Source organism: Enoplosus armatus, chromosome 3, assembly GCF_043641665.1.
Source record: "Enoplosus armatus isolate fEnoArm2 chromosome 3, fEnoArm2.hap1, whole genome shotgun sequence".
In the NCBI taxonomy this organism is placed as follows: domain Eukaryota; kingdom Metazoa; phylum Chordata; class Actinopteri; order Centrarchiformes; family Enoplosidae; genus Enoplosus; species Enoplosus armatus.
The window spans coordinates 20,213,738-20,276,175 of record NC_092182.1 but is presented as its reverse complement, the minus strand read 5'-3'; the positions used below and the strand labels follow the sequence as shown (position 1 = coordinate 20,276,175).

The window sequence follows — 62,438 nt, the reverse complement described above, 5'->3', positions numbered from 1 at the left end:
ACTGATGACAAAACGTTTTGATTTTGGTTCAGTTCTTAGAAAACATTTATTTATTGTTCAGCGGATGTAATGCTTTTTCATCCAGATGGTGGCTTTGAGGATTCTGGAGACCTTCAAGATAGTAACAAGTGTTGTTTAACAACCTGCTGGGTTTTTCACAGATGGTCAAGGATTTATCTTTCAAAAGAACAGATGTGTACTGCTGACTCAAATGTTATGATACAGAAATGCAGGAGAGACATGAACTGGGAAACAACCCGTGAAGTCTGAGTGTCCGAAAGTGTCCAGTCCTCCTATATCAGTGTACAAGAGTTATTAAACTGTTAACTGTCTTTGGTGAAATGGACTTAACTATGGTTTATTGCAACAAACTAAATGAATGTCCATTTAAACATAACTGCTCTTTTGAGCTATAAGTGCAATAATACACTCTGCAGTGTTCTGATATAGAAAATAATGAACTCACCTCCATTATTAGTCCATTATTTTTGTGACCAAAACACACACTCACACACACACACACACACACACATTCTGACATGGACAGAACGGCAGACCTCTGAACATGCATTCCTCTGGTTACACATAAATGTTTGCACATGCTGAGACCAAACACAAAAACACACACATACTAGCACAGATACAGAGGTTCAGGATGTTTTACGAACACAACTGGAACTATTAGAAGAGGTGGACAGGGCTCCTAATAAGCGCCAAACTGACCCCGTTACACATGCTACACACACAGAAACAGAGTGTAAACTACCTCAAAATCTCCACATGATTTTAATTAAAGTGAGAACATTTTTATGCATCTATTAACACCGCTGCTCTCAGAGGACGCAGCTGTCTGAGTCTCTGACAAATTAGCTCATTTGCCAGTCCCTGTCCTCTCCTCATTCTCACCAGCTAAACCTTCTGCCTCCCCGAGAGCGTGAACGACAGACGGACAGAGAAATATACACACTCACATGTGAACGTATAGTTTAGGTATTTGTCAGCAGAACTGGGTCGTTCTGGAAATTGGTTTCATATCATCACCATCAGCTGAAACGTTGCTAACCTCTCCATGACCTCGTTTTGATGATTTTTTATATTATTTACCTTCAGTTCAAGCTGGTGTTTAATGGTCCTCCGTAAAGGTTGCCAAAACTTTTCAACTCCAGGGCTTATTAAACCTTTTCATAACCAATTAGACGTTTTAAAAAGCTGAAAACACTGTAATTTTCTTCCGCTGACATTTTGGAGGTACACAACTTTTTTTCCCCGACGACAGTGATATGTTTCTGTTATTACCAAATGTGGCCACAGCTGTCAACTCCATGAATGAAATGTTAATATTTACAGACGTTTTCGACTCTTGGTGATGTGTTTGAGCTTAAAGGATAGGTTCACCCAAGTTATAAGAAAGCATATTCTCACAGTAGTACATTTACTCAAATACTGTACTTAAGTATACTTTTATGGTACTTGTAATTTACTTGGATATTTCCATTTTATGCTACTTTATACTTCTACTCCACTACATTTCAGAGGTAAATATTCACATTCACCAGCTATAGCTACAAGTTACCGTAAAGGTTGATATTTTAAATTAAAAAACGTAAGCCTATAAAAGCTTGTAAAAGACACTGTGATATCAGAGATTAGACCAGTTGTTCCAAACATTTCTGGCTTATAACCCCTAGCAAAAAGAAAGGTTCTTGTCATGTTTTGTGTCAGATTTGTGTGTCATTAATCATCTCACAACCCCTCAGATTTATCTTGTGACCCTTTGGAGGGGTCCGACCCCTAGGTTGGGAACCTCACTAAACTGTTGAACTGTATATAAAGTAGTTTAAACTAGCTCCACCTCGAGCAGCTACAACAGGAAAATGCTGCTTACTCATTGATGCTACTAATATAATCATTTTATTCATGTTATTAATGACATTAATGTTTAAATACAGGACTTCACTTGTAATGGAGTATTCTTACATTGCAGTATTGGTACTTTTACTTAAGTAAAAGTTCTGACTACTTCTTCCACCATTGGTGGTATTTGGCCAAATAGAACCATAAATTCTGGGGCTTTTGATTGTATCACACAATCTTCCTCAGCAGGTGTCAGACTTGTCCAGTTGTCATGGAACGGTAGATGTCCAGATATCCATTTTGTTCTCAGCACTTAAAGGATTTTTTTTGTCCACGTTGGCTTAAACCTGTTGGCCTCATCTGCTGAGGAAGATGATTGAAAGCTGCAGAAGGTCAAGAATGATATACTGTATCTCATATCTCAGATTTTAGTTTTATTTTCCCTTTAAATATATAAGACTTTTGCCTTTTAAGATACAACAGTAAATGGATGACTCTTTCAATCAATTATTAAATTTTCAACAGCAACATCTCTTTCTAGAAACACTGACCCTGACTGATTTTGCAGAACCAAGAGTCCTCGCTGTGAACAGTTTTCATTGGAACTGCTTTGTACTGAAGAAACAGTCCCTAAGAAAATTGTTCATTGCATGTTTTGTGGTGTTCACAGCAATAAAAACTTTAATGAGCAGCAACATATCTTTCCAGAAACAGAGTCCCTTGTTACTTGAGATAATCCACATTAGGGAGGAGGCAGAATATATCGAATGTCTTTGCTCTGCTCTGCCAGGTACCATGGTGAACTGACCCTTTAACACATGTCAAACACGCTGTCTTCGGATAATTAATAGGTTGAATATTCTGAATATGGTGACATATCGAGGTCACTACTTTCTTTTGACACTTGGACAGAGTACAGAGCTCCTGCACTGTTACTCTATAATGACTGAATGTGATGGCATGTCTGTTCCCATACAGCCGCCCATATATCAGTCTTGTGACCACACAGCCTCCAGTGGTGCGACAGGGCACAGCTGGCTGGTGCCAACGATAACAAGGGCCTCCTTCAGTGCCACGTACTCTTCTGCGACGCCGCACCTGTCGCCACGAGTGTGCATGTAACTGAAAAGACATGTGGTGCTCGTACACATTCCTTCCGACCCCGCTCATGAATCACTCTGCCCCCACCTCTGCAGCCACCGGCCCGGGGGGGGGTTCCTCGGAGACAGGAGGAAGAGAGATGGGAGGGCGAATGAGGAGAAGTGTAGGAGGCTGAAGTATGTAGAATGTAATAGCTGTGCTTTATGTATGTACAGTATGTGGGCTATCTGCCTATCTGGGTATAGGTTCACTGCTTTTTATACAAGGTCTACATGTCTTTATACATGTTTTATTGGAGGAAAGGTTTATCTGTGAGGGATAAAGAAAGGACAATCTGATTAGGGAGATGTATAAAAACACACATGCATACCTACAGTACATTTGAGGCTCTTACAGTGTGTTTACTGTGGACAACAGATAAACTACAGCTGGCTGTGACGCTGCCTGAGAGGGTAATGAAAGCAGATAGCATGTTATGATAGGCATACAGTTCTTCTTATATTTCTTAAACCTTTAACGTCCCTCGAGTGAAATATTCAAACCCAACACTCTTATTGAACCCATGACATATTTGGTGTGTTTGGAAACTTTGGGATCTGAGCTAGAATCTAAAATAAAGTTGTAAAAAATAAAGTACTGACTGAGGTTAAGTATTAATTTGCACCACTTTAAGCTTCATTATGATTGTCTAAGAATTTACATTAACACACACATATAGACAGAAGGGTCATGTGCTCATCCAATCACGTGTTTAGGCCAGGTGCAGGTTAGCAGATTTAGTGTGAGAAAATATAGACAACATCTTCAGACTGGATTATAGCTCTCTAACTTTATTAGGCAGAAACAGGGTTACATTAAAACCCTACCGGGGCTTTATCACTGACATGCAAAGTGAAAGTATATATAGGCACAATATTGACCAATATTAGCTGCTTCACCATTTGTTTTTCGACAATACATCTTAAGTGTTGTTGTTTTCCTGGTTTAGTTGACAATGACGTTGTTTGTATTAAAAACATACAAAGGTTATATTGTTTAATCCTTCATGACAGTGTAGTTTAGGATAAACTTAACCGATGTTTTGGTCTGATGATTTGTTGATAATAATTAAAAATATATAACAATGCCAGCCCTATCCTTTAAATAATCTGCAGTCGCTCCAAACTCTCCTAAGACTGCGCAACTCACATGGAAACTGACGCTGACGCTGGCTGTCTCCTGTCCACTCACACTCTCCCACCGGGGGCCCGACATGCCCGGGACACACTGTCAAATTCCACATGGCTGAGCTACCTGGACACGCTATTACTGGAACACATGCCTGACAGGACTGCCGGAGCAGGGGGCTGGGAGGAGACAAATAGCAACTGTGAAGCCGATATGTAAGATGCTGGAGACAGACGGAGGGACAGGAAGCTTCCTGACAGGGACAAGACAGTCAATATCACACAGAGAAACAGAAAATATAGACGACACAAGCATACACAGAGACATAACTACCAACCAATAATCTGTAATCAGTAGGCATAAACCCTGGACATATTGTGTGTGTTAATGTATCTTTTGGTGCTACAGCAGTATACAATATATAGATGATTAAACATGGCTGGTGTAGTGGTATGAGGAAGGTTAGTTTCAGCCAGGAAGCTAGCTACTGTAGCTTAAAAGGCGGCTTCTCAGTGTGTCTGTGATGATTAAATGCGTGCCTACACCAAAAAGTTGAAAATAAGATGAGCAAGTGAAAGATAAATAGAAAAGTAAATTAAGTTTTGAATTTATTCAATCAATTAATTGGTGGTAAAGGAAAATGATAAAGCTTTATATTTCTTTTTACACTTAATTTTAAACATTTAACTAATCAACAATATTATTCATTGATGAGTTCAATTATATTTTTGATTTGTCTAATACCATCACTACATTTTGTTGATTTCCATCCAACACAAGGACAAGATCCTTATTTAGAAAAGACACTATTATATTATGTTTAAATAGTTTTTATCTTTGTTGTTTTCTCTTTGTGCAGATGATTTTTTATTTGTTTTCACTCTCTTTTCACTGCAGATATGATGACGTTTCACAAGAATCCAATAAGGATCTTTTAAAGTTGTCATATAGCAGATATTTTTGAATTCTTGTGGCAGATATGTCTGATACGTCTAAACAGACAGTCATTAACAATTAAGTGACCACAATCATTTCATATTCCACAAGGAAAGTATTTTCATAAAAGCCCTATTTACGCACTTTTAAGAAATGTTTTCACTGGACTGACAGTTCATTTTTCTGTGCTTCATGTGTCCAGAAAAACAAGAATCTGAGATGCTGTTTAGGACGGCTGGAAGATAATCTAGTGCCAGAAGAGCATGAGATCATCACTGAATCAGCAAAGCTTCGATCCATAATAACCACATGTTACAGCCAGACGTTGTTGTGTTTGGAGAAATATGTGACGAGCCAATGCTCTCGTTTCCGCAGGGCAGCCTCTTCTCACAGAGAAACCCATATATTTGTAACCTCCTCTTAGTGTTCAGCCCCCCCCCAGGCCTCCTCTTCCTCCTCTTCTTCATCCTCCTCCCAGGTCAAGGATCTAGTATATGCAAGAGATGGATCAAGCTTTTCGTGGGAGGGAGAGTCAAATGATTTGAGAGGAGGGGAGCGGTGGAAAGGCTTCCATGGCCAAACACAACAGATGTTCGGCTGTGGACGTTTGGTCTCAGCTGCAGTGGGGTGTGAAACAGAAAGATCTCAATGTGATTTACACCCAGAACTCCTCACCTCCTCCACTTCCTTTCCTTTCCTCTCTTCCCCTTCCTCACCCGCTTCTTTTCTTTCTCCTCTCATCTCATCTCCTCTTCTCTGTTGTCTTCTTTTCTTCCCCCTCCTCCTCTCCTTGTCTGTCTTCCTTTTCTCTTCCTCTTCTCTCCTCTCCTTACTTTTCCTTTCCTTTTTTTTCTTTCTCCTCCTCTCCTTTCATCTCATCTTCCTCCTCCTCTTCTCTCTTTTCCTTTCTTCCTCTTCCTCCTCCTCTCCCCCTCCTCTTCTCCTCTCCTTTCCCTTCTTCCTCCTCTTCTCTGCTCTCCCTTTCTTTATTCCCTTTTCTCTTTCTCTCCTCCTCCTCCTCCTCTCCTTCCCCTCATCCTCCTCCACCCATCCTCTCCTCTTCCTTCTCTTCTCCTCCTCCTCTCTGATCTTTCATTAGTGGCTGCAGAAATTAAAAGGCTGCGTGTATTTCCTAATTCTATTTGTGGTGAAGAATCTTCTGTCAGCTGTATATTATTATATTTCTGGGATGTAACTCGGCTACAAACATCTTGTTTATTGGTTTAGACCCAAAAGAAGAAGAAGATTTGAGACCAGTTATCTTTGAATTGAGGGCTTAAGTTATTTCGGGTTCAGTCTTTCGAAGTGATTTGTGTTGAGATAGAAAAAAAAAACTCCCTCCGCCTGCAGCTAGCAAATGGAAATCATTATGTGTGATTGGAGGGTTTGGCTGCCGGAGAAAAGCCTGACTGTCTCTGTGACTGACACTCTGGACTGCCCACCGGCTCTCAGATGGAATTTGTGATAAAGAAATCCTCCAGAGGAGTATAAAGGCCTCTATGCTCTCCATATCAACCTGGATCACTGTTAAGTTTCAGTATTGTGTTTGGCAGGGATTTTATCTGTATTTATCCCAAATGCAGCAATGCCTTGTGTTCACGCTGAAGATTCCCACCGTGTAGACAGTAATGTCTACATGCTGGAGTCTGATAAGGTCTAGAAACTAGATAATTAGCTCAGACCTGTTGTTTTCTTGTCATGCTTTCCACGCAGCCCTGTTCCTGACCTATACTTTCTCTCATTCTCCTCCATCAGCCTAATCTCTGTGTCCCCTCTCTCCACCCCCCCCCCCCCCCCTCGCTTTGATGTTCCTTGTCAGCATCACTCCTCCCTGTCCACCCCCCTAACCCACCCCCTCAACACCAGACACCCTGGTTAGCCCAGATTACAGGGTGGGGAGGGAAGCAGCAACACAAAACAATCATTTTTCCATTGTTGTCTATACATGAAAAGTCAGACTTGTGTGTTTTTCTGTGTTTAAAGGGTTTGGTCACCTAAATTACTAGAAACATACCTTTTTTCATAAATAGTCATGCAGACAGTTCTGGTTTAAGTTTTGAGATTTTCCATCTTAGAGATTTTGTTTGTGGTGCTCACTAAAATGACATTAAAAGTATTAACATAACATAACATAACCCACCGAGCACATTGTTCAAACAGGGGTGATAAATTATGGGGGCGATTTGAGGTGGTGGTGTACAGCTGTTAACAGGGAGAGAGGCAGTAGCAAATGGGACTGGAGTCTGTGTTTGTGTTTTTCTAATATTGTCATTGAGTTGTATTGATTTCTTACATTTCTGCCTTCTACAGAAAGGTATTACAAAAATGTGTAACTTAATTTAGGACAGTGGTCATTTTGTTATTCAAGGAATTAAATGTTTCTCAAGTCTGGTGTACTTGTATATTTGTTTATTATCAGCAAGACCACAATGATTGATCCTACTAACACTTTTTGCCTGTCTAACCAAAGCTTAATGTAGCTTATTCCTCTGTGCCATAGACCTCCATTGTTGTCCAAAAACTATTACAAACACATCACTGAGCCACACCACTGCATTGGGTGACATGTGAACATGGGCACTGTAGTTTGTTTATTTCAAGTTGATCCCACTTATACTGTCCTGCTGCTAAAAATACTCACTGGAGAACCAAATCCACGGCTGAAAATAGTTGCCGACAAATTCACGATTTACTCCTGTTTGAGCAATGTCGGCTAAAAACTATAGGTCCCATCTGTTTTAGTAAACTGTTGAGCCTTTTTTAAAAATCAAAGAATATATTTGTGAGCCATTTCTTAACAATGTATGTCTTCAGTGGGAACAAAAAGACCACAGACAGCCTGAGAAAGTATTGAAAGATGCATTATTAAATTGCTGATTTTGGTCTTTTTACATGGGATTTGTTGACACTAAGAAAAATATAAAATATCACCAGCCTTATCCTTTAACTACAAAGAGACTCTACACTGCTGCAAATTACAAGTTACATAAATTTAGTAGTACCCGTCAGCTATAGAAGAGGCTTGGCGATCAACACTTTTTATGTGAGTTTTCTGAGAGACGTCAACGTCAACGACAACAGAGCTGCAAAGGGGCTGAATCATCTGTCCCCAACATGCAGGTGCATCTTCCAGAAATAGTTGAATAAATATCAAGCAGCAGTCTCAAAAATAAGGACAACATACTGATCACAACTCACAAGTTAAAACCAACCAAGAGGAACACAACCCAAAATTATGCAGCTAAATGGCATTTAACCTTTGAAGCAATGTTTGGAATGATGGTCTACTTAAACGTCCTGAAGTGTTGAGTCTCCCCCTTTATGTTGTTTTGTTAATGAAATTCCCAAAATGTGGCCTCCTGCATCATCCACAGAAACCCTTGTTCCCAAAATCCCCTTGTAATAAAGCAAAGACTTGAACAAGTGAGATTTCTTCAGCGGCTAGACTGCTACCATGGAGCCTTATCCCCCTAAAACCCCACAAAAATCTCCTTATCTTGTACCACCCCCCGGCCCCACCTCGTCTATATCGTCCAACACCCTAATCTTGACCCCAGCCCGCTCTCCACTCCCCTAATCCTGACCTCCCCCCTCCTCTTCCTGCCCCCCCCCCCCCCCCCGTCAGTATAACGAATGCACCTCCATCCTGAAACCCAGCATGCCGCCAGGCTGTGATGGATGTGCACATCACAGCCGCAGTTTACAAAGCCTCCGTGAATACAGTGCAGCCACCCCAGATCCTGTCAGCTCCATCCCCACGCTCGGCCCTTAACGCTGCACGCAGAGGGGCTCCCCGCTTGTAACAACTCTTAAAACCTGATAGTAGAGATGGTGGAGAACCTCATCCATAAATGTCAACCCTTTTCTCTCTCCAGCCCCCACCGCTAACACCAACAGCAACCACGGAGAGTTTTAATTCACTCGAGCACTTTATGGGGGTCTTACACGGGAAAACTCTGGTGTGAAATTGAAGATGAATTGTCGTCACTTAAGAATGTGCTGCAGAGAGGTGGGGAGAGTGATTGCTTATTTTGTTTGTGCTATAAAATTCTTTTTTGTCTCCACCCACTTTTTCTTCTGTAATGGCGTTATTCATTTCTCCAGCGACAGGCCGTTAAACTGTAAATCAAACAAGAATCCTGAGGCACCCAGACATACCCCTCAAACAACAAAGCCTCCATCAATAATCCCTCACCTCTGCACGAACTGGCAGATTATTACATTGACTATCTATTTCATCCTATGTTCCTAACTCACCACAACCCAGAGCTGCCCACCCCGACAGCAACCTGAGCTCTGCCATGGTATTGCAACTCCCTGGACAGAAATTGTGTTTGTGTGTGTGTGTGTATGTGTGTGTGTGTGTGTGTGTGTGTGTACAGAGTAGGAAGTGGTGGATTGAGGGACAGCGTCAGACCCTAAGCCCCAAGATCAGCCACCTGTGTGTTATCAAGGGCAGCCCGATAATCCTCCCTGCCCTTTATCTGCCCTCTTTGCCTCCACACACACACACACACACACACACACACACACACACAGACGTACATGCTGTTTGATCTCATGTCACTGGTTTACTCCTCAGCGCTCTCCTGTGCAAAACATCACTATAACTCAGCTCTGGAAACACACTGCAGATGATAAAACATGATTATCTTTGCAGTCAGGAGGTGCCGAGTCTGCTTTTGTGATCCATTTTATATTGCAGGGTGTTATTATCAAACACAATCAAAATATTTCTCATGTGTGAATTTGAAGTTCAAAAAACCTCCACCTCCTCCAGGCAGCAGAGAAAATAAACCCACTTCTGATGAGGGGGAATTTCTTCGACTGCATAATTCAAAGCTACAGAGAAGCACTGGGAGCAGGTGAAGACCTCAAGATGCAAATCAAGAGAATATGAGCCCGACTGCAGACTATAATTTCCTCATCAAAAAGAAAGACATACTGTCACAAGAGCTGCTTCAATCCAAACCACATCTCAACAGGTAATTAGACAGCAGTCGTTCGCTCTTTAACCAAACCTACAGGAGGGTCTTCTTGAGCCCAAAACACAGGAGCCAACATGTCAACCGCACGCTGCACCCGCAAACCACCTCGACACTTAATTTGGAATTTTTCACTTGCTCCCTCCAACCTGTTTTTGCCATTTACTCCTGCAGACGTTTCCAAATGGGGAACTCCATTGCCGAAACATAGGTAAACCTATCCAACAAGGGAGCCCATTCTTTTGAAGGATCACTAAATTTCGGGTGTAATTTAATTCCCGCATGCCTCCTGTCCCGTATCACGGCTGCGTGTCTCCGAGGTACAACACCACAGTAAATAATGGCCGGGGGCTCCACCTCTACTTGCCAGGCTGTTATTTCTTTACAGTAGAGAAATCATAAAGGGACTGTAGTCATAAATATACACCGTCCAACAGCACCATAAAGGCTCCGCAGATGGGAATTATGGCCGTGCAGAGGCGTCTGCATAAATTAAATACCATAAAGCCTTGAAATAGGATGCCTATTGTTATAGTGAAGTATAACATTACACAGTATATACAGACTTGATAACTGAGAGACTGTGTTGGAGAAAACAACAATAATAAGACAAAACAGAGAGACATTTGCATATGAACTTGCAGGCAATCCTAAACAGAGGTAAAGTATAGTGCAAGTGGGAGCTTTGGGATACAATTATAACTCTAACACATAATAATGACAAATGCTAATTAATAAGTTACTTCAGGATAAATGTTGAAGTCTAAACAGTTTGCTTTTCAAAACCCTCTATCCTAAAACTCCACAAAAAACCTTTAAAACAGAAAATAAAAGATCTACTGGACATCTTGAAAGTTACAAAAAAGTTTTTTATATTTGGGGAAGTTGTTCTTAGCAGATCCAGACAGCTTTTGAAGACAAGCTTTAGAGCAGTGGATTGGACAGCGAATGAATAAGACGAAGACAAAGACTCCACAGCCATGCGGCTCTTAGGCACAGCGGTGCTTTGAGCTAAATGCTAACGTCAGCATGCTACAGTAACATGCTCACAATGACAACATTACCATGCTGATGTTTAGCAGGTATGTTCACCATGTTCACCTTCCTAGTTTAGTGTGTTAGCATGCTGTTAATTAGCATTAAACACAAAGTACAGCTGAGGCTGATGAGAATGTTTAGCATTAGTTTTGCGGTTTTGTTATTATTATAATTTAGTCATAAACTGAAGTACTAGACACACTGAAAATTTGAAGCGATGGTGGCACTAAATGAAAAGTTACAGGATCACCAAAATTATTATAACTCATTCTGAAGGGGACATGAATGTATGAACCAAATCTCATGGCGATTCATCAAATAGTTGTTAAGCCATTTCACTAAAACTCAAGAATGTCAACCTGCTGGTGGCGCTAAAGGAAAAGTCAAAGGATCACCAAAGTCAGTGGGATTCATCCTCTTGGGAGCATGAATATCTGTACAACATTTCTGGGCAATCCATCAAAAAGATGTTGAGATATTTCAATCTGGACCAAAGTGGTGACCAACACTGCCATCCATGGAGCCATGCTGCTAGCACAGCTAAAAACAATCCAGGTTGCATTTTTAGGTGGAAGATGGCGCAGAGTTTCTTTCATATATTCTTCTTGTATCTTTTAATGGACACAACCGTTGATAATGAATATAAGGATTAACTGATTTCCTTCTTGAATTTTATGCAAAGAAGAGAGACATTGGAGTTGAATCTTATTGAGAAGCTGTGGTGTTTGTTGAAGGTGAGGAACTATTTATAATAACTGACAGAGAATTCACCAGCTGGTTTGCAGACGTGATATTGCTCACTTTTGATTTTGAGTGTCGTGACGATCCAAACGAGTCCTGCATCTTGGTCTTAGTTCCACATCACATCCTCAGACCCCACCCTGGTAATCCGACACCACTTCCCCTCTTCAGGAGCAAAAGCAGGAATGAAATCTATTGTTTCCAGATCAGTGGAGGAGGGAGAGCGCGAGGGAGGGGGGAAGCAGGGGAGGAATAGCGTGACCTTCTTTGATCCCCTCTGAAGGTCTTCCTCATTCCCATCCTCACTCTGCCCGCCTCTTCCACCTCTCACGTGCAGGTTCTGCCTTGCCAAGCACCTGTCTGCAGGTATGAAATTAGAGAGAAGAGATTCAGGGCTTTTGCCTGCACATAATGTCTTTTCTGGTCTCACCTGCCTGTCCTCATCCTTGCCTCTGCTTATCTCTCCATCCTTATCTGCTCTCTCTACATCTGTCAGCATCAATATCTCAAACCAAATTACAGACTTGGAGTGGGGCAAAATGGAGGCAATGATGATTACAATCAGAAAAGGGGATCTGCAATTCGGAGGTGCTTACAACCAAACACACACTCCCTCTTTTCTCTTTGCCAAGGCTTTCCTCAGCTCCTTATCGCCTGCTGAGTATGACGAAAATCCAGAGGATGGAGAGGCTTTGTTTTGCAGACTCGCTCAAACAGTCAACTGAGTAACTGCTGCTGGTTGTAGCTGATAGAGAGTAGAAAGCTGCAGACAAACTTCATTAAGAAGAAGAATTGTGTCAGTGGGAACAGGACTGGAGCTGGAAAAATTGTGGGTGTCAATATCAAGATAATTAAAGCCACAATTTGACTTTCATCACTTCTGCTCTGTAGTAAAGCTGAGTATCCCCTCTCTCCATCAGCATGCAGTGAAGACTTTTCTGCCCTTCCTGATCACACACCTTTGTGAGGCAGGTTTCTCTTTTATGTCAGTCACAAAAACAAGATTTCAAAATAGAAACACCCTCCCTTTGCAATGCCGGGTTTTCCTGACAATATCTTTGTCACTCCCTCCCCTCTTGAAGCTGTCCATGGTTCTGGATCTGATCTGACAAAAGAATAAGCTTATCGCTGAAAATAAAATGCTATATTTGAGCAATATGGGCCTATCAGTATGTTGCTGTTTTTGTTTGCATGTTATTCTTTTTTAATCAACCAGTGAGTGAAAAGAGACCCCCTGAAAGCCACAGTGTGATTAGATGAGAGTGAAACAAAACAGTAAAGTTGCAGGCGTAAAAACCAAAACAATGAGCTGAAAGAGGCCAAAACACTCTGTAGAGCTGAGGGGAACCGCAGAGTCGAGTGACCCCTTCAATGTTTTTGATATTGATTAACTCGATGAACACTGATGATTTTCACTGCCTGAAGCTTCCCAACAGACCACCATCGTAGGTAGTGAAACTGCTGCCGTTGCCCCCAGAGGTGCTATCTGTGGTCGGCATCAGCTCTCGCCTCGGCCGGCCTCCTCATGTCTTTCTCTGATCTCCCATACTGGGACCAGAAGCCCCCTACAGAGACCTCCAGTGGAATGTGACAAGTCATGAGACCGCCACCGCTGCATCCCTCCTCTCCCTCTTTCATGCACAGACGGTGGAGTACAGCTATAAACGGGAGGATATGAGACACAATAGTAGCTGACCCGGGTCACTTGAAATACTCGAGGTGTGCTTGATTTACCACACAAGGTACAATAGCATTGCTGTAAAACTGGAAAGTCTGTGTGCCAGGTGGGATAAATCAAAAAAACCTCACGTACTATAAATTGAAACACATGTTCAATCCAGGCACCGGCCTATTTTTAACATTTAAAAATGTGCTGCACACATTACATAATGATCTACTTTCCTGGGAGGTTGATGCTAAAAGAATGTGATGATTACGTGTTACATCGCTCATAAATCATCAGCGGCAGTGGGTGGCTGGTGTCAACATCCCGCTCGGCCTATGGATTTAATCCAACATGACTTTTGCATGTCAGGATCCCATTTGCAGCCTGGGACGAAATCTCTTCTGCCGGCTGAGGTCGAGTAAAATAATACGTGGGCAGATTTGGGAAGGCAACTTATATGGATCCAAATGGCAGATGACAGCAGCAACAGAACTGAGCCCTAATGTGTGTGTCCAAAGAGAGAGTGTGTTTGTTCAAGTGTTTCCTTTATATGTGTCCGCGTGCGTGTGCCCGCACATTCCCTGTAGCAGGAGATCCATCATCTGGGTCATATTACAAAGCAGTGGGGATCCTCGGTCAATTCCGGCTGACGGATGAAAAGAAGACCTAAGATGGCAGCTATGTCAATAACAGGCGTGGCCTCTGCTGACATCTGCCAGCCTCAAACCCTCACCCTCTCACCCCATTAGCTCCATTTTGTACGCTATACCAAGCAGATGTGACTCCTGCCCACATCTGTCACAGCCGTGACCCCTCACCCTCACCGGGGTTTGGGTCACTCAAATCTTAATTCCCTTGTTAAATGAGTTTCAAAATAAGAATAATTTATCTGTTAATAGATGGGAATAATTATTTATCGCTTGCAAAACACAATGCTACTCATCTCTTACACACATTTTTTTCACTTTCACAGTCCCCCTAAAATAGAGAGAGTATTTTTCTGTAATTAAATTACTTTTGCTGAAATGCTTTCTCTAAATTGCAGCTTGGACGCACTTCATGAAAGTGTTTTACCATTTTGGGGGACGATGACATTGCAAAGTGTGTGCACAAAGCAGCATAAATCAAGAAAACCTCACATAGCATAAATTGAAACACATGTTCAATCCAGGCACAGGCTCATTTAAACATTCGACTAATAAGAAACACTTGTATTCAGTTACAGATTGCTGCATACATGATAATGTATCTCAGCTATTTCACAGGGGCTTAATGCAACTTGAGATATGATGATAATATGTGGAAGAACAACAACCTGGGAGGCTCTGCAGGGAGAGTTTAGAAGACGAGTGGTCACATTTTTTTTTTAGGTAGCACATTCTTGTACAAGAGGAGGACTTTGCTATCTATTATCTCTCCTCCAACTGAGATGATACGAGAAGCAAAACCAGAGGTATGTCACATGCCACGATATTATCCAACTCTTAAGAAGTAAAGATAGCGATAGAGCAAGTAAAGTGTAGAGTTTCCACCTCCTCATCCTCTCCATACTGTCATTACATGCCGTTATAGATTTAGTCCTATAGTAGACACAGTAGACAGTTTGCTCATTTCAGGACATATAACAAAGGTTAGAGCTTTGATTCCCACTGAGGCCACCTATACTGTACATGTATAAGTATAGGTAATATATATGCATATATATGTATGTTTCTGGAGGTGTTACTTAAATAAGGTTTTCAGTAAATAAGCCATAATACACATCAAGATGTCCTAATGGAGCTGAACTGAGTTGCACCAGCTATTCATGAACCCTTGACAAAGTTTGCGTTCTTTATAAGTTCTTAGTAACTACTAGCTAGTTTGCAAAATCGTATTGAACCAATGTCAATGCTAGTGAACACTACGGGCCACGCTCAATACACTGCAACTTAGGAAAACACATGCAAATAGACAAAGTGTAAGCAGAGAAAACTTCCCTCACAACACTGGAATTCATTTGGAGTCGTGTTTGGCTACCTGAAGCATGTGAGTGACTTAATATTTACATTATCTTGGGTATCTGGGTATTTAGCTGCTAGAAGCTCAACTATGTTCAGCAGCTAGTTGCTAACTTTGTCGACTGTGTATCTTGTTTTTTGTTGGAAATGGCTGCTGACAGGGTTGAGGAGAGAAGCTCCAGTAAATTCCATTAAACAAACAAACAAAAAAAAGACCTAAAAGGCTAAAAAGCAGGGTAATATGAACTGTGGTTAAATTGTTGACCAGAACTATATTTAAGGTGTCCTGTTTTACACCTTGCTTCCAATTTCTAGACATTTTCTGGTGTCATGGTGAAAATTAGATAGAGCAGATAAACACACAATCAAATCAATTTCTCACAATTTTGTTCTGGTGTTTTTGGGGAGACATTAAAACAAGACAAACAAAACAAACACCCTCTAAAATTCTTATATACAGCAGAGTATCACTCTTATTAGAGCTCTTTATACACCATTTCAGCACGTAGATCAATCTAAAACTTGACAGTTGCTAAGCCATACAGTTCAAATGCTGTTTGGTGGTTCGAGTGTTAAAAGCAAGATTTTGTCGACATGCAAACAGTGCAAAACCATTTTGACACGTTTCATTTCTCTAATGGAGATGGAAACTTTGCAGAATTGGAGTGACAGTGAAGCAGTTGTGGCAACCTGCAGCCTGGGATTAAATAAGCCTGTGGCTGATTGTCATCTGTTAGCGATCAGTGCTTCTGAATATTTGCTCAACTTTTCCTCGAGTGTAAATATCTGCCAGAGACACTCCATCTAGCTCACACTGCCAGTGTCATGAGACACTTTGCTCCAACACGCAGACACTTAACCACCCTATCTGTGTCTCAGCTGCCAGTGTTCCCCTTTGAACCAGTGTTTGTGGTATGTGTGTGTGTGAACTCTTGTGAAACTTTATTTATGCACAAGTCTGAATGCATGCCTGTATGTTTCTGTGCCTCTAAAGACGTCAACAACCAGGAATATTATGGATAAACCTCTGAGGAATCCAGTCAGCTGGTCAGTGAGGTTGACCGTGAACCTCCAAGTCTATGTGATGACAGATCAGGGAGTAAAACCACCTCACAGCTCTCATAGTTGCTCCGTATGCCAACCTCTGGAGTCCCAGTGGTGTGTATTTGTGTGGGTGAAGGGTTATTGTTTGACAAAGCAATGCAGAAGCACAAACAACAACTCAATAAACAAGCTTGTTGTCAGCAGCTGAATGACTGACAGCTTTACCATCTCATTGTCCTTAAGTGGTAACAAAGACTGTCATTAGGTGATCATTTGTGGCAAAACACTTGAAATTCAGACTGATTTGGTTGGCTGGATCTAGTTTTAGTGTCTTTTTCATTTTAAGGACGATCAATGTTCTTCATTAACTAAGTTCTTAGAGCACTCTGAGCCAAGGCACCCATCAAACTGAACAAGCTGGAGTTATCTAATATGTCAGCCCCATTTGAGAATATTTAATGTGAAGTGTTCAACTTAAAATGATGCGTATTCAGTTTGGAAAAGTCTGGAAAAGTTTTTTATTATCTGCTGCAACTTCCTACTAGTTCACTCTTTTGATGTCTTGCAGATAGACTGACAGCCAAAAGAAAAAGCTATATAAAGCTTTGTAATAATGTCAAGAGAGGCTGATGTAAATTCATACATGCAGCTGAGAAAATACAGAACTTTGATCTTTGAATCAAAACAGACAGCAACATGTTTTTACTTACAATACATACGGGGAGATTCAGGTTTCATACAACCTTTTGTCATAGTTTTGGCTATTGTTAATTGCTGGAGAGGCAGCAAAAAAAAAAGGAAAAAAGTCTGACGGAGCGAGAAACACGAGCAGTCAGATGATTAGACAGATTTTAAACAAAACCTTTGGTTAGCTGGAAAAAAAACTGTCCATCACAGTTTACTAAGCCCCCAGGAACAGTGTTAGACCGTGAGGTAATTTTGGGCTAGTGGCCACAGTTGGTACTGCAGGTCATATGACACACACTAGCCCAAAAAGATGAAATCCCATACACAATCATTACAAAAGAAATGGCCATAAAACGCTGAATAATTTTGTCTGAGCATCACAAACAACCCAAAGTGAGTCTTTGTAATGTGAAAATAAGTCTCCAAGAGTCGTATCAGTGAACTGTTTTCAGGCATTTCATTCATGTGAGTGGAACGTCAACAATAAGTCAACCAGCTCATCTGGTACATTAGTTTGTACAATGTGTCAGCCGACTACATTTGAGGACAAAGGTGTTTAGCTGTTCCAAACGGCCACACTCAAAGGCTGGCCAGAAAGCCTGCCTACATAGAGAGGGGCAAGACGCGATAATGGGGATAATGGCACACACTTTTGGACAACCTCTCCTCAAAGGCATTCATAGTGTTGCACTTGATTGTCCATTCTGGCGTAGGAAAAGCATGAGGGGAGTGGGTTTCAGACGCTATTTGGTGATTCAACAAGCATTTCAATCAAAACCTGAAGACTAACGCGGGCATGCTCTATGGGTCAAAAAAGCCTTGGAGAGACTGAACAGTATATACCCACTGGGACCAACTTTCACTGAATGAATGGGGAACCATCTTGGAACATGGCATCCAGTTTTCTTGATGCATCCATATAGTTTACAGATCGGCTTTGTGGTTTCAACTATGACGTATCATACTTGCCATAGTTGTGTGAGCATTACCAACATTGCAGGAGTGTCTTCCAAATAAAGTGGTTCTGGAAAAATGTAGACTTGTTTACAACCTGTCTGATCATCTAACCGCTCGAATTTCTTGCCCAATCAGACTTTGTTTTAGTGATGGCACCACGACCTACTTGTAATGTCAGAAACGTTCATACACAACAACAACAGCTTGAAAAACCTACAGTGCTATCACAGTATAGTAGGTGCAGTGTGACAGCTCTCTCTTTTGTGTTTATGAAACAACAGCTTCATCAGAGTATTTGTATGCTCCCAGGTCGCAGCAATGGTGACAGAAATTATGGCATTCCTCCTCTTTGCTTGCACTGTAACGTGTTTAGACATCTGCAGCAGGGTGGGATTTCAACATCAGAGTCAAACAGTGCCTATCTTTTCATCAGCACATTTAGGAAACATCAAAACATCACAGTATCTCAGACCTCACCTGGTTACGCCACCCAGCACTGTCAACAAAGTCCCTGAATGTGATTTACACTGTTTAGCTGTGGGTGACAGCTGGAGCAAACCCTGGCACCAGTGCACTGGTTAAGTTTCTTCAGCAGAGTGAAATCTTATGGACAAAAGGCAAAGAATAACGTGCAAATTATGTGGGTGTCTTTCTTTTTCTGGCTGTATGTTTACAGTTATGCATCTTGCAGATAAGAGGCAGGAACGTGAATGTGTGATGATTAAAGAGCACAGTCCTATCTGCAGCAGGCTTCGCATGTGTGTGAGGCTGTGTGTCGGGAAGACAGGCATATATCCTGTTTGTTAACCCGACACACACACACACACACACACACACAAAGACACAATGAACTACCATCCAACAGCAGAACAAGTAGAGGGCAGGTTGTTCTGAAGGATTTGATTTTTTTTAGGCCAGAAGAAGAAGAAAGCATGTGACTCAAAGAGAACAGAACCGAACTGATGAGAACAGACGATTTCAGTTCTCACTTCTGTTCTGGGGCCAGTTTCACAAAGATATCTACATTTTGGTTGGATTAATCTAATGTAAATTGGACAGTTTCACAAAAATAAAGATTTATTACTTATTTTAAGCTTAAAAAATTAGCCACTCTACCCCCAGGCTAACCCAGAACTAAGGCCAAGCCCTCATGAACGGCTGTGAAGCGATTTTGGCATAGTGGCCACGCAGGGTATTGCAGCCTCCAGGATTGTCTTGAGACACACACCAGCACAAAAAGCATTTCCCCTATATCCAATCATTGAAAAAGAAGCGGCTGTAAAATGGTGACTCTTTTTTTCTGAGTGTCACAAACCCCCCAGACTTTGATCCATTCTGTCTAATAATGTTTGAAAAGTGCTCTGGTAGTTTGAAAAAAAGCCTTAATTTACCCAGAATTAGTATATACAGGATAGTCAAGAACTAGACAGCTCTGTGCAACGTGTGAATGTAGACGTCCATCCGACGTCTGACTATTAGGTTGATGTAAGCCAAAGTAAAAGTCTGTCTTTGTGAAACTGGCTCTCTCCTAGTTTCTTCTCTTTTTTATTCTGTTCTCTTCTTCTCAGAACAGAAGAAGTAAATAAGAAAACAGCTAAGACAACAGAAGAGAAAGAATAAGAGAAGAGACAATTATTGTTTGATGCACATTGACTTTCAGCCCTACTGGGGGAGCTGTGAGCTCGTAGAGGGACCAGAAACCGCCTCGAACAGCCAGAACACAAAATGACCAGCATGAATGAACCCAGTCTAAAGTTCTGTGTGAATATGCAGCCCATGTGCACATATATGTGACTATTCAAGTGTGTACGTGTGTGTGTGTGTGTGTGTGTGTGTGTGTGTGTTTGTGTGGTGATGTGTAGGATATGTGCCCAAGCAAACACACACCACACACATCGCCCACCGCAGTTGATAGCTCGTGCTCGGTGGAGGAGTATTAGTTACAGGATTGAGAAATTATTTGATTATAAAATACCGTTGACTGTGTGTTCTTAGGCAACTCATGCCAGCTCCAGTATGCGTGTGCCAGCAGGCCGAGCCCAGCAGTTTGTGTGGGAGTGTGTGTGTGTGTGTGTGTGTGGAGATGGATGTGTGAGTCTGTGTATTAGAGACAGGAAAGAGGAAAAAGGGAGTGAAGGTGAGATTAAAAATGTGTGTATGGATGCATTTACATATACATTTGAGTACATTCAATGAGTGTGTGTGTGTGTGTGTGTGTGTATGTGTGTATGCATTCCTGAGAGGACCCTGAGTGGATCAAAGCTGCTGACACCCCAGGCAGTGTCCTCCTGAGGGAGTCAGCTGTCAGATCTGGGATCAGAGATCAGCGGCGTCTGTCCTCCCTCCTCTTGGCTCTCTGTGGGGTCTGTCACAGCAAGTTAGCACTTAGCCAGCGGCACCGATCAACAATCAGATTAGACTCCCCCGAAATAATAATATCTGTGACGATCTGGCGGTGAGGATTGGACCGTCCAAAGAAAGAGAAGCCAAAGAAGGAGTTGGACAATCTGACTGTAAACAAGCCAACAGTTTAATCAGATAATCCAAACAAGTGGTTTGTTCTTTCATAATAACTTTTCTTTTCAAATCTTTCCATCACTTACTCTGACAGTTGCTATTTCCTGGAAAACTCACCTTGCCAGACAGCATGTTGTGTTGCTACAGCATTACTGCAGATTTAATATGGTTATTTCAATGTTTTTTGCTTATTTCTTAGTTTATCTCTAAGCATAAAAATGTAGCTAACATAAGTCAATATTGCCTTGAGCTTATTCAACCCTGTCTCCTAAGAATTATGTTTATAAATTACTACTTTGAAACAGCAAATATATTTTAAAGGAAACATAATGCCACCAAGGTTAGGTTTTGCATCAACATAATGAGGAAACATTAATTAACATATCTGGAAAGTTGCAACATATTCTTGTTTTCCTACAATATCCACTCGTCGTGACTACAGTCATATTTAAGTTTTTTTATGGTTATGTTTAGGCACTTAAAGCATTTGGTCAAGGTTAGGTGAAGACTGTGGTCTCGGTTTAATACAGAAATATATATATATATATATATATATATATATATATATATATACATATATAACTTAACCAAAGATTTTGTTGCCTAAATTTCAGGACTTTAATGTCAAAGTCCGGCGCTTTGTCCTGCAACTCCAACCTTCTCCCTACAATTTCTGTGTGGTACAAAAATGTAGCGCTTCCTTCACTCAAAAAGAAAACACTGCCAGAGAACATAATATAGGAAGCAGTAACGTTTCTTACCACAACAAAAATTAGGAAAACAAAATTAGTATGTATAAACATAGTGAGCAGGAGACATGGTTGTTTTATGTGGTGAAACATTGTTAAAACAGGTACAATGACAAAATGGAAAAGAACCAATCTTGCGGCACCCTTGGCTTGTCTTTAAGGCCCACGTTGGTAACCACTGGTCAAAACCACTGTCCTTAGAGGTCAAACTGAAGGCGAACGCACCGTGTCAGTAAGAACTGAAAACTGTCCACAACTACGATAAGCATGATATAACGTTCAAGCAGAAGGTCGGTCTGTAAACTGTTTTGGTTTCCAGATAAGTTTGACTAACCCACTTGTAGTCTCATGTTGTCTGACCGCTCGTGTTTCTTGACCTGTCAGACTCCTTTTTAGACATGTTGCAGTGTTTCTCAGCAATTAACTTGGGGAGTGAATGTTATTATTACAGATAGAAACGACAGAAAAAACTACAAAAATAAGACCCAGATTGTAAAAACAAAATAAAACAGAATTATCCTGTAATACCCGTCCACGTAGTGTTTGATGACCTTGAGCACATGGCATAAAGACTAGGAGAAACTGTGTGCGGGTGCTTTGAACATACACAGATTTAGGCCAACTGACAATTGGCAAAGAAATCTTAATATAAGCAAGATGATGCATTACAGATCTGCCATATAAAACACAGTACTGGTGGTAAAATTACTCAGCCCAATTGCATTGGCCATCGGCTGTGTGTGTGTGTGTGTAATGGTGTCGGGAGTGTACGCACCCCTGACTGTGTGCCAGGGCTCTGGTCAGCCCACCCGTCGTAGATGTGCTGCCAACTCTCACTTGGCAGGCGCTTTGAAAACCCGTCTTTACCTCTGCAGCGGTCAACAGTGTCAACAGCTCCGTCAGACCACATGTGTACGCAGAGCCGATGAATCAGTGTGACTGGAGCGTTTGTGTGTTCATGTGCCTTTCTAATGGGGTGTGATATGGGTTTGTGCAAACTGTGTGTGTGCAGCTGCTGCAGACTTGAGCTCAGACATTTCTCGCTCCTGAATTTCTCTCAGTTTAAAGGGTCGCTTCACCCAAACTACAAAAAAAACATACTCACCTACAGTGGTATACAGCCATGCAGACAATTTTGATTTTATGTGCAAAACTTTTGAGATATTCCTCTCTGAGATTTCTGCCTCCACCCTAATAAAATGGAGGTGAATGGAAATTCATTTGTGGTTCTCACAGCATTAATGACGTTTTAAAAAAAGTCAGCAGTGGCACCTCTTCCCAGAAACAGTGTTCCTGTTACTCTCAATAAGCCACAGACCTCACTGTCAACAGTTTTCATTGGGACTATTTCTTTGGTAGAACGTAGTTCCAAAGAAAACTCTCCACTGTGAGGTCTGTGGATTACAAAGAGTCACTAAGACATGTAGACTGTTGACTTCTATTTAACTTATTCAATCCCAATACAAATCCATGATGTGCCACCAAACACTGTTCAAAGATCCCAAAGTGTCCAAGTACGTCTTAGTGGGCTGAATTTTGGAGGAAATGTGTATAAAGTGATGCACAAGACATTCAATATTTCCATGTGATTTAATTGTGCAGCCATAAAAAACATGGAGTCTTGGGTTTGAATATTCTTCTCATCGTGTAAACATGATATAGCTTCAATGAAGAGGTGGAACAAGCTGATAAATATTATATATGATACTGTGAGACACTATTTAAAGGGGACAGCTAAGGAAATTAGATGTTAAGCAGACAAGTTACTTGAAAAATGTAATCAATTCCTACATATTACTTATTGAAAAGGCAGTTACATTACTTGACTAATTGCTCAATCAGCAAAAGTAATTAGTTACATTACTCATGACATTTGTTATGGGCCGTTAACGGCTCCAAAGCTTCCACACAACACATGACATACTAATAATAATATCTAACATGTGTAGAAATAGAAAACGAGACATTACAAAGAACACACAACATGTTAATAAGATAACTGGGAGGCGCATTTTTCCTTTTTTTGTAGCGGCTGACCGACTCCCCACACCTCCACCTCCACACCTCCAGCTCCAACAAATCCCAGACAAGTTTCTCCAGTGAACACAAAGACAGCAAACTGTTATCAGCCCTCCAGTAAGACAGCGAACACGCTGACATCCAAATTGTTAACAGAGCATTACTGCTGTTAGTAACTGTAATGTAATCACTGCATGTCAAGTTGTAATTCTTTACTCATTGCTGCATAAAGTAATCACACGTAACACTTTCTGCTCAACACTGTTAATAAATGTAATTTTTAAATGCTGTAAGACCAACATAAGAAATTCCAATGACCTTCATTTTACTTGGGTGTAGGCAGGAAGATAAAAACCAAGATAAATTAATACTAAACTATCCGCATGGCTGGATACCACCAGAGGTGAAGGGAGTGAGAAAATATGTTGTAATATTATTGCTGTAATTTGGTTTCATCAGGCGTGGTGTAACATTGTGGCTGCAGTGTTAACTCCTATTCAGCACTGCCCTTTTGCACCTTGCTCTAAAAGCTCCCCGGAGTCTTTACTTTAGGAAGTTTGGAGCTCAAACCTCCTCCACACACACACACACACACAAACTTTCCCTATCTCTGCCCTCCCTTCATCCCTCTTTTACTCCCTCCTCTCAGCTCAAAACTATAAGAGCCAGACAGGAGTGCACACACACACAAAATACTTCTGCTCACATGCACGCACACACTCGCTGCACACGCATTGAGTGGAACAGATCCACAGGGCTGCACAGTAGTGAGGCAGCGGTGTGTGATTGAGAGGGGGGGGTGGAGAGAGAGAGAGAGAGAGAGAGAGAGAGAGAGAGAGAGAGAGAGAGCATTTACTTTGCCTCTCGCCAACTTAAGGAAAGCACCAGTGTGGAGAAGTTGCATGAAGCGTGTGGTTCCAACTGAGGACTTTCTTATCAGACCATGGAAGCCAAGAAGTGGAGGTAGAAGAAGAGAGAAAGCTGAACAGGAGACCAGAGTTTCATCTGAGGGATTACTGGACTCTTCATGTATGTGCTCGTGTCATGGTGAAATCCTACGTGATCGACTCTTGTTGACAGGAGCCTCTCTGTGTCTTGGATTTCCTGAGGATCAAAGTTTGTTTTCTGAGCAGAGTGTGTGAATGAAGTGTGCGGAAGCCGGAAACATGTCAAGCGGATGTTTCAGTCACCTGTTGAGGGGAGTCTGGCTGCTGTGGCTGTGGCAAGGTGAGTCCAGGCACTGTCTGCAGGATGACAGTGTGTGTTTTTAAGTCTCCCAGCTGTCTAAACAGCTTTTTAAATATATAGTTTGTCTTAAATTTCTCCCATAGCTCCACAGATTTCTGTCCAGTGAGTTTGAGCAGATTTCACCTGATTAAATTCATTCAACGCCTCATTTTTTTAGCCTGAATTTCATCAGAATTTTGAGAACAAATGTTTTAAAAGATCAGTTTACAAAACCTTAAACTGATGCTGGTTTTTTATAATCACATGACCTATGACTCCCAGAAATGCTAGTCAATTATTTTACTTCTGAAGTTATCATTCCTAAGTATGAGAATCACTTGTTGCGGTGTAAATCTTACGTTTAGAATATGATTTCAAAAGATTGCAGCAGATTTCCCCCCCCCCGTAATCCAAAGCTTTTCCTGTATGAAAAAAAAGAATGAGATAAACGCTCTCTCATGTGAGAAATCAGCTGAACACTTGCGGATTTAGCTTAAAGAACACATGGCAGGACACAGAGACAAAAAGGAAGAGATTATAACAGACAAACTCATAATTACAAGGAAGTTATTATGTCATTTGTCAAATGATTTGCAAAGATCAACATGTGGATCAGCACTTTGAAAAATAAAAAACACCACCTATGCTGAGGTTCTTATGAATAGCCGGTCTGTGTTCCCCCCTCTCCTCCTCTGTGTGTCTTCAAAGCTTCAGTCGGATCTGAGGCCAGTGGAGGAGTCTTTAAAAAGAGCTCTGGCTGGTGCCTTTAAACAATGGTTCCCTAGGAGCAGGGAAGCGTGGCCCTGGAACTAATGTTGCCATTATGTTAATGGTTAGAATAACAGGAGACAGCCATTACTGACCTTACCTCAGGCTGCTGCGCAGAGCCGATTGTCCAGCTGCCGCAGCCTCAGTCGCAGAAGCGCAGCATTTTGGCCATCAAGGCTGGTTAGGGTGATGAGCGGCAGGAGACAGACAGAAGGAGGCATCTGCCCAGTTATAATAATCATCCAGCCAACCCCCACCCCTCCACCCCTCCATCCCTAGCTGCTTCAGTGGTAGACTGGTAGACTGGTATCTGTGAATTGTTTTCTTTTTCACAGCTCAAGTCTAGTAGAGGAGACAGGCGAGGTTGAGTCGCTGGCCCTAAACAGACGCCATGAGGAGCTGAGCAGTTCTTCAGCCCAAACAGAGAATAAAACTGATCATAAAATTAAAAATAAAACGGACCATAAAATTTGTATTTGGATTAATTTTGACAGGTGTAATGTGATTTCTGTGGGGGGAAAAGCTTCCCAAGCCGGTGTACCTCGTACTGACTGCGAGATGAAGAGAAAAATATTAATTCCCTCTTTGAACCCAAATTTGGACGTTAAAGCTACAAACACTGAGTTCTTGAGTCTTGCCTCACTTGATGAAGTGTTTGAAAGAAAGATAAAAGTGACCAGTTTGCTGTATGGAAGAGACCACAGTGAATATTTGGATAAGGTCTGGTGGATCCTTGGATGAAAGAATCTCCTGTTTTTTTCCTGTGTTTCCTAAACTGAACTGAAGTGGATGGGAACATTTTGTGATCCCACCCTATCACTGCTTCATTTTACCATACAGAAAAACCCTTGATCATATTCATATAAATTTAACTTTGGATGCAGCGTTCCTGTTTCGGCCTGTAACAGTCCTGTTCCAACTTGAAAACTCTCCAAGTGTGTGAAACAGCCACCGACTGGATCTCCCAAAACGTCTCCAAACCGAGCTTTTGGATTAAGGTGAAACCGATGTAATCTCAGCTCGAAAACATCAATGGACCATCAACTTCCCTTGTCCGCTATCAATATCTCGGCTGTCCACCAAGAAGAGACACCACTATGCATGTCAGGTGCTATTATAATCAGGGATCCTCTCTACTGTCAAAAAAACACAAAATACAAATAACATGAAAGCACATGAAAAGTTGAGAAAATGGTGGAGTAGGTGGATGTGTTGGCTTGATGTGGCAGCTGTTTTATTCACGGTGAGGGTGTGAGATGCAGCAGGACGATGTGTGTGTTGTTGGTTTGTGAACAGGAGCCAGAGTTCGCTAACCACAGTGGAGCTGGCAGCAGCGTCCGCTGGGCAAACCCCTGTAGATCCCCTGTCTAAATAAACGAGGCCGCTGGATTAAACAGCTTACACTGTGATGAAAAGACAACAGTAGTCGTCCATGCGCTGCCCCGGGGACAGAGGGATACTCCTGGCCCGGGAGACTGCTATGAGATGCTGGGGTTAAAGCCCACAAAAAGTAAGGGAGAGTCTGGGTTAGAATAACACAACAGACCTCATGTTCTTTGAAAAACCTCTAAATCAACCTGACCTTCGCCTGACTTTGGCGACAAGGGTGGAGGGAAGGGAGAGAGGCAGAAACTGGGTACTGCAGCGGGACGGCCTGGGCCAGTTTGGGATTGATCACCAAGCGATTTGTCTCAGACAGCCCAAAATTGCACAGTGTAGAGGGGCCTTTAGTGTGTTGATATCAATTTCTACTGCTCTGAGACGTGTTAGCTTGCCGTAGGGGCTGAAGGAGGCAGTTAGCCTGTGCTGGTGCTGAGTAACAAAAGTAAAGTAACAAGAAATGTAACTAATTACTTTTTGCTGTAGGTGCTTTTTATTAATAGGTGCTTTTTTTTTTTTAACCACATAGGACTAAAACAGGTTCTGAGCTGATATACAATCAAAGAACAGAGAAATCATTTGAATGGTCTCAATGCAGTGAACTTGTTATCGTAATAGTAAGTAATAGCTCAACAACTGAAACAAGAGAGCTGCAGTGTGGCTAGACATCTAAAATGGCTTCCACTGTATGACTGAAAAACAAAACAGTTGTCCCTCGCTGCGGTCAGTGAGATATTTATATCCTGTGTTTGTGCATGCTGACCTCTGAGTAGAAAAACAGGAATCTGCACATCAGAAAACTGCACAGAATATGCAGCTGGTCATATTTATTCAAAAATTATGGATTAGTTTGTCGAAAATGTAGATGCTTTAAAGGAAATTATTTTATCCATCAATACTGTATGTGTATGGTGAGAGCTTTCCCATAAGGATCTTAAGTAGTAGTGGCTCTCAACCTCAGGGGAGGGATCCTTCCAAGGGGTCACAGTATAAATCTGAGGGGTTGTGAGTTCATGAAAAGGATAAGAAAGAAGAAAAAAACTATTTTTGCTACACAAATTTATTTTTTTGTATTTTTTATTTGGACCTGAAGGGTTGCAAGCAGACAGTCCTTCATTGTAAGGGGTCACAAGCCAAGAAGAAAGCTGTGAATCACGGTCTTATAACACCTATCCAAGATCTGGAGGACGACTCAGCGAGCCTGAAAAAGCAGCTGTGAACTGTGAATAATGTGCAGCAGTCACCTAAATATGTGGAATGAGCAGGATCTCTGAGCTACTGTAGCATCACCTCACTAATCTTGTCCTTCCAACGCATGAAGACGCCTCACCCCGCCCTCCTCCAACCCCTCATCCTCCTGACCAACTTCATTCACCTCATCAACCACTGACAGACAGAGAGAGAAAGGAAAAAAAAAAAAAAACGAAACAAAGACGAGAAAAAAAGAAGAGAGGAATCTGAGATCCATCCAAGAGAAATGAGCCGTAAACATCATCATGGCTTTTTCATCAGGGGAGCGGAGCAGTAATCAGTGGAGGGGGAGGAAGGACAGGGGGGCACGGGCACTTCAGGGACAGTTTCGAGGGTTTTGTCCTGCAGCACTGAGACAAAGAGAGACGAGAAAGTGGCTTTACGGGACACTGGGGGTAACCACACAGAGAAATGGGGTGAGGATGTAGTAAAAAAGCAGGAAACACATGAGGAAGTAGTTAAAATACTGGGACATGGAGGAATTGGTCCTGCCTTGCCATCATTTCCAGCAACATATTTTCTGAGACAAAATAGATACCTTCACTGCCTCCACTCTGGCAGGTTTAATGACTCTTGTTAAAAGCCTCAATAGAAGCAGCTATGAAGCAGACAAAGGCGTCTCTCTCTCCAATGAATGAGGCGCAGGGTCGACTGAAACGTCAAGCACTTGATTCCCCCTGCAAGGCCTGAATCAAAAGTGCTTGGATCTGGTTCTTGTTTTTACGGGTTAGCTCCAAATAAAGAAGTACATAAAACTGTATTTTGACTTTTGGCGCTGCGGATGAGACATGAGAGAGGAGAGCGAGGGCTGCCAAACCGTAATCACAAATGCAAACAAACAAACAGAGTGCAGCCTGGAGGTCTTTTATAAATGGTATCCCTTCTGCAGTGTACTGTAAATCAATGTGTACAGTGTGTTTTTGTGAACGTGCATGCATGCATGTGTGTGTGTGTGTGTGTGTGTGTGGAAACAGGATGAATATGGGAGCTCAAAGACAGGTAGATTATTTTGGCCCGTCATCAGTCACCTGAAGTGAAGGCCAGTGGCACTGGCTACGTTGGTGGTGATGACAGACTGACCGTCCAGACCACACGCAGGTCACAGTTTGCTGCGCTGACCCCTTGTGGGAGAATTGCAATACTGCACAAACGGGAAGGGGGGGGGGGGTTCGTCTCTGCATGTGTGTAATTCAAGATCTGTGGTGTGTTGTTCAGCTGCTATTGACAATTAAATCAGTTTTACTGCAGTAGAGAGAAAGGGTGGCTTTAATCAGTCCCAGTGCTTTAAAAAAAGGCTTGCACACAAACCAATTGGTCTATCTCCCTGTCAATCAACATATCAATAACTCTGGCCCTTATGAGCAAAATGAGCTAAAACAATTTGTTGTAACCTCTCGTTGTGCGTTGTTATGGCAATCCAAAGCATCAAATGTGCACATCAGAGTGTGGTTGTGCCTGTTTCTCCTTAAAGGACAGGTGCACTTTTAAAACAACAGTTAGGTGCCCATATGAACATTGAAACAGGCTTTGCTTGCTGTAATCATTCCTCCTCTTCATACTGGCCCTTAAGAGACCCCTTCCTAATGAAAGAGATACAAAATGTGTTCCAAAGTTTACTCAAAGCTAATATGAGACAAATCAAGAGAGTATCTTCCAAAGTTTTTGTAGTACAACATTTCCTCTTTGAGTTTCCCGGACAGAGTGTCTGTGTTGAGCTGCAGCAGAGGGAGAGTAACCCAGAGAGGGAATTTCATACTAAAAAGACTTTAACTTTGGAAGATACCCGTTGGATTAACTCAGATTTCTGAAGCCTCATCTTAGCTTCAGATAAACTTTTGAACACATTTTTTCACAAAACAATAACTGTGGATCTGTTACACTGGAAACACCAGTACTGAACGCCAGTATGAACAGGAGGGATGATTACAGCAAGCAATGAACCTGATTCAATGTTCATATGGGCAACAGACTTGAAAAAATATGAACATGGCCTTTAATGTGGGAAGAGTTCACTGAGTAGTTGCCTGTTTGAGTAAATGTTTGTTGTTGCTCTTTATCTTTTAGTTATGAGGCTGTATGAAGCCCATAGTTGCTGTCAGTTTCACCAAAAACCTCACACATGTCATTAGTTTCTAGGTAATCCTAAATTCTACATATGTACATGTACACTCAGTGGCCAGTTTATTAGGTACACCTAGGTAAACTAATGCAGTCTAACAGTCCTGTTACAATACGTCCTACTGAACAAACATGAAAGTTTTAATGTTCAGTTTTTGTTGAAAGAGGGGTGTTGATTCAACTGTGTGATCATTTTGGAGGATATAGTTTGTGGTGCTGTTGAACTGTATTGTGTTACAGGTGTTCCTGTTCTTTAGCCTACCTAAATGAGGTGGGCAAAATACTGCATTATATTGCGTGTCAGTATAATGCAATATTATAACATAACATAAACTATAACTGTAACTATTTGCGGTGGTGCAGGCTGCTTCAACGGTAAGCTTTAGAGCCCATAGTGGAAAACTAAATCAGTGGGAAGCATTGCAGGGTAAAACTAATGATATCTGACTGCCTGTGTAGGAAGTGAATCAACTAAAATGGTCCCCCATCTCCTCCAAATTGAGATGGGGGTTGGATATTATCATACGTATTACAACATCGCCTCACTTGTGGTTGGAATAGGCTCTTTTGTAGAAGAATACTTAAAAAACCCCACAATGAGCAATTTTGTTTTACTAAGCTCTGCTTTTATGAGTACTCTTTTAGTAAATGCAACCATATGCCCAACTGGAATGAGATCCAAGAGAGGGAAAGGGGCTGAATGACAAGTGACCTCAAGAAACACTATAGAAATGCTTTGGCAAAAACAGAAACTCAAATATAGCAACCCAAATGACTCCACATCACATACTGTGACTCTTGCCTCTCTGTCCATTCATTGCACTCTGTGTGACTAACCACTTAGGCAACATATTGCACGCAGCTACAAAGGGTGGATAACACAAAACAGGCCGATTGGATGACTAGCAAGAAGCAGTGGAAATTAATTAATCCTGATTAGTATTTCGGCTCCGAGCACTCCTGTGGGAGCGCAGCTGGGTCCGACTGACCGGGTTCCCTCACCAGCTGCGGTGACATGGAGCATAAACAAACACATCACCGCATGAGGAAAATTGCAAACATGTTTCAATGCCTGTGACAGGAAAAAGGGGTATTAATCATATCAACAAATTGACAGACTGCTCAAAGGAGAAGAAATGTGCCTTGAGCTTAAATCTGGCTTTGTGGTCTGCGACTGTACAGTTCAAACAATCCCGGCTCTACATACAGTGTGTGTGTGTGTGTGTGTGTGTGTGTGTGTGTGTGTGTGTGTGTGTGTGTCAGGTGGAAGGATGCTTGGAAATGACTGGGCTGCACACATGTCTGTGGTTGTGGTCAGCATATGGGAAGCATTCCAAGAGTGAGGGGGACAAAAAAGTATCCTCCATCTGACACTAACAAGGTTAATAAATGCCGATCACTCGGTTGCCATCTTGGAGCCCTTTTACAGAATAAAAAAATCCATCGGCAAGTCAACATCACACACTTTCCATTCAAAAGTCCCCGTTTTCCTTCAGCTTCCATCTTCTGATCATGATTGAACAAACTGGTCTGTGGCTCAACAACTAACTCCCAGCTCAACTGGAGGCTCGACAGGTGATGTTCTCCCCAAGTGCATCTAAAGTCAAAGGAGAAAAGTGGAGTGAGATTACGCCCATAAAGCTGTCTAACCACAGATGACCCTGAGGAAAGTTGAGAAAGTGAGAGAAAGAATGTGAAAGCTGTAAGGATGAAGGGGAACAAGAGGGAATAAGAGAGAAGGGAAAAAGGAAATAGAGGAAAAAGCAAGCTGGACACGCTGACTTAAAGCAAAAGTTCGACATTTTCTGAAATATTCTTATGACAGAGAAGATTGATACCACTCACATATTCTACATATTCTACATATGTCTGTTAAATATAAGGCAGCAGATGGTTAGCTTAGCTTAGCATAAAGATTGGAAGCAGGGGGAAACAGCTACCAACACCTCTAAATCTCACGATTTAACATGTTATATTTAATTTGTTTAAAGTGAACCAAAGTGAACCAAAGTGTAAAAGCAACAAATCACCATTAAGATTAAAAGTGAGTGGACGAGTGTGAGAGGAAAACAAGTGGAAAAAGTCTGAGAGAAAACAGGAGATGGAGGCGTCTGTGAGAACTCATCCCCCCCTTTGCATTTTGACATTTGTTTTGGGAAGATGAAATTGAAGCCATAATTTTCACACACACAAAAATGCACACACTGCCAGGACAGACCCCAGTGGGTTTCCTCACGTTGCAACCATGAGGTTGTAATCAGAAAAGCCGCATCTCTGTGCAACAAGTGAATAGAGAAAGAAAGTGCAGTTATGACCAATGACAGGCGGACGGATTGCAGATGTGCATGTGTCAAGTGTTTTTTGAATCATATTATCAACAGATGTGTTTGGCCCGGCTGGCCTGCTGCTGTCTTTAAATTGATGATAGAAATGCATACATACAAAGAGCACACACTCGCACACCTATACACACACCTTTTGCCTCCAAGAAAACCCCCAAAACAAGGCCTGTGTGTTGCAGCTGCAGGGTGATTGGAGTGACAAGCCAAAACTGTCTGCACTGTGGCCAACGTCCTGATTCACAGCTATGTATGGTTTCTATAGCACCCACTCTCTGCTCATTACATGGAAAATGTACCAAAATTACAGTCCTGAAACAGTTTGCAGTCAACCAGAATTGTGTTTAGACGTAACAGGGAGAAGATGTGAATACTCCCTTATGGTTATTATCTGTTCCCTTCATTTTCTGATGAAGGAGGCCGATAATCATCTCTGAACTGAATCATTTAGGTGTTCCCATTTCCTACATCCAAACAAAATCAGCCAGTAAATCTAAATGAAGTGTAATGGAGCCTCTGTGTTTATCTGATTGGATAACTGTGATTATTTACTCACTGTTTTCTGACTTTCCCTTCCTCTGTAGCTGTGTTTGTGGCTGGAACTGGGAGTAAACTGTGGGAGGTGCCCACAGCCTCTTTCACTTCCTCCTCCAACCTCAGTGAGAGCGTGCAGTGGGAGCAGGACTGTCAGTACCGCCACCTACAGGACAGAGTGAGAATCACAGCAGACATCCCCCCAAGGCTGGACGGCACATGGGTGTCAACAAGGTGGAATTTTGTTGAATTAGTTGTACTGATGAATAAAGGATAAACAAAATAATTTGAACCAAATGCTTCTATGGATCACATTGTTAATGTTACTTTTAAGTGAAATAAGTCGCTCATATTGACAAACTCACCGAGTCACCCAACTCTGTGAAGGTTTATAGCGATTTTGGTTCACTCTAGTTGATCAGTTTTTGTTGTTTTTTAACAGGCAGATTTTTTCAGCAAAAAAATGGCAATTAGCTGGTGAACATAGTGGAGACATTTTTCACAGGAATTGGTGGGGACCAAAAGCAGAGCTAAAAGAAAGTGAATATTGGACTTACATTTGTCAGGTGGACCACAAACACAACTCCAAATGAATGACAATGTTGTTCTGTAACTGCTGGATGTGTAAATAGGCAACTGTTAACAGGTTCAGCATATCAACTCTTTAAGGTGGTAATATGTCAGTGTTGTGTCTACAGCTTGTTTCCGCTGCCCCCTAGTGGCCATAAATAAGTTCTTGTAGATTCAATTATTGAGCCAAAAACATGGAAATTATTTAGATTCAGTTATGTAAAAACACTTTTAACAGATTTGAAAGAAAAATACTCACATACTTTTAGCTTTTTGCTAATGAAGAATTGTAACTTTTGGACTTGCCCATAAGGACTTGCTCTTGACTTGTCCTAAATGACTTGAGACTAACTGAGATGTCCCCCAAAAGACTTAAAGACAACTCTGGATATGGCAGGAAACTATACCACTACTACTATACATGGCACAACTACTATACATGGCACAACTAATCACAAGTGTCACCTCAACTAATTACAAGTGTCACCTCATTTTAATCATTTCATTTCTCTCCCTGTGTTCAGATGTGAAGTTCGGCCCGGTCCAGAGTTCCTCACCCGCTCCTACACTTTCCACCCCAGCCGTCACTTCCAGGCACTGCAGCACTACTACACAGACAGTGGCTGTGAGGACCCAGCCTACTCCCTGATGATCAGGGGGAAGCTTCGTCTGCGCCAGGCCTCCTGGATCACCCGCGGGGGCACCGAAGCTGAACACCATCTCAGCAAGGTGGGCATCGTGGTCCACAGCCCCGCAGCCAAACAGAGGCTGGCCTCCAGCCTGCCTCCGACCTGCGTGGGTCTGACCCTGGGCCGAGCGGTGCCGGGGAAGCTGTATGAGCTGTACAACACCCGGGCAGGGAGGGGGTGTCTGGCAGCGCTGGGCTTCTCCATGATGGAGATGGGACTGATACGGGTGGAGACCCAGCACCGCAGCCATGGAGGGAAGGTCCAGGAGCTGCTCTTAGGGGATATTCACACTGATTGGACACAGAGAACTCAGTACAGACCTACAGGGTATCAACAGCCACTGCAGAATGCCATGGTGAGACTTTATTGTGTATTTCTCAGTTTCTATTTACCAGAGAGAGTTGATCAGAAGAAGGCATGTGGAAGATTAACTGTAAGGGCAGGAAGAGGTACTACAAACTTCTTGTTAACCGCTGAACAGCTCAACAGAAAAACAGTTGGGGTTTCAGTGCTTTGACCAAAGGCACTTAAACAGTGTCTAAGGTCAAGAACGAACCTGCATGCCCAACTTTAACTGTTGTTCCAGGGAGTTTGGAAATGTTCGGTCTTCCTCACAAACCCACATTTTCAGAGTGTGGCACAAAATCTATTGTTACATTTTATTTGATTACCACAATAAACATTTGGTATTAAAAATCTAATTTCAGTCATCCCATTTCAACAATAATCATCAGCTGCAGGCCTAAAACACATTGTCTCACCTCTCCCTTAATCTTTGCAGCATCACATCCACCCCTGCCCTGTGTGCGCCCTGGTGTACCGCTCCTCAGAGCAGCGCCCCCCAGTGTTGCCCCGCAGCCCTGCAGCTCCTCTGTCTCTGGCCGGCCGCTGGGTCAGCCAGCGCTGCGAAACCCGTCCCAATGTTCTCTTCCTCACCCGAGACTTCACCTTTGATCCTGGCCAGCACGCATGGGAGGGCATCTACCGGCACTACTCGGACCCTGCCTGCTCTCTGCCCACTTTCACCCTGAGAGCCTCAGGTCACTACGCTCAGGGAAACCCCTCCGCCAAGGTCTCAGGAGCCACTGAGTTCGTCTTCAAGGTCACCCAGGTGAGAGTCACAGCTGCAGAGGCGTCCACGGCAAAGTTGCTGAATGGGACGAGGCCAGGAAAGTGTGGTCGGGCAGGAGGCTGGGAGGTCGGGGTGGAGCAGGACTTGACCCCCACAGATGGGTGCACCCTGCTGGGCATCAAGCTGCCACATAAGGAGTATGAGCTCTTCAAGCCTGAACTGGACCACAGGAAACACCCGCTGCTGTTCATTGGAGAGAGGCCGGCTGATGGGTCCAGTCCAGACCGACCACAGAGGAGGCCCACTTCCTTTCAGGCTCCCCTGGTGCTTTGCAGTGGGGGGGAGACACAGCCTTCACATCGCTATGGCTCGGGTTTTAACAGTAAGCAAGTCCAGTTAGCAGCCAGTGGGACAGAGAGACTGGCACACCTGGTGTTACTGGTGTTGGGATCGGTGCTGTGCAGCTGGTTCTGTGTTTATTAGAGACGATCAAGAATCCAGCCTGTTACACAGCTGAAGTCAATGATGGACATTGTTTCCTGGCAGCTTTCACTCTTCCTCCATGTGATGATGACCACGTGTGACGGTCAAGAAGAATCATGAGACACTCAGGAGGGCTGAATAATTTCTGATATCTGGCTTTCAGATGCTGCCTGTAGGTTCACTTTAATGACTCTTAACTTCAGCTGCATTTCTACCTAAAACTAATCTGTATAAAAACCACCAATATATACACAAGTGCCATCATTTCAGTATGTAAAAATATATTCTTTTAAACCGTGTTCCTGTTGTGTAATGATCAAATGTTCTCACTTCACGGATGAATTCCTTTTGCATATTTCCGGGTAAATGCAGTTTCCTTGTCATGCTACTATTACAAAGCAAGATCACAGTGTTGAAATGTGGATCGGCTATTTCCACATCAAAATGAAAGCCATGGACATTCCTGAGAACTTCACTCGAGAGCTCATTTTCATCCAAGATGCAGTATAACTAACGCACTTTGTACAGAACATTGTTTTCTCAACATACTGGAGAGAAATGGAAGCTGGCAAGTATAACATTTGTAATCAGCCCTCTAATAGCTGCCGTCTTCATTGGTCTGATGCCACTGTGGTGTGAAATGTTGCTTTATCTCTTTCAAAGCTTGTGTATTAGTCTGCTTTTCTATCAGCAGTCAATCTAAACAAATCAAATTAATATTTATTTTAACCATTTATATTGTACTTTTTGATAAGAGGAAGAGTTTGGTCTAATATTTTACTTAGTTTCGCCATTTAAGAAGTGATTATTTTCCATGTGTATTAAAAATGGCTTTTCATAACATCTTGTGTTCAATTACTGTTTAAAACAAGACTAAAAGTCTACAGCTATGCTAGCGGTACTTGGACACAGGTAAGAGCTAAAATCAGCATGCTAACATGCTCACAATGACGATGCTAACATGCCGATGTTTAGCAGGTATAATCCTTACCATGTTCACCATCTTAGTTTAGCATGTTAGCATTGCTTATTTGCGCTAACTGATAGTAATGTCATTAGTTTTGCAGGTATTTAGTCATAAACCAAAGTATTGGACAGATTGAAATTTTGACCTGATGATGACGCTATAAAGTCTGTACCAAATTTCATGGCAATCCACAATCCATCCATTAGCTGTTGAGATATGTCAGTGAAAACCACAAATGTGAACCTCATGGTGGTGCTAATGGAAAAGTCAGGTTATCACTAAAGTCAGTCGGATTCATCTTCTGGGACCCATGAATGTCTTTACAAAATGTCATGGCAGTCCATCCAATAGTTGTTGAGATATTTCATTTGGGACCAAAGTGGTGGACTGACTAACACAAGTAAAAATGAAAGTTTACTTGTGGTGTGTCCCAAAGCTGCTGTTTTATTTCAAGAAAATTGGGATTGTAGCATCAGCTGGATTTCGTCCTCTCTCTGGTGTTCATACTGTGGTCTGATTCAAAGCCCAGATAGTGGCTGAGCATACTGCCGTTTGATAAATAACTGTCATATGGCTCACACATTACACAAGACATTCCAGTGCAGGTCCAACTGCTGAAAACACAGAAGGATATCAGATTGGATGCACAGCGTTTCATGAGAGCGCACAGACGTCAGCCAACAAAATAGATTTTGCAGTCGCTCTGACAACAAATGAGCCGAGAGGAGCAGCAGTTAGGAGACAACAGAGGAATATATATAGCTCCAGATTTCAGTATTATGGCTGAAGCTAGTGAAGCGCCACGCTGCACGAAGAGATATTTGTAAAATCCTGACACCTGCTTTTACAAAATGACTGCAGTTCAACTAAACCCAGAATGATCAGCTATGTCACAGCTTTTTCATACAAGATATAAAAAGGCCCTGAAGACATGTTCTCTCAATACGTTTCTTACTGTGAGCAACAATGAACACACAATTATCTGAGAAAGTTAGAACAGTTTTGGTTATTTCACATTTCTGTATTTCTTTGTTTCTCTGTGCTCTTCTCACTGATCTGAAGTGGACGTGGAGTCGGAGCAGAATCTAATGAGAGTTGATTGTTTGTTTGTAACTGTAAATCAAATCTGATCAAACTACACAAACACAGTCCTGATGAGTGTTACACTCTAAATGAATAGCAACAATTTTTTCCTGAATTTTAACTTTAATTGTTGTTTATAAATACATATTGTTAGAATATAACACATCCAGCAGACACAGACCAACATGATCATTCATTTGGAGTCATATTTCTGTTCACCTGGCAACTGAAAAGTCCAATATTCACTCTCTTTCAGCTCTGTCTTTGGTCTCCACCAGCTCATGAGGGAAGTACCTGGCTGTAGCTGCTTAACCTGCTCACAAGCTAGTTGCTAACATTGCCTATATGCCATTTGGTAAGAGCTGCCTGCTGAAGCACGAAACAAAAAGACTATGCAAAACAGTAAAGCTGTGGGCTTGAAAACCAAAATAATGAGAAAGTAATGCTGCAAATAATGGGCTGAAAGACACTATAAAGTTGAGAGCTGCAGGCTCAGGTGATCATTCTCTGTGTGTTAATATAAAAATATTGATTATAGCCACTTAAAGATTTGAAACCAACTTTTCAGGGGCTATAACATTACATTACACAATTCTGCATTGTAGGCTATCATATGTGATGCAACTTTAAAATGAGGAAATGAGGGGGGAGAAAAACATTTTTCTTTTCCAAGAAAAGTTTACAAAAAAAACCCAAAATATAAATAATGAAGGCAAATTGATGTTAGTTGACTCTCCAGCATTCAAATAGTGGGGACAGAAAAAGAGAGAAAGAAAGAGAGAGAGAGGTAGTCCTTTCCAGAGGCTACATGCTGTTCCTATTAACTCCTGCGAGAATGGTGATGGCAGCTGCTAGACCCATGAGGTCATCCTTCAGGCTTGGATGGAGAATATAGGTTTGTAACCAACCCCCCCCCCCACCACCACCACCAAGCCAACACACAAAGAACACAGACAACGAAGAACTGAGAGTGGATGAGTGGCATTTAACTGTACAGTGATGAGCAGAATCTGTCATTCAATTAACTTGCATAAATCCTTGTTCTCTACCAGTGAATCCTGCAGCAACCACATGGATCCACCCAGCTTGTTATTTGCTGGGGATGGGCGGGTGGTGATGATGACTGAACGGAGGGCCGGGGGCAGCATAGTTTTTCATAGTCTGTTTGCGGTTTCTGTTGAAGTAGAGAGGCTGTCGAGGCAGAGAGGAGTGCAGGGCCAACCTGTTAGCAATCAGGCCTATTGGCTTATTGAATGCATCCACTGAACAACAGAAACAAAAAAGAGATATAAAACACAGACTTCATTTAGTTGGTAAAGTAAAAAGCAAGCATGATTGCATTCTGATGAGTTTGTGTGCGTGTTTACACCAGTTAACAGTCTTTAATTTGAGTCAATACCTAAAATAATGTGGATGTCTGAGGACAGTGAGCTCCTGAAGCCAAGTCGATCAGTTATTGAATAATTCCTGGAGCTCAATTAAAAGAATAGTTTGACATTTTGGGAAATACATTAATATGCTTTCTTGCCAAGAGTTACATGAAAATATCAATACAACTCTCATAAGTATGAAGCTACAGCCAGGAGACAGTTAGCTTAGCATAAAGACTGGAAACAAGGGGAAACTGCCAGCAAAATCCACCAACCAGTACCTCTAAAGGTCACTAATTAATTACATCTTGTTTGTTTATTATGTAAAAGACCTTAAGTGTAAAAAATAAACAGGCCGGGCAAGTTGTTTCCAGTCTTTATGCTAGGCTAAGCTAACCGTCTCCTAGCTATAGCACAGATATGAGAGTAGCATCAATCAAAATACGCTTGTTCGCTTTCTGGTGGAGAGTTGAGGAGTGGTATCAATGATTAGATGTACGAATGAAAATCGATACCACTCTTATTTGTTAACTAAATGTAGAGCTACAGCTAGTAGCCAGTTAGCTTAGCATAGCATAAAGACTGGAAGCAGGGGGAAACAGCGTGAGTCTGCCTCAGGCAAAAAATCCACCTTCCAGCATCTTTGAAACTCACTAATTCACACGTTATATCTCATTTGTTTAATCCGTACAACCACTGAAATGTACAAAAAAAAACAGAGGCCAGGCTAGTTGGTTCCCCCTGCTCCCAGTCTTTATACTAAGCTAAGCTAACTTTCTCCTTGCTGTTGCTTTGTATTTAACATCATTCTTCTCATGTAACTCACAAAGCAAATAAGTTTATTTCCCAAAATATCTAATTATTAAAAAATTCTGTGAGCATTTGCATTACTCAGTATTTTAACAGGAAACCAAGTAAAGCAAAAGAAGAGTTTAAAATTCCTTCACTAAACAAGCAGCTGAAATCCTCCAAACTAGAAGTTAAGTCCAAAACAATGTTAGTCCAGCAACAAATGTAACGAGGAAACTCTTAAGGGCCACTAGTACAAGAGGGAAAGAAAAAATGGCGAAGCTGTCCTCATGGGTCACTGACAAAACAAAAAATGAATGTCTTGAGTTTGTTGTTTGACTTTCTGTAGCCTTCTCTGAACTAGGACCATAAAAGACCCATACAACTTTAGGAAGAATGTTCCTATAGACTGTAAAAAAAAAAAAAGAAAAGAAAAAAAGGAAAACACAACAAGCCCTAAGGAGTTTCCTTTCAGCTAAACCAAGTTTCCAAACCGCGAACAGTTTGGTGGTTTAGTCTGACAAATGTTCTGGTAAAAGAAAGACACAGTGCTGCTTTTGGACAGAGACTGTATAGAAAATACAGCAGAGGTCCCATCTCCTGCCTTCCCATAAAAATCTTGCAAATGCAGTTAATGCACACACACACATCATTGAAATGACATCACTGCAGTAGTACGGGTAACTTCCAACCTCTCTCGCTCATTCAAATTTCAGGCTCTGTTAAGAAAATCCCATTATTTCTATAAGAATATGAGCTGCAGCTGCCTCATAAAAGATACCATCAGCCATAAGTTGGCTGCCTCGGTTGAAACAAATGAGTTTCTATTGAAAAATGTGTCCCCTTGGCTCGGGGACAAATGAACAAAGCGCTGTGCTTTGCCCGCAGAGCTGCAGCACAGGGCAGCGGCTGCACTTTCCTGCTCGATCTCATGCCAAACAAAAAAAACGGGCTTCTTTCTGTCATGACCTCATGCTCATATACTTAACCAACTACTGAACAGATCCCGCCTGTCCAACACCACATTCCAGACAGTAATTTTCTTTTTCTTAAAATGAACTCCTCATCTATCAGTACGCCAGTGGAGGAAGAAGTATTCACATCTTTTACTTATAATACAAGTACCAATATAGGAATTTAAAATTACTCCATTACAGAAGTCCTTCTAAATCTTACTGAAGTAAAAGTACAGAAATACAAACAGCAAAATAAGCATAAAATAAGTTTAAGACTATGAAAATACTCCAGCAAAATAAGTATAAGTACTTTTTTGCAGAAAACTGGCCTCTTAGTCAGATAAATGTAGTGCAGTATAAAATGTAAATACTCAAGTAATGTGCAAGTACCTAAAATTTGTACTAACTCTACTAATTCCACCACTGTGCGTAAGCAGCACATTAACTGTTGTAGCTGGTTGAGGTGGAGCTAGTTTTAATTACTTTATTTACAGTTCAATTGTTTGTGGTTCCCAACATAGGGGTCAGTCCCCTTCTAAAGGGTCACAAGATAAATCTGAGGGGTCATGAGATGATTAGTGGGATAGAGAAGAAGAAAAAAGTTCTACTACACAAATGTGTATTCATTCATTTGAATCTCTAATTTCTCTAATATTTGTTTTTTTTGTGTGAAATATCTCTGGGCCTCAAACATTTATTTAAATGAAACCATCTGAGAAGTTCAGAGGGGAAATCACTCACGTTGTGGAACTGCTGAAAACTCAAAGACATCTGAAAAGTGACAAGGGGCCCCGACAAGACTGTGCTTTTTTGTAATTGAACACAAGATCTATAATAACGTATGTACATCTTGTGATACGTTGTTTTATGTAAACTCTTGTAATGTAAATCTGAAACGTAACTAGAAACTAAAGCTGTGAAATAAATATAGTGGAGTAAAAAGTACAGTATTTCCCTCTGAAATTTGGAGTAGAGTAGTAGTAGTAGTAGGAGTAGTAGTAGTGTGGAGGAGAAGTATAAAGTGCCATAAAATGTAAACACACGAGTAAAAGTACTTCACAACTGTACTTAAGTATTAGTACTTGGGTAAATGTACGTTCTACAAGAAAACACATAAAAACATAACAGATGTACGTAACGCGCATCATCCAGTATGAGACAACCTTTTTAACATATTTGTTGCCTTTGGGACTCATTTTGACAGAAGTATTCCCCCTTAAGAGCTATCTGTCAGTTCTGGTGGCTTTTTAAATCAGGTCATGTTTCGGTTCTAAGGTTAAGATCACACAAATGATTGAAAAGGTTTTTGCTGGAGAGGTCTGTCGTGGGCCGATTCTTCCAGACTTCATCACTCGCTGCCAGTTGTTCTGCCTCCAACCTTTCTGGCACGCTGCGAGTCCTTTTCAAACTGTTACGGCCCCAAAACTCTTACAGGGACCGCTTGTAAGTCGAAAATTTGCATGAAATTTGGCTTATTTGTGTGCCAAACAGCTATGCCGTACAGAGTATTTTGTTTCGCTTGTGCAACTTTGAGAAGGAAAATAGATTAAGGGTATATATAAACATGCCAAATATGTAAAACCTGTCCATGAAGCAGGAGATGGATTGTTTTCTCTGTGTACTTTAACAACATTGTAAAACAATACTCATCACGTTGCCAAAAGTAATCATGGCACACAGTTAACACCAAGAATAGAAGTGTGTCAGGCTGATGCATAATTAAATGTTTTATACGTTTTACAACGTCGAAGTGCAGCCAGACATCAGGTTTATTTTACAGACCTGAATGAAGACCAGATTCACTGAAACAGGGCGGGCGAGACAGAGGATAAAACAGTCTGTGGCCTATAGAAGACATCCTGTTCAAGGGTCAGAGATCAATGTCTGATGTGGTTTCCTTGTGGTCAATATGAATAATAAGAACCACCAGTTCAGGATACTGCAGGATAAAGTCAAGGAAACATGTATGGTCTCTTTCTATTGCACATTTTATCTTTGAGATGTGAAATGTGTGAGTTGTGATCTCGGACTACACTTTTCTTAACCCTGGTGTTCTTCTCTTTAACATTTCAAAAAACATATCTAACATTGTTTTTTTCAGCTTGATACTAAACGACTTTTCCTAATCTTTTGACAATTACTTAAAAACTGATGATAGTTGCTGAAGTCCGCTACAGAAAATGACACAAAATCTTAGTTTGGAGTCTCAGAGACTCCAGCTGTAAAACTTTAAATACGATCGATTTTCATATCATTATTTAGATCTATTTGGATTTTTGTTATTAGAGTTTTGTAACAGTTTATACTGGTCATACGAAAGATCCGAAAGGCAGTTAGACCCCTTTTGAGGTCTAACTAACCCAAAAATGCACTGCCATAAAACATATAAAATATTAAATGAAAGGTCAGAAAAATGGTTGATTTTGTGATTATTATTATTATTTTTACACACAGTTGAAAAAAAGGCCTGAAGGAAATGGGGCCAAATAGTCAGAGGTGCAGGATTTTCACTGTAGTTTATACTCATCACTTAAAAAAAGCAATAATTTGACATTTTGGGAAATATACTTACTTTCTTGCTGAGAGTTAGACGAGAAGACTGAAACCACTCTAATTTCTGTACAAAAAAATAAATATAAGGCTCTAAGTAGCAGCTGGTTAGCTTAACGCTAGCATAAAGACTGGAAAGAGGGGGAAACAGCTAGCATGGCTCTGTCCAAAGATAACAACCAGCCGTATAATGTGTTAATGAGTGAGCCTAAAGCTCTTATTTGTTTAATCCGAACAAGTTATGGTTTTATGGGGGAGATTTGTGCCGGACTATTTCTTGGCCAGGAGCAGTGACATCCTGGAGTCTCTGCTGGTTGCCTGGCAACCTTACGGTCAAGACCAACATGTCCCTTGCAGCCTCTTTGACCTCTTCTCCAGGTGAGCAGCAAACCTCAGGACCTCTGGTAATTTTTATCTTTTCAGTATTTAGAAACATTCCTCAGTGATTTACCTTGGAAATGAATTATTTCCCTGCAGAACTCAGAAATGTAAATTTAATATCGGTTGGTTTCCACCATTGAGTTTGCAGCTGTGTCTCCCCGTGGCCAAGCCAAACAGTTGAGGAGCTACCGGGCCCAGGTGCACGCCGGGAGGTTCCTGACACAAACGCCGCTCTGCCACGAGGTGCGGACAGAAACACCGTCTGATTGTTACTGATACAATAACACTGGATGAATCACCAGAATTTTATTTTACTGGACACCACAACTGCAGAAGCAGAAATCCAAGAAGTAATTAATTTCCTTGCAGCTATATATTTAAACACTCTTATCCCACTGCAAATTGTGGAACTGCCAAATCAAGCAAAGTGGTAGCAACTAACAAGCCAGCAAGGCTTCAGATGTCAGCGGCAGCTGGTCTGGCTGTGATGAGAGCAGTGAGAGGAGGGTGTCTCTTAACAGCCGGCATCATTCTTTTTGTGATGGGGCGTGTGCTGTCTTTACAATGTTATCCACTGCTAATCAGTCTGGCAAACACTGAGATCATTAGTTAGTGATGGTGTTGTTACATGTGTGTAAACAGGAGGGACAAAACTATGACCTCAATAATAAACAGATAATTTAATGTTCCCCCTTCTGACAATGTCTACAAAGAATGAACATTATAAACTTTGAAAGGGTTGATTTCATGGCAGAGCTTTTGTATTCAATTGCAGCTGATGAGCAAAAGCAATTGGGAAGCCAAGAGCATCGCTGAATGTAGCCCCAGTTTGCACCTCTCATGTGTTAGCATTAGCAGAACACACATTTTAAAATTAGACCATCTCTAGTTTTCTCTCTCTTTAACAGTTCTGTTCTGTATTTCTTATTCATAATAGTTTGTTCATTCTTGGACTAAATGAGCTAAACCTCCGTTGTAATATTTGGTTGAAGTGAGCTTCAGAAAAGGGAGAAAAACACATCACCAGACCACACAGATCATAGCTTTAACTACACGTACATCACACCTTTCAAAGCATAAATCGACCTGAACTATAAGTAGAGCAGCACGATTGTGATCAAAATGAGAATCACAATCAATCAAAATTTTTTCCGCTCAGAATTGAGATGTCACTTTTCTCCAACAATTTTTAGAGACATCTTTCTTTTATTGAAAACATGTTCTGTGATATATATATATATGTAGATAACAGGAAATGACTTCACACGGTTCAGTAGGGGCTTTATTCATTCAATTTATTAAGATGCTACATAGTCCAACCAGGTTGGGTTGTTTTTATACACCAGAGAGACTACTTGACTAGGAATATTAATCTTCTTCTCAGATAGACTTATTTATTTATTTATATACATACAAAACAGTTTGCCGACTGCTTACATTGATCACGGTGATGGTCAGAGACTCCAGAACAGGTCAGTGTAGTGTGTTTTGCAACCGGGCCTGGATCAGTTAGTATTTACATGTAATTATTTTTGTTTTGTTTAATCCTACTTGGAGTACCACATTGGTGGGGTTCACTGCATCAGAGCAGGGCAGTGGTAAATTCTTAATCACATCAACAGTATATCCTGGTACTTTGGAATAGTTTCATTAAGTAAAATGCTCTAATACTCCAACCAGGATTCACTGAACAAGAAGAATTTTCTGCAAGTACTATGTGACCCAGGTCTGATGACCCAAGGTGGGATTGCCCTCCCTCTAAGCAGCAAGTCATCCTCAACCCAACAGCTTTATAGAGATACAGTAGAAACACAAGCTCATGTTAATTTTAATCTCTTCCCCACCAGTCAGATCCATTGTCTTCCATTCCACTAAAGGAGAAAAGATGGTGGCATTTTGTCATTTTTATCTTTCAGATTAACAAAGGGGAATAGACTCCTGTGTACTTGTCTTACAGAGGGATAAAAATATGACCAACTGCTCTTTTTCCGTCAAATATTGCAAAGCAGAATGACGCTCTTTTTTTCCTCATGCAAATTTGGAGATGAAACAATTTGAGAGTATTTTTTTTTGTTTATTTATTTCTGACAAAAAATAACCATCAGCTCTGGAACAGTACAATGTCATCATGTGGTCCCCTAAAGGCTATAAGCTTTCCCCCCTCTCGCTTGAGAAAAAACAAAAAAAGAAGGACGATCAAAGGAGAGACACTCGTAATCTTTGTGCATTTAAAAAATGAACACGACTTCAAATGCAGTGAGGATACAACATTAATAAGCAACGGATAAATGCTGAACAAACACCAAAAACTGAACACAGGCCTGCAGTGGAGTGAAAAGAAGAAGGAAAAAAGAAAACAGCAAACTCACCAGCAGTGGAGAGCTGGAGCAGGCAGCTTAAAACACTCAGTTGATCTCTCACATACATTTGCCCCAAACAAAACAGAGTGTCAACAAATGTATGGCTCAGTAGGAAAATATGAGAAAACAAAAAGGAGCTGGAAAAGACCATGTTCCCTTTGTTAGGACACTGTAACAGGACCTTGGAGTTGTTGATGCTGTCAAGGAAACACAAAACCATTCGCCTCTACATGCACCTTCTGTCCATTTGTGTTTTCTCACTATATGTATGCTTTCTGTGTGTGTATGTGTGTATATATATATATATATATATATATATATATATGTTAATGTACTGTATATGTACCTCCATCTTGGCCTGAGAATAACTTGCCCAAACAGGTCACAAGGCAAGGCTTTCATCTGGAGAACATTTACAGAAATGATCTAATCCTACAAATCTGGAGCTCATTTCTGGTAGCTGCAATATTCTTAAATGCTTCAACCCTTAAAACGAAAAAAAAATTACTTAAAATCATAAAAATGCAACAAAACACAAAAAGAGAGAAAGAAAAACAAATCAGAAAATGCAGTTGTGCAAACCTACAGCCAAATGACATATTATTATCACCATTATAAAAGCAATTAAATTAGATTCAAAAGTCCAGATGCAACATTCGGTGTGAACGCATGCAGTCAAACATCCCCCTCTGACAACTGGGGATGTGGTGAGCACTGAGTGACCGGTGACGGGAGTAAGGTAAGAGTGAAAATAAAAAGGACACGAGGAAAGAAAACACCTATGGTATAGTGTTTCATACACTGATCAAGATTCCTCAACAATCAAAGACAAGCCGATTTGACAAAGCCTCTGATTGGAGGAGTTAGTTTGATAGCCCTGTGTGTAACCCCGACTGTGTGGATCGTCTCTCTGGTTAATCCCTTCCTTAAAGGGGATTTAGCTGGAAGGAACACCTGGATATACTGTACAGTGTGGGGGGATTACGTATACACATACATAGGCTCTGGCCTCCGTCATTTAGAAAAAGAAACAACAATACACTAAAATGACATTCACACAAGTGCAAACTGACTCAATCGCACCAACACTACCTCGCCGGTGTTAGAAAATCCATTGGTCTGAATCACTAGCATTAAATCACGTTTCTGTTACCCCCCACCCACAGAAGCAGTCATCTGTATACATGAAACTTTGGGAAGAGGGCCAGAATGATTATGTGATGATTACGTAGAGGCAAGACCTGTAACAGTAGGTTTGTTCATAAGATGATGAATCATTTTTTCTGCTTTTTTTTTTTCCTCATACATTACTTTTGAAATTTTTTACATAAATAAGACTGAATCAAAACTAGTACCACCCCCCACCCAGCGGATATGGCATTTCTGATCCAAAATCCCAGATCCCGTGTTTGTTTTCATCCCCCGAAAGCATGCTGCGGGCCGACCGAACTGCGCTGCCATCTACAAGACCAACTTGCCCACGATGACGCCCACCACAAAGAAGAGCACGATGAGGGCCATGGTGCGGGCGCTCAACCCCTCCTCTTTCTTCATGCCAACTGAAGAGTGCTGAGATGACATCATGTTACTCTTCCTCATCCGCAGACCGTCGTCCTCCTGAAACGGGGAGGAGGGGAGGGAAAAAAATGAGTGTGTAAAAGGTGTAAGGAGGGTAAAAGTAATAATTGAGAAATCGGTGGTGGTGGTGGTGGGAGAGTGAAACAAATCAAGTGGAAAAGAGACGGTCAGTTGGTCAATCAGTCAATAAGATAAGACAGTATTTATTTACTAGCTCAAAGAAATAGGATCTGCTTAAATCTTCATCTGACCCAATCCCCTGAGGACTGCAGAAGGCGCCAGGCTTTAACACACTTCATTTCCCAGCAGCGGGTGGGGGGGCGCTCTGTTAGTTTAATCTCAGCCGCAGGAGCAGCCAACAGTCGTTCTGCCTCTGGCAAGAACTTAAAGGGGAGGAGGTGGTGGTGGTTCTCTTAGCTGTCTGTGGTATGTGTGTGTGTGACTCATTTCCAACCAAACCTTAACAAAATCCAATTTAAACCTTGCTTCACTGATGGTTGTGATTGATGGCATACTCATTGATTTGCAAAATTGCCTTTACGGGCTTCGGACCCTGAGGTCTGCCGCTGATTATGGATGTGAGCAGTTCCTCTTAACGCAAAACCTCAACCTTGAGTTACGGTCTCTGTTCAAATACAGCAAAGGGTGGAGGACACCGCAACGTCATCTGTGTGAATCAAATTTCCACTTAATTTGCTTATCTTGATTGTGAACATCAATCAGTGCAAATAAAATAATCAAGAAACTCAAATGTGAGTCTGTGAGTTCAGTGATGTCATCTGATCATTTTGATGATTGAGATGAAGAGGGGGGCTTTCTTTGCTCATTTCTCTCTGTCTTTGATTTAAGCCTGAAGTTAGATTGGTTGTTTGAACTATACCATGTGTTGCGAGATTCAACGTACAGAATGTATCAGAGGTGAAACGATTAGTCGATTAACCAGCAACAATTTTGATAATCGAGTAAAACAGAAATGCCAAAAATTCACTTTTTAACATCTAAAGTGTGAATATTTGGTGATTTTCTTGGACTTCTGTGGGTTTTGGACTGTTGGTCGAAGAAAACACATTTCAATATGTTAAACTGGGCTATGGGGAATTTCTTACATTTTAAGATCATCAATCAGCAGACTGATTGATAATGAAGATAATTGTTCCTGTACTGAATGACCATTTGATGTGATGATTCACACAGTAACTTATATGCAGTAACTTTCACGGTATGCAAATATGTCCAAGCAACTTATTCAATTGAGGAAAAATTTAGTTTGATTATCACCAGTTCACCACGACATGTTTTACTCAACAGAATCTACATTCATTTGAAGTTAGTTTAAAGTTTGCATTAATCAGCTGGACTTGTGCCATCAATAGTTAACCACCTCCGCAAACAGAACGGGTGTATTTGTGAGACTGAGGCTACAGTGATACCTGTATCTTTACTATGAAATGAAAACTAAAATGAACTGACTGTGGTCCTCATGTCATCTCACTCACCCTGATCTGTTTGTTTTCTTCCCGTAGCCTCTGAGCCTCCATCTGCAGCCTCTTACACTCCTCCATGATCTTCTTTACCTCCCCATCATCAAGGGTGGAGCTCATTGACTTCAGAGGCAGTGCAGAGGACTCTGACTTCAGCAAGCTGGACGACATCATCTTGTTGGACTCCATGTCGTGCTATAAGTGGGTTACAGGGCGACAAGTTATAATGCAATAAGTTGTCTGTTACTGCTACAAAGTTTCCATGGCAATTCTGACCAATGACTTGGCTGGCGCAATTTTATGTTTATATTTCAAGACTTGCAGGCTTTCATATACTGTATGTATGCACACACACACACACACACACACACACACACACACACACACACACACACACACACACACACACACACACACACACACACACACACACACACACAGGCGTGCAGGAACACAGAGCCTATCTCTATGTTTGTGGGAGAGTTCACCCACGGGTGCCTTTCATAAGTGGATCAAGCTGCTTTCTATCAACATTATCGCCGTCTATCGGACTCTGTGGTGCACAGTGCTGACTGGGAGCCAGCCGTGTGTATGTATCGCACAGCTCATAATGAATTGAAAACAACTACCACGGGTCCTTTTCCCTCCTTGTGTTCATGAAGCCGGTAGACTCGGCTCATATCATGACCAGATAATGTCTCTACAGCTGTGTGGGGTCTGAGAGGACTCACAACAATAATAAACTGCATGTGAGAATGAACAAAGTGGCCCTCTGAAGGGCTGCTGATGCATGAGAGTGGTTGAAGCAGAGAGAGAGAGAGAGAGAGAGAGAGAGGTGGAGGAAAGTGGGACAAGATGGAGAAAGAGGGAAATTAATGCTTACAATTTAGAAACAGCATAGACAAGATAGAAAGAGAGAAGGAGAGAGAAATGGGACAGGTGAAAAAAGAGACAGACAGGGCAGAGACGGAGAAAGAGAAGGCAGATACAGCTGAGCAGTAAAGAGGTGAAGCTCTGGAAAGCAACAATAAATGTCATCTCTCCATATATAATTCAGCCCGTCCTTATATATTAACAAGCAAACAAATGTTGTACTGTACAGAAAGAAGCAATAAAAGGCATCATTCTGTTATGTTTGGTGAAAACCAGCAGCATGATCCAAACCAACAATTAAAAATACATTGTGGCGCCCTGCTGAGGCCAATTAGTGTGATTTTGAAAATAATGTCAAGAGGAAATGAACTACATTGCCTGTAGTTTCTTTGATATCCAATCTGTAGTGACAACAAAAACTGACTGACTGAGGCGAGGGGAGAAGTCGAGCAATATCGTCTGCTTACCGTTTTTTCGTTCTCCGCTGGCATCTCAAAAACACACCTCAGCTTGGAGTCCATCAGCTCTTCTGGCTTAGCCTCCTTCCACTGGAGAGACAGAGAACCAAAAACGAAGAAAACAAGTAACAACACATTATTACTGTATTATCTAAATCAAGGCAAAAGGGACCATTGCAACAGCCTGTGAAAAAAAGCCAAAACAACATCAACATTTGTCTGCGTAACATGTTTACAGCATGTCAGATTGATGGGCTTCTAAGCAGTTTTCTGTAAACAATTTTAAATAAGCATGTTAAGATTAAAGACAAAGGGAAGGATGGTTTGAAGTACATTAGAGGAACAGCAACAAAGGGAGTGTAAGGAGGTGGCGGGCTGCTGATAATGGCTCCTCAAAGCAGATAACCCTTCTGCTGTCTGAGGGTCTGAGGAGCAGAAACACCGATGCACACAGATGAGGGATTACAACTTGTCCATGTTTTGTGCTTTACTCTTAATTAGTGAGATTAGGGTGTCTTTCTTGTTGTCTCTTTTACTCATTTTTGTCGTCTGTGTAAAGTCCTTTGAGTCTTGGTCATGATATGATTTAGAAATGTATAAGTATTTGCATCTATCCTTTGAATAAATGTCTTGATTTAGGAGTCAGCATTGATAGAGGATTGATTTAGCACCATATAGCTCCAATAAATACGATACTGCATTTTATCATTTAATGACCAACATGTATTCCTAACTGGACTCTTCATTTTTATGTACTCTACAAGCACCTCAACAGTTTAAGAAACCCATTCATTTAGATTCTGGACTCAAGAATATTGTAAGTTTAGTTTGACAAACACCTTAGATATGAATAGATGTGATTTTAGATCACCCATGTCTTATTTTTTATGTTTTATAATATTTGTTTTTGTATTTGACATCATCAGAAGTGGGATTTAGCATTTAGCATTTACAGTACATAGTTTGAATCTTTCAGGAAGTGTCCGTGCCTATGAGATTGTCCAAGTGGTCAAAGTCAAATTTACCTCCAGTGTTTCCAATTGGGTGTCAGCAACCCGATGTTTAGGGAAAAGAAAATACACAGGCTTGCATTCACATGGTTGGCAATCATGAAAATATAATATTTGGTACAGTTGATGAATTTTGAAGCTGCCAGGTACAACAATATATCTGAGAGTACCATTCTTCCTTTGTAAATACTCATTCAGGCAATGGTTTGGATTGTCAGCTACCTGACTGGCAGACCACAGTATGTGTGCTTACAACACTGTGTGTCAGACAGAGTGGTCAGCAACATCGGGGCCCTGCAGGGGACTGTCCTCTCTCCCTTCCTCTTCACCATCTACACCACGGACTTCAGCTACTGCACAGAGACCTGCCATCTTCAGAAGTTTTCTGATGACTCAGCAATAGTTGGATGTATCAGTAAGGGTGATGAGGAGGAGTACAGGGCTGCTGTGGACAACTTTGCCACATGGTGCGAGCTAAACCACCTGCAGCTCAACGTGACAAAGACAAAGGAGCTGACTGTGGATCTGAGGAGGACCAAGGTGCCGATGACCCCTCTTTTCATCCAGGGGGTCAGTGTGGACATTGTAGAGGATTACAAGTACCTGGGAGTTCACATTGACAATAAACTGGACTGGGTAAAGAATACTAATGCCCTCTACAAGAAGGGCCAGAGCCGTCTCTATTTTCTGAGGCGGCTGAGGTCTTCAACATCTGCCGGACTATGCTGAGGATGTTCTATGAGTCTGTGGTGGCCAGTGCTATCCTCTATGCTGCTGCATGCTGGGGCAGCAGGCTGAGGGTGGCGGACTCCAACAGACTCAATAAACTGATCCTCAAGGCCAGTGACGTTGTGGGGGTGGAGGTGGACTCTCTGACGGTGATGTCAGAGAGGAGGATGCTGTCCAAGCTGCGGGTCATCTTGGACAATGCCTCACATCCTCTCCATGACATACTGGTCAGGCAAAAGAGTATATTATGTATATTTTGTACATACTTTTATTTCTAAATTTATACTGCTTTCTAATCTTGAATGGGAGCACCGGTACTGTACAATTTCCACCCGGGGATCAATAAAGTATTTCTGATTCTGGTTGTGTTCTTAGTCAACATGCATTTTTAACATTTTCATCAACAGCTGGACTGTTGTCAAGGAGATCTGCTCTGTCCATTGTTACCTGACTCCACATTTGTGGTGTGAAACAACAATGGACAGAAATTTAGCACCAGGAGGACTGCAGTCTATCTCTGTTGTGCTCTTCCTACAACCCCTCCTCAAAAAATCTGCCTCAGTGTCTCTTTTGTAACCGTCGTTCAGGATGATTATGTGTGTCTGCATGTATTTTTATATGAGCCAAATTCTCAAAACACTTGTTGGCATGTTAATGATTTACTGTACATATGTTGACCGCAGTGATCGCAAAGACGACTTTGAGACCACACACACTGTTACGACTAAACTGTGCTCATTGTGTTTTTTTATTACTGTGTGTCAGCACTGCGACACAGCCTCTCATCCAGGCTGGGAGTTTGCCGACCGACTGCCTCTTTCCTTACAGTTAAATTCAGTGGATGTATTTCCTGTCCTATTAAGGGCAGAGTTGATCACAGTGACTGCTGTATGAATGATGGTGTTAAATCTGTGTGCAAAGCATTTTTGTTTTAAAGCATTTGCAAACACTGGTGCAGCTAAACACATACTGCTGGTGAAAGCTGATTTTAAGAAGGAGACACACTCACCACTCCCTCCATGTCAGTCATGTCAGGAGGTGCTAGCAGGGACTGCACCATGAACTTGTGTTTGCTCTTCTCATTGGGGTCATAGTCAAAAGGCTGCAGCATAACTGAAATACAAAATGACAGTCAGTGTTAGCATAGGAAGGAAAATATCAGGTAAAGATTTCAGATGTTTTCTCTCACCCTCTATGACAAGAAATGTTAAAACAATTCTGTAAAATCATAGCAAAACTGTAAGCTCTGTAGGACTGTTAAAACAAATTAGGATGGTAGTTATGGGGTTGGGAACACTCCAAGAACTCACAAGATAACTGCAGAGTCAAGAGATAATTAACGGGACTGGAAAGAAGAAAAATATTGTTCTGCTACATGAATTTGTGTTAATTTTCTTCTGGTTTTTCTCTTATCTTTACTCTTTTGTGAACATTTTTGAGGAGAAAATCCCTCTTTGGTTGCACAGTTCACAGATAAAGGTATGGACGCATAGAAAGACTGTAATAATGTGAATCTTGTAAGAAACTATATACTTAATTGTGAAATTCAACCTCTACTAAAAATCAAATTTCTTTTGAACCGGAGAGAAATGGGGCTGATAAGTGACAAAGATTGCACCCCAGTGCCCACCGTGTGAACAGGAAGTCCCCACGTGATTGTTAAAGCCACTTTGGTTTGTTAGGACTCTCAGTTTTATTATTTTACCTCATCCTCACTTCCCATTGTCAGGAGACTCAGGAAATATATATAAATATCAGACAAAGTGTCTCGTTGGAATCCTTCAAACTGCTGCAGACAGACAGGAACACAATATGATCTGTGGGTAAAAATCAGCCATCCGAAATACGAAGCAAACTCTTTTGGAACTCCAGCGATTTAGCCTCTTTTCATCAACTTTCCGTCTCTCTCCCTTCCTCTGTGTTCGCTCCTCGGATTAAAGAGGAATTAGTGAGTATCAAATACTCATGTATTTGTCAAACAGTAAACTAAGGCCTCCACGTCTTCAAGGCTCTGGGCTTGTCCCTGCTGCTTGGAAAAAGTGGTGGAGACGATTTATTTCTAAATTCATGTTACCATGACGGCGAAACACTGACGGATCTACAAATACCCCGGGGGGTAATCTTTCTAACAGCTTCCAACCCGGTCTTTTTCTTTCTTAACATTACATATCGCTTTAACAAAAAGCAGGTGTGGGGTTGGAATACTACTTTAACCCATCGCCACAGTCAGTGGTGTGTTATTTGATGTCATTCCAATGACGGAGACGGTATTTTAAAGCTGTAACGATGATTTACAATGATCACTTTCTTATGTGCAGAGGGGATGAAAATGGCTATTGATTGGTGATCTTTTTCTCCTTTGACTTCAGTTTTTAAATCAGGGTGTAATTGAAAGGCATATTTTGACATCAGTACCAACTATGTCTACAATGCCTGTGTGATTCGTTGGCTTTCATTAGAAACAAATGACCTCCTAATTTCAAAGCCGGTGTAGCTAACAGGATGGTTTTCATATATGGCACATGCCAATTCTCCCCAGAGTGGAAAACCTCAGAGATGTAGTGCACCATTACAGCAATCAGGGCAGTTCAATATCGCAAACCAGAAACAGACGGCATGAACAGATTGAGAACGTCCTGTTTGAGTCAGACCCAATTTGCACGGCCATCTACCTTATGTCCAAGGGGACAATACTAGAGAATGGAGGCAGGAAAGCATGCAAGTTCTTTGAGCAACAGTGAATAACATAAAAAAGGTCCTGAGCAAAAGCCTGAGAGACAAAAACACAGCCACAGCAAGGGAAAAAGTGATTTAAACCATTTTTGATCTACAGCCTTTGAACACACATTGACAAAAAAAACTACTTCTGCATGGCATCATTTAGTATTCCTACTTCACACTGGGCGATCATTTATAAAACTCACAGAGGCTAATTGTAGTCAACACGGTCAAGCAGGATGGTAATCGCCTGCCTGCTTGTTGATGATGAATGGAACCATTAGAGGGGTGAGGGAGGGAGGCAAGAAAACTTTCCTTTCCTGCCACTAATTAATTATGTCCCGTGAGACAAGATGCTCACAACAGATTTCCACTAACTATTTACCTTGAAGTGTTTACAGAGGTTCACCCATGGTTCCTGTTCCTTCATAATGACCACACATACGGAATATAATTATTACATGGTCTGCATAAGATTCTCTATAGTAGGGCTGCAACTACAGATCATTTTCATTTTCAACTAATTAAAACAAAATCTGCTGTTTTATCGGTTAAACAATTGGTTGGTTGCTTGGTCTATGAAATGTAGTAAAATAGTAAAAAATGCTATAAATGTCTTGTTTTGCCCGACCAACAGTATAAAACCTGAAGATATTCCATTTGCAATGATATAAAAACAAAGAAAAACAGCAAAACACCTCATTCAATAAGCTAGAAGCACAGAAGGTTTTGGCATTTTTTGCTTGAAAAATGACTTGATTAAACTATAATCAAAATAGTTGCAGGTTATTTCTCTCTCAATCGACTAACTGATTAATTAAGTAATTGTTGTAATTAATTGTTTCAGCAGCTAACCCTTTTCTATAGTTTTAGGTGTAATGATTGACAAAATTCATGACTTAGGCCTAATTCCATACAAAACAGTGGTGTCGCAATTCCCAATACAGGAAAAATAACCAGAGCCTGAGATGTGCCTTTCAAAGTGTTATGTCACTTAGTTTCAATAAAAGTATAAAACTTAAGAATTCAGCATTTCCCTGACCCATTTAATGTAGATTCTCAGCAGCATAGCAGAAAACAAAATATGTGTTTGACAATACAACAAAAACAAAGAAACAAGTATTGTAAACAAAAGATAATGCACTGATCAACAAATTCAGAACAAGATACGAGGTGCATTCACTTTGAACGTTACGACACGATGCGAGATGTGATGTGACACATGATACCATAGGGCTCATTGTTACACCCCTATCTATAACAGTAACCTTTTCACACCAATTCAGAGATGCCTCACATGTAAAAGGGTGCTCCCAGTCTACTTTGTTCAGTATTACTCAACACAAAAACCTGGTCAAAGATCAGCAAACCTGCCGAGACAATATAGCGTGGGAGTGAGGAAGAGAGGGAAGTCAACCAGAGTTGTCGAGATAGAAGCCTGGAGGGAAAACTCACCAGATGTAAGAGCTAACTCTCACAAAACTTATTCATATTCAGGCTTCCCAGGGTAGCAGGATCTCACACTTCTGATTGTGCTCTCCTGGGTCCATCTAATTCAATATAATTCAAAAGGAAAAAAGTACTGACTATACATCAGCAAACCTAATTCAGGGTGGGAAATAACCCACGGGTCAACAGCATTCAATCCACCTCACTTTTGCAGGAATCAGCTACCACCCATTTCACACAAGCAGTCTATCAAGCGCGTAAAGGTTTACGTCCGTCTGACGAGAGACGATTTCATGTGGAGCATGTGAACCAATCACAAGACTCCGCTGATGACGTATTTGAATCCGCGACTTGTTTATGGTTGCCTTGCCAATGCCTGATTTATTGAATATTAAATACATCTACCGGACAAAAACAGCTCCTCGCCAGCCATGTTCCGTAAAATAATAAGAGACATCTTCTTCTTCTGTTGAGTTTTATGGCGGTTGGCATCCATAAGTGTTGCATTACCGCCATCTGCTGAACTGACCCTTGCCCCATCTATTCCAGCATTACCATGGCATGTGTGAAAATGTGTAATAGTGAAAGTCACTAGAGGTACCTGAAAGGTTATCCCAGTAATTTACCAGGAACTATGAATGAAAGAGGTTTTAGAGGTCAAGTTCTGCTTTAGAAATCTAGTTGTTGTGTAAAAAAGCAAACATTGCTTTTAAACATTGGAACAGACCGCTTGTGTAGCATATTAGCAGAAAGGTTTTATGAATAATGACGTCAATGAAGACAAAGGCAAACTAGAAATGAGTGAAAGGGCAAGCTAATGAAACTGCAATAAAATAATTGTTATTTTTTATTGTGGTGTGTTATTTTGCTTTCTGCCTCCCTTGAAATGATAACATGTGCCGAGAATATGTCAGAAGCTCGTCTGACATATTCCCAGGAGAAGCTCAATATTTGTGGACACATTTTTGAAACACTCTCGCTACATATTTTTCCACTGGATGCTGCTACATAACACCAATCAAGCTCAGCAACATTCCTGTGGTCACGGCTACATCGAACATATACAGTTACAGCTGGGTTGAGCTTCAAAAGCGCTGTGTGAATCCTCAGCTAAGCCAGCAAATGACACATCTCGGGTTTGTAGGTATCCTGTGGCAGACTGCTCCCTTTTGCCCCGATGCAAGTGAATGTCGATGTAGCTTTTGTGCTGCTTTGTTAACAATCACAGGCCAGTAATATGAGACAAACTGGACTGCAGCAAGTTACAGATCCTATGCACTCAATACTTTTGCCTTTAAAGGCATTTTGAAACCTGCATTGTCCATGTTTATGACGTCACCCATGTGCATCAAATTAGTGGCCAGAAACTCCACAGGGTACCTTTGAGCTATATTGTAATATTACCATAACAAAAGTCAGCAGATATTTATTCCTACATCAGATTATTTATTCAGTACAGCGACCAGTTCTTATGCAAGTCACATGTTATGATTTGAAGGCTCTGCATGCCCTCACAGGTGTTTTCAGTTATTTTGGCTGATCAGACCTCTGCTCAGATTGAAGGTGGTCAAACAAACATGGCTTTGCTCCACTATTTATGTAGCAGCAAGATCGAGGAAACCCAGTTAAACGGACTGCAGGGGGAAGGTGTGGCATCGAATCTGTATCATCATCAACGGCAACGTGTTGTAGAGATACTGTAGTAAACTTTAATTTCATCTTTTGACAGTAAAGACAGTACACTATCATTATCATTTGGATTCAGCTATAACAAGCCATGTGAAATATGTGTTTATAAGCCTATATTGTTTATGATGCTGTTGGTAAACGTGGTATTTTGTTAATGTGCCACAGAGAGCCCGTGATTCTAGATGGCATAAGCAGCATGTGCCGAATTGTAATGGAGTGGAAACCACACCCAACCGGCACAGGGTTCGGAGCACACCCACTGATAAAGGTGTATTTTGTATCGCCCTATTAGGTGCAACAAAGCAGTACTGTACACACCCGCACACTCCTGAGAAGAGTGGTGAAATCATCATTACCATGGGTGTGCAGGGCCTTTAATAAACCTGTAATAAACACCTTAATGTGTGTTGAATTTAAAAGCACACAATGCATGCACAATAAGAACCCACAATCCCTCAGTATCCTGTTAAGTACACTGCTTTCTGAGACAGATTGGACAGAAAGAGCTTACAGACCATGCCTAGTTTGCCTATAGTGACTATAACCAGTCTCCTTTTGGGACTCAAACCTGTGACCTTTCTCAGCCTAATAAAGATGAAAAATGATGGCAACTGACAGAGAGGACTGCTCTGATTTTTCACCCACTGCTGACTGCGGGACCCAGTGACACAGTTTGCAGTTGTTGACACCAGATAGCGGAGGTTGTAAAATTAGTCTGTGGCTGTAAATGGCAGAGGTGGCACAGTGTGGAAACACTAGCCTGTACCTGTCTCCCTCAAAGTGCAAGACTGGGAATGAGGCCTACCAGGAGGGACTGGAGCGAGAGGACGGAGGGAATACTGGGTAACGGGAGAGGAGTAGCGTGTGTTCATGTAAAAAGAGCAAACCCATTTAGGATACTAGAGAGATAATATTTTTTCCTTCCTTACATTGAGTCATTCTCACAGATGCTTAGTAAATCAAGATACAAGGGAAAGATATTTAGATAGTCTAAGAAGTCACTGTTGTAGTGACTGGGGCTACAACTAATTATAATTTTCAATATCAATCAAGTCTATACAAAATCAGATCTCATTTTACCAGAAATGATACCTTCAAGTTGCTCACTTTGTCTGCCAACAGTAAAAAAAATCAAGCAGTAACCAGCAAATGTTACTTGATACTTGATACTACAACTTGATACTTGATTGATGAACAGTCAAATTAATTTTCTGGTGATCAACAAATTTTAGTCGCGGTAGCAGCTGCATGTTAGTAGCCTATAAGTAAATAAGTGAGTGAATAAAGTTAACTTGCAGGCAACTTTACTCAGTCCCACCTCCTCGATCATTACCTGAGACATTGATTGAGGTGCCTGCATCGATGATTCCACTGTTTGGCCGCACACAGTACCGGCGCGGTGCCGTCGTCTTCACCTTGAAACACACATTCCTGTCTGTAGGGTTGGAGAGCTTGAGATTTGTGGTGACCACGTCTGAGAATGGACCTGTGAAGAGGGAAAATAAGATGGACACTTAAAACCTCTGTTTATGACAAGACTGTCTTTGGGTACTTCAGGAAAACATCTTTTAGTTCTCTTTGACAAAATGCAATCTTAACTTCAACAGAAGAATCAATTAAAACTGGACGGAGATCCAATTTAATTTTGATGTTGGCCAAAGACTGTAGGAGTTATGATCTCACTCACCACAAATTCATTTTGAAATACTATTTGTCAGTTAGTTTGTTTGAATGTTTGCCAAATGGATGGGGAAAATGACACATGTACACCAACTGATGGAGAATAAAACTGCCACTGGCATACAAAGTCAAAGAAGCTTGTAATGTGTGTGAGCTGAGCCGTTAGAAAGTGACTTAATCAATGCAAAATGATCAAAATAAATCAAAATGCAAAATCCATCATCTGCTGCTGCAGAAAAAGCACCAGTTTGAATACAAACAGAAAAATAAACAACCAAGCTCGGGCAGACACAGCTCTTTATATAAAATATTTTAAACATTACGTCTTAGAAAGTAGAGTGGGAGCTGCATTTATTTCAGTTGATGTGTGGAAAATTGTAATTATTATTATGTATATAATGGTGCCATTAATATTCAAACGCTTTGTTACAACAGAGAACCACATTTCAGGAAATTCTGCCAAATATAACACTGATTTTATATTATTAATGTTATGTGTATACACAGCATAAACAGGCTAATGTGAGCTTCTTCAAACCATGGGAATGTTTAAGTAAATGAGATGACTGAAATACCAGTGGGTAAAGCCTATTAAAAATATGTGACATGTATGGTAACACAACTAAATGTGGTCTCTCACAGCTTAACTGGATGTGACTGTAATTACAAAAAAAAACAATATACTGCCCACAATTTGGACCTTCTGCTGCACATTTTCTTTATTTGACCTGACATTTAGATAAACAGAGTTTTACTGCCAATTCAACTAATGCAGGTTTTTAACACGTTTGACTGGAAATTGTCCTCAAGATAAATTATTCCAGTCTGTTTCTCACATAAGTAACACATCCTGGTGAGAACTGGATTGTAAATAAGTCAGGATGCAAACTAAGCCATCTGTTTTTTCTTTTTCTTTTAACATTACTTTCCAGACTCATGTTGACTACTGATGTCTAGTCAGTCCTCTTGATTAAGAAAAACAATACTAGTATCACTTTACTGAAGCCTCCAAGGAGTACACTGTATGTACAAATCAATAAATCACAGGCTTCTACTACTGCACTACCATGATCAGAGTAGCTGATGCAGTTTGGCTTCACCTAATTACAGCTATCATTGTGGATGCAGACCACATCTCTCTTAGGCTCGCACAAGACCAGATGCATTAAGCTGCACAGATTTGTCAATGAAGCAAAAAACCCTTACAACAAAAGCCACAGTAAAATAACACTGTGCCAGATCTAAAAGGTGAGTGAAGGTTAAGTGAGTTTTCCACCCAGACTGCGTCACTAGATTATCATTGTATTTTTATAGGGCAAGTCACTAACTTTTTAAGTTCATTTTAAAAAGGTGATTTGTTCCTGTTCTTTCTTGCACATATATCAACTACTTGTATTCTAACTGTCAAGTATAGTGGCTAATTTTATTTTGTTTAATTCTTTCCCAAACCTGCAAATGTCTATGTTTTGACACATTTTCCTCTCTGGTCTTAACCTCTTTAAAAAGCCTCAGTGGACAGCAGCTACGTCCTGTTAGTGTCTAATCATTTCTATTGGTTATCAAATGGTGATATACGGTCAAGCATTACCTTGACCTTCAATAATGTCTGATGTTGAGGGAGTAAAGAGGAATGACAACATGAAGGAGGCTAAAGCTAGGAGAGCCTTCGGAATAACACAAAAGCTGTGTGAAATCACGCCGTTTAGACAATACAAGACAAATATATTTATATTTGTTGGTAATGTACTGTATAGGGCCCAGTTTTGATGATGTCTATAATTTGATATTTGTAAAAGTTAAACCAGAAATGGTCGTTTACTACAAAAAACGAGAGGAGATATCAGCCAATGACTTCTGGTGGGTTTGTGAACACAACTCTGAAAACCCCTGAATCCTTTAGCCTCAGCTATACTTTTTAATTAGGCAACTGTACATTATCATCACATGACGATTCATTTGATAAATGCATGTTCAGGAATCATGAGAAAATAATGAGACTCTGGGTGGGAACAGGACTAATGGTAGCTAATGTGTTAGCTAGCTTGCAAAGCAGCTCAATCTTCAGTAAATATTCTTGATTGGCTAAATTATTTGTCACGAGTTAATAATAACCTCCCCTTTATACATTTTAGTGTCCATATTGTTACAGTGATCATGTGAGGTATCTTGATACAGGGAAGAAACTGACCCAGTGGAGGGAACTCTTATTTTGCATTGTGGAAATCTTATATCTTAGATAATACGGAAGGCACCTCTGTTATTTTTCTATATCAGATTGCTTTGCAACAACATATTCTTGATATCAACAGCAAACATGCGTTAACTTCTGTTACCTGTAAACATCAAATGAGAAGGTAATATTGAAGGTGAGAAGGTAAAATAGAAGGTAATATATTGGTAACATTGAATGAACCAGTCCCATAAT

At 41.2% G+C, this 62,438-nt stretch overlaps 2 protein-coding genes across 2 annotated transcripts in view; one reads left to right on the top strand and one right to left on the bottom strand.

Moving 5' to 3' along the window:
- Window positions 1–24,364: 24,364 nt before the first annotated feature.
- apcdd1l (adenomatosis polyposis coli down-regulated 1-like) lies at window positions 24,365–36,698 on the top strand. The gene is made up of 4 exons (XM_070902822.1): window positions 24,365–24,688; window positions 33,129–33,312; window positions 34,173–34,692; window positions 35,119–36,698. Exons 1-4 carry the CDS (start codon window positions 24,604–24,606, stop codon window positions 35,890–35,892), a joined length of 1,563 nt encoding a protein of 520 aa, XP_070758923.1. The 5' UTR covers window positions 24,365–24,603; the 3' UTR covers window positions 35,893–36,698.
- Window positions 36,699–45,257: 8,559 nt separating this feature from the next.
- LOC139282874 (vesicle-associated membrane protein-associated protein B/C-like) overlaps window positions 45,258–62,438 on the bottom strand; it is a 21,257-nt gene continuing 4,076 nt past the window's right edge. The window contains exons 2-6 of the mRNA XM_070902778.1: window positions 59,667–59,819; window positions 53,487–53,590; window positions 50,748–50,828; window positions 49,423–49,602; window positions 45,258–47,965 (exon numbers count right to left, since the gene is read on the bottom strand). Coding sequence (XP_070758879.1) covers window positions 47,810–47,965; window positions 49,423–49,602; window positions 50,748–50,828; window positions 53,487–53,590; window positions 59,667–59,819 — 674 coding nt within the window. The 3' untranslated portion in view covers window positions 45,258–47,809. The remainder of the gene's footprint in view (window positions 47,966–49,422; window positions 49,603–50,747; window positions 50,829–53,486; window positions 53,591–59,666; window positions 59,820–62,438) is intronic.

Bases quoted from the DNA above. Each gene is read 5' to 3' on its own strand.
- apcdd1l (XM_070902822.1), top strand. From the start codon at position 24,604: ATGAAGTGTGCGGAAGCCGGAAACATGTCAAGCGGATGTTTCAGTCAC. The intron at 24,689-33,128 runs GTGAGTCCAGGC...CTTCCTCTGTAG, and splicing joins GCTGCTGTGGCTGTGGCAAG to CTGTGTTTGTGGCTGGAACT. The intron at 34,693-35,118 runs GTGAGACTTTAT...TAATCTTTGCAG, and splicing joins AGCCACTGCAGAATGCCATG to CATCACATCCACCCCTGCCC.